At 41.9% G+C, this 72,089-nt stretch overlaps 1 protein-coding gene and 2 long non-coding RNA genes across 9 annotated transcripts; 2 read left to right on the top strand and 1 right to left on the bottom strand.

The window, feature by feature from the left end:
- The first annotated feature begins 29,566 nt into the window (after positions 1–29,566).
- Ecrg4 (ECRG4 augurin precursor) lies at positions 29,567–37,426 on the top strand. Its single transcript, XM_046423297.2, has 4 exons — positions 29,567–29,795; positions 34,105–34,152; positions 36,560–36,717; positions 37,088–37,426. Exons 1-4 carry the CDS (start codon positions 29,717–29,719, stop codon positions 37,247–37,249), a joined length of 447 nt encoding a protein of 148 aa, XP_046279253.1. The 5' UTR covers positions 29,567–29,716; the 3' UTR covers positions 37,250–37,426.
- LOC124078482 (uncharacterized) lies at positions 36,252–55,786 on the bottom strand. Its single transcript, XR_006846911.2, has 3 exons — positions 55,649–55,786; positions 55,435–55,522; positions 36,252–36,763 (listed from the first exon to the last, which is right to left on the bottom strand). It is a non-coding gene; the product is annotated as an uncharacterized LOC124078482 (long non-coding RNA).
- Positions 55,730–70,595, top strand: LOC124078483 (uncharacterized). Of its 7 annotated transcripts, none has more exons than XR_006846915.2 (4): positions 55,735–55,867; positions 56,337–56,496; positions 57,221–57,361; positions 67,993–70,008. It is a non-coding gene; the product is annotated as an uncharacterized LOC124078483 (long non-coding RNA). The 7 variants fall into 7 exon arrangements; XR_006846913.2 differs by having other exon boundaries at positions 56,337–56,560; XR_009224777.1 differs by lacking the exons at positions 55,735–55,867; positions 56,337–56,496 and adding exons at positions 56,128–56,289; positions 60,623–64,638.
- The last annotated feature ends 1,494 nt before the right edge of the window (positions 70,596–72,089 follow it).

The raw sequence follows: 72,089 nt of genomic DNA, 5'->3' as shown, positions 1-72,089 counted from the left end.
CACACAGAACATAGAGAATCAATCTAGATACCCACTAACAGATAATTGGAGAAAGAATCTCTAGACATTTTAATAGATACTATTGAAGAGCTGAGTTTCACGCTGGGGTGAAGAAAAGAGGAATCAAAAATGTCAAAGCTCTTGAGCCACTTTAAATGCCTATAGGATTCAAGTTTCCTGGAAATTAACAGAAAGCTTCAGGGGGGCACTGAATTACCCAGGCCTAGAAATAAGTGTTTGAAGGCCCTGGGACCTATATGTAAAGGGGCAGAGAGGACCACAGATGACATTGGGGTACATGTTCTTTCAAATGTTGGCTCAAGCTAAAAAATTATCCCAGTGATCAGAGGTCAAGTGCCATTTCTGAATATGGGAGGGAATTCACTAGGATAAAAGCATCACTCTGACTCATTGCTGTTCCCCACCACCCCCCTGCTTACCCCCCCCCACACACACACACAGCCAAAGAGCAAGAGGCAATCAGAAATCATGCATGGGGTTTCCAGCGTGTTTTCCCAACTGACATCCTCTTCCTAGTCCTGTTAAGCAAGGAAGGCATCAGTAATGTTCCCGTTTTACAGGTGAGGAAGTGCTGTTGGCCTCTGTCCATGGATACTAGATTGGCAGCCCATGACTCAAGCCCAAGGTCTAGGATTCTGTCACTACTTTTTCTAGCTCTTCCCCTCTATGGGCTCAGCACGTCCCCCAAACCCATTTCCTTCACTGAGAATAATGACAGACTTTCTGCTTGCCACCTGCAAGGAATTCTTCCAGTGCCTCTTCCTCTCCTAAGTTGTGGTTCCTCACTCCCTCCTTCAGCGAGAATTAAATCACTGATGCTCAGAACTTGCCAGGACATGCGCTTGCAATCACTGTCCCCAGGGTGTCAGGCTCTCTGACACTTCCAACTCCTCTCCCCACAACCAGGGCCTTAAAAGCTTTTGGAAGCATTTAGAAAAGGAGTCAAGGTGGAAGATTCTGGACAAAAACTGCCTTTCAGAAGTTCAAGGCCATGGAGCCCAAGGGTTTTAAACATGTTCCCCTCAGCCAGGCAGCACTTGTCCTGATTTCCCTTGGACAGAGCACAACTTGTCATAGATCAGACATGATCTTTTCTGCAAGTCACACAAAGGACAGGAGCCATCCAGCAAATTGTTCTCCAATGTAAAGTGATGACCTACAGGCTCCCTATGAAGACATGTGTGCCTTATACAGCGGCAGGTCAGCCACATGCTGCAAAGCAGAGAAATAATCTATTTGCCACAACAAACTGGTAGAAGCATTGGTTGAATCACTTGAGGTCACCCACCTGGTGGAGGGGAGGCTTTTTACCCTGATTGTGGGAAGTTGACCTGTGAAAAGCCTGCAGGATCTGCAAGCTTGAAGAGCTAACTTAAGAGCAAGAAAGGCAAAACCAGCCGGGTATGGCGGCGCATGCCTTTAATCCCAGTGGCTTGGGATTTTCCTTGGAGGATTGCAAGTTCAAAGCCCCATTCAGCAACTTAGTGAGGCCCTAAGCAATTTAGAGAGAACCTGTCTCAAAATAAAAAAAAAAAATTAAAAAGGGCTGGGGATGTGGCTCAGTCGGAGTTCAATCCTTGGGAATCAAGAAAGAGGGAGGGAGGGAGGGAGAGAGAGAGAGAAAACAGATTATGGGTGGGGGTCAAGACTGGAGCCCACTATGGTTAGGAGACTCCGGCTCCTCAACAACCTTTGTGCTGCCTCTGGTGCCCCTCTGAGGTTCAAGAAGGAGGAGTGTCATTGGGACAACTTTCTATTAAAAAGGAAGTAGCTAGTTATAGTTTATATTTGCACAGTGTTTAGGTTTAAATGACATGTAACATTTTGTAGGGAGCAGAGTGCTGGGGAGCAGACCCAGGGGCTTACACATACTAAGCATTTCCTCTACCACTGAGTTGCACCCCAACCCTCTAACATGTGGCACTTTATAGGCTCTGGGCCAATCGGTGCTTTGAAATGGGTCGTGCAACAGAACATCATGGAGAAAAATGATGGGTGCTTCTCTACGAGGGGAAGAAAACTGTGAACATGAAGGCTGTGTTTGATATTCTGGTGTGTTCCAGGGGCTGGAGTGGAACAGATGTGCTCATACCCTAGCCTCATTTTGACCATGGAAAGTTCTGCTCGTCCTTAGCAGCAGCAGACAGTGCGTGTGACCCCCGTAACCCTGCGAGCAAGGCTAATTCTTTAATTCCTGCAGGTGAGGGAAAGGAAGTGCACAGTCTAAGAAACATGCCTAAGGTCATTCAGTGGGGAAATGGCAGGGCTGGGACTTGATTCCCCAGAATCCAGGTTCCCACTCTCCATAACAAACAAAGCCTTTACCTCTCACACCTCGTCAGTCTTCGCAATGTCCACCAAGACGTGAAGAATGAAATTGAGACTCTGCCCACAGCCCCACCAACTCACACCCTGTTTCCTTTTCACCAGAAGACACTGACATCAGAGAAGAGTGGAGATTGAGACAACGAAATGTTCAATAGGCAAAAAGCAGACAGTTCTAGTGGCTCCAGAGTCTAACACAGGAGGATCCTGAGTTCAAAGCAGCCTCAGGAAAAGTGAGGTGCTAAGCAACTTAGTGAGACCCTGTCTCTAAACAACAATAATAATAATAATATAAAATAGGGCTGGGGATGTGGCTCAGTGGTCCAGTGCCCCTGAGTTCAATCCTCAGTTACCTCCTCCCCTCAAAATCAATGGCGTACAGTTGCAGAAATTCCAGTGGCTCAGCTCTAAGGATATCCTCTTAATATTTATGCTAAATTAGGTATGAAAGTAGAGCATAACATTTAGGGTCATTTTTCCCTTTTAATGGGGAAACTCCATTCCAAAGACTTCATTTAACGATTGCCACCTGAAAGATCCCCAGTAAACATCAACCAGTAGGATTGCTCCTGCTGAATACTAAGTAGCGCAACATCGCCACACTGAACACTACTGGGTTTTTCCTGTTTTCTGCCTGTGCTATAGCATATCACTTGTTACAGATGTTTCTGTGTTCCTACATTTTCACCTTTCATTTTGCTTTATGCACAATTCAAAGACCTAATAGAGGAGACGCATTTAGGGGTCACGTTTGCTCCTGGCCAGTGAGGACCAGGGGCTGACCCCTGCCCCAGTCATAAATCAGGCTAAGCCAGTCCAATTGGCTCCCTCAGGGGATGGGGGTCAGCAATCTGAGAACTGAGAGAAGATGGCCGCTTGTCATCAATATCTCTGAGAATGGGAGCTGGAGTCTTTTACGGATTAATCAAAGCCACAGAGGAACAGAGCAGAGGAACCATCGCCACTAGGAAGGCCAATGCTTGAAGAGGTGCAGGAGTTGGAAGACACTGGGCAGAAAGAGAGGCCACCTGAGTTCATTCAGGGCGAGGGAGGAGTTCCAGTCTTCACAGTTCTATCACCCCAGCTTTGGGGTGGCCCGATGATTTCTGAATTTCTGAGAGTGCGCCTAGAGTCAACTTCAGTTGGCTTCTTTTTTTTTCTGCCTGAGCTGGTTTGAGTGAGGTTCTCTTTTAATAAAACCTGAGATTAGTCTCTCCTGTAGAGCAAGCTCCTTAGACACCCTGAGGGCTCTTTCATGGTATTTTGGTGCTTAAATTTGAGAAAGTTATCTAGTGCAGTGATCCCCAAAGAGGGATCTGTAGTTCCCTGCAGGGAACCACAGACACCTGGGGATCTGCAAAACCACCAGACTATCCTCATATAATACTAAGCATGATTTTACCAAATCATGAATGGGTAAAAGATGTATTGAGACATGCAATAGATCAATGGATTTTGATGTACATGTGAAAAGTTATTGATACAATTTAAGATTTCTCATTGCAACTAACCTTTAAAAAAATGACCACTCTGGAGCTTGGTGTAATATCAAGGAAGAATATCCGCAGGCATCTGTAAAGGAGCATCTAAATGCTTGTCCATGCTCCAACTAAGGATCTAGTGAGCTTACATGGTTTTCATGCACTTTAACCAAAACAACCCATTATAACAGATGGGAAGCAGGAGGAGAGAGGAGAATCCAGTTGTCTTCCACTCAACTAGAAAATCAAGACAGGTTGTTGTTTAAATGAAAACAAATACTTTAATAATGTCTATTTTTATTTTGAGCACAGTAAGAAATGATAGAGATAACCTACATAAATAGGCTCTCAGGGCTTCTCAATTTTTTTTTTAAAGAGAGAGAGAGAGAGAATTTTTTTAATATTTATTTTTAGTTTTCGGTGGACACAACATCTTTATTTTATTTTTATGTGGTGCTGAGGATCGAACCCAGCATCCCGCGCATGCCAGGCGAGCACGCTACTGTTTGAGCCACATCCCCAGCCCATCAATATTTTTAATAGCATACAAAGATGCCAAGATCACATGGTTTGAGAAGGACCAGTCTAGTCCAACCACCTGCAGCACTCAAGGAAACTTTTGCAGCATCCCTGAGATGTCCATCTTTCTCAGGTCATCTTTTTTTGTCATTAAAAAACCTGCTAATTTTCCAGTGATCTTATTCTACACATTAAAATGAAGTCTGTGCCCTTGCCTCCTTCCCACATTGGTCCCACTTGTCGCCTCGGCCATGTACACTTATGCCTTTCTGAGTGTGGCCACCTACTTGAACGCAGCCCTGCTCCTTCAACCACTGTCCCCTGACAATTGTAGGGGACCACGGTAGATCCTTCATCAGGCATCTGTCTATATTTGTACTTATATGTTTTCTACTGTTCTATGACCCTGTCTTTTTATTTCTTCCAAAGTTAACAGTATTTCCAAAATGGTTGATGTTTTCATAAACGTGACCCTAGAATAACTTATTGTTTCTAGAAGTTTCTAGTGTTAGCCAGTTCCAATCATGAAGTTGCTTCTTAGTTTATTTAACTATAGCGGTATTTGTAGGCCTCTCCCCAGATTTCCTATCATGACACAGTTGTGACCGCCTCCTCTCCCCTCCCTGACCTCTGTCCCATAGAACTTTCTGTCCTGGGAAAGGATCAGACTTACCCAGACCTGAGTGAGGCAGACCTGTGTTTTCCAGGGCTGCCCACGACAGGGTGAGCAAGTTCAACTTGGATTCAGTGTTAGCAAATCCATCTGTCACCATGTCTGTCTCTTTTTTTTTCCAGCCTAACTTTGTCTGTAGACAGGACAATATTTTGATCTTAGTACATTTGTCTCCTATGTGACTCTTTTATTTGATTCCATACCCTTTAATTTGGTTCCCTCAAATTCCACAACTTTAAAAAATATTTCCATTTTGATTGACACACAATAATTGTGCATCTTTATGGGGAGTATAATTTGATACATATACATAAAATATGTAATGATCTTATCAGGGCAATTAGCATTTTCCTCCCTTTTAACACTTATTTCTTTTGTGTTGGAAAACTTTGGTCTCTGCTCTTCTAGTTCTTTATTAAGTTGATAATGAATCGTTGTAAACAGTAGCCAGCATACTCCAACGCTTCTTTTTAAACCAAGACATACGGTTACAAATTAATCTCAATCTTTGACTTAACACACTTCAAATGATCATAAACTTGGCCAAACCTTCTCTGGTATCAGCCTGACCACTGATAAATTCCCTTTGACAGACATTAAGGAAATTGGAGCCTTTGAAGAAGATGAGTTTGGTAAGAGAGAGAAAGGCAGGGGGCAGAGACTTCCCTATCTGTGTGTAGGTGACACATACCCACATGGAGACAGTCCTCTGGAGACAGCTGTGTCCCCCCTCTTGCAGTGTGCCACTTAGTCCTTCTTCACTCTGAAAGCCTACCTTTGTCCCTTCGCAAGCACTGGACTGAAGTCTTGTATCCATGAAGCACCTTGAGGTAACCTTAACCCTGCACATTCTTTTTTCTTTTGGAACTTCTGCGATTCCTGAGATTGTAGCAGTCACAATCCCCAATGCTGAGGCCAAGCCCAAACCAAAGTTACTGACTTTAAAATAGCCTGTGTCCTGCATATTGAGCTAGAGAGCAGATTCATGATTTCTGGACACTTAAAAAGCATGAATATGTAAAACCAGCAGGTTGTCAGGCAGGTTAAAAAGCAAGAGTGAGAACAGGAAGCATTCAGGACAAACTGTTGTACAAAAACCAAGGGAGGTGGAAATGAGATGCTGAAAGGTGGTTACACAATAATAATCAGAAATAGTAAGGAAGATCATAAATGAAATTCAACTCTAGCAGCACAATTCACAATAGCCAAACTATGGAAACCAGCCTAGGTGTCCATCAGTGGTTCAATTGGTAAAGAGAAGGTGAAATATATACACAATGGAATTTTATTCAGCTATAAAGAAACATGAAGTTATGTCATTCACAGGAAAATAGATGAAACTAGAGACTATCATATTAAGGGAAATAAGTCAAACTCAGAAGGTCAAGGGTCATATGTTTTCTATGCAGAAACTAGAGAGGAAAAAGGAAAGGAAAGGTAGGGCGGATCTCATGAAAGTCAAAGAAGAGACGGGGGAAGTGCTGGGGAGTGATATTGCCAAATTGTATTGTTATATTGTGTGCATGTACGAGTATTCAACAAAAGATTCCATCATTATGTACAAGTATAATGCACTAATGAAAATGTGGGGGGAAAAAGAAACAACAAAAAAAGTATCCTATAGGGGATAAAAAAAAAAAAGAAATCCAACTCTATACTAAGAAATCCAACTCTATACTAAGAAATCCAACTCTATACTAAGAAATCTCTCTTATCACTTATGCACCCGAAGATACTCCTTTAGTTACTTTCTGCAACTTGCAGTCTCTCTAGAAACCTTGGTAAACTTACATACCATTTGCTGTCAAATGAGTCTTCAAAAACAAATACAGCTCCCGCCAGGCTTCTGTACAAACTGTTAGAGACAGTTTTGTGGCTGTTAGAGAGGCATACATTGGCTCCCCAATTGTCTCAGGTGTTCTCCCTGAAAAAACTACCCAGGGATGGGGCGGTCTGACATTTTCCTCACACCCACCCGTGTGGTGTGACCAAGTGCGGTTTGACCTTTCAAAGGCTGTGGCTGCCTGGGGGAGGAAACCCCCTGGGACCTGGTGGAGACTGGGAGAGGATTGATTACTGCTGGGGACGGGAAGGTGTGTTTCGTAATTCTTAATCTCTCCTCACCTACCCACCTTCCCTGTGTAATTTCCTTCAAGTCCTCAGGAAGGTATTAAAAACGTTCAATGTCATTCAGACTAGGCTCAAAAGCATTTTAAAATTCAAATCGAGTGATTTTAAAACACTCTTCTTTACACAACAGTGGACAACAGAGAGTTGGGAGACCTGACAGTAATTTTTATGTATCCCTGTATTTTGTGTAGGGTCAAGGGGTCTCTGAGCCTCAGGTCCTTGCTTGGTGGACAGAGATAATGCAGCCACCATAGAAAGTCAGCACTTTCTGTGAGAACCACTTTTAAGCATGTACAGTGTGGACACATAGAAGATGCTCAGTTCTTTGGTTTTCTCCATCTCCTGCCTTATTCTTCCTCCTTGATCATTCTTTTTCTAACTTGCTCAACTGCTCTTCTTGCTGATGATCAAGTGAATTATGCAGGCAGACTCAGCTGACCTTCAATTTAGTCAAACACATTGTTGGCATAACTGCTTGACACAAAGTGTCACAGAAACAATATTGTTTACATCATTTACATACTGCAGGATGTGTCTTCAAATGTATTACCTATTATTAGATAATTAGTATTATCAGGTATTTTGCCTAAACTTAAGAGGCTCAATCTTGTATCATTGCACATCAGACGCCATCTTAGGAACTTAGTTATGTATAATACAGCGAATCCTGCATCTTGCCAGTTCGTCTTGTCAACATGACTTAGCATAAACATCAAACATGTTAATAATTGAGGAGTGCAGCTAATCACAGAGTCAATTTATTTAACATGTTGTCTTCTTAGCACTGTGTTGAATCACCATTACTGCTTCTGGGCAGAGCAATGCCGGGGTGGGAATTTGTCTCCCATGCACCCTCTAACTCCTACTTCATCCATCCCCTCCATTTTAATAATTAAGGTATTCATGCCTTTTCCTCTCAGAAAAAGAAAGGTTGGTAGACACTTTTATATCCCAAAGTCAGTAACTTGTTCTTCCCAGGAATATCTCAATATCTCAATATCTCAACAAAGCACCAAACACTCTCCAGCTCCATGACCTCTCTAGGCTTCTCTTTTGAGGTCTCTGCTCATAAATGTTTGGTGTTCCTCTAGATTTAAATGTTTGGTGTTCCTCTAGATTCCATTCTAGGTACTTGCCACTTGCTGCCATCACCTTGAGTAAACAGCTCCGATTCTGGAGGGTCAGAAATCTATCTACACAGACTGATCCCCAAACTGTCTCCAGCCCATCTCTCTCTCCTGTGCTCCATACCCACCAGGGGACACCAAGCAGCCCAGGGGGCAGCTCTGCTGGGTGTGTCTCTGGAGGCAAATTCAAGTGTTCAAAACTTTGCCCATCTTCTCCATCCTATCCAGCTCCACTCTGTCCCCTCCTGTCTATGAAGGTGGCACCAGACACCCAGTTGCAAAACCAGAAACCTAGAAACATCTTGCTCAGTCTCCATCTTCCTTTGCACAACCCCTCACCATGTTTCATGGATTCTGCTTCCTAAATGTCCTTGAGTTCTCTGTGAATTTCTCCATCCCTGAATTCTGTCCACATCTCTCCTAGCAACAGGGTCATAGTCCATTTTCTGTTGTTCTAACTGAAGACCATAAGCCAGGGAATTCATAAAGCATGGTAGTTTATTTACCTCCTGCTGTTAGAAATACTGGGGTGCCACAAGGAATCAGACACATACTGGAAAGTGGCTCTGCAGATGGAGTGTGCTACCAAAGAGTCTGGCAAGCAAGCACACCTTCCCTTATTCCTCTGAGGATATACATTATATTCATTTCACTCTGCCTGCTTTTATCCATAACGTAGCACTACCCCTTGCTCTGATAGGAGGAACTCACCGTTACAATCTACAAGATTGCCTAATTCAAAATTGGGGTTGGATACCAGTTGGGGCTTTCAAAATGGCTACCTTTCATCCATATGGTTTCCTTTCTTAAAATGATTCCACCCAACCACACATTGTGAGGTTTCAGTTTTAGGTTATAGTAAACATATTTTTGTTCCATATTTGGAAACTCAAATTATAGGTTTAACTCTGACAGAAAAGAAGACATTTGTTTTAGAATGGTTCTAGAGGTCTGGGTTGGAGGGGCTGCATCTGGTGAGGACCTTCTTTCTGATAGAGACTCTGCAGAGTTCTCAGGCAGTCTGAGGCATCATGTGGTGAGGCAGAGCAAGTGTGGTAGCTTAGGTCCTCTTCTCCTTCATTTAAAGCCACTGAAACCATCGTGGGGGGCTGTCCTCACAATCTCATTTAATACTAATTAACTCCCAGAGGACCCACCTCTGAATACCATGCCCATATGACCATGAGGATCAGGTTGGTAGGGTGGGAAATGTAAATCACAGCAAGGTCCCTAGGTGACTCCCAGAATTTATGTGTCAGCTGACTGTTACAGTTCCTCCCAATCAGTCTTCTCCTTTCCTGCCCAGGAAACCCAAAGCATAACTAAGATGATTCCCCTCACACACCCTATTCCTTTATCCCTTATACTGTCTTTTGGGAGGATTCCTCGCCTTGATCTTCTAGTGGAAGGATTCACTATTGAACAGTTTGTTCCCAACATACTCAATTAGTTCTTGTTTGAAACCTTCCCTGATTCCTCTGAGGATATACATTATATTTATTTAAAACTCTGTTTTATTTGTTCTATTAACTCAGTTCCCCTAAATGTGAATTTTTCTAAGTTTGTCATCTCTCATGGTGACAGTCCCTTTCAAATGGTTGATCATTTTTTGGCTCAGCGGTAGAGTTCTTGCTTAGAACATGAGGACAAGCATTCCATCACCAGCACCACAAACAACAATGACAAAAACAAAAAAACCTAAGGTAATTCTTCACTGTGGGCTCGACTTTGCACTTGTTAATCCCTGCTGGATTATTCCGTAGCAGGAAGAAGGGACAGGAGAATGTGTGCACCACGTGGCTTTCAGTGAAAGCAGAGGTCAGTTCACTGAGCTGCCTGTTCCTTGAAGACAGGTACCAGGTGATGTGCAATTTCTTGCTTTGAAGTAGATTGTCACCCCCAATTTTTTCCCCTTGCCTGTCGTTCTCAGCCTCATCTTCCCTCAGGGCCACTATTATATGACAAGGGTCTGTCCCAGGGCCCCCTAAGCTTTGCTGAATGGCTGCCACAATAGGAAAAAAATGTAGTGGTAAAGTATACCCCTGTCTCACATCAGCTTGCTGTGCATTTGCCATTGTCTTGTCCCATGTCCTAGGATCAAAAAACATCGCAGCACTTATCCATGGACTGGTAGCAATCACAACATCCCCTAACTTCTTGGCTTCTCTCTTATTCAGGGTTAAACCTCTAGTATCTAAGAGAGTGCACAGCACTTGCAGCTGTGAGTTTTTGGTAGAACTCGGTAAGTTCCCAATTTCCCCTTCCTCACCGCTCTATGAGGGGCCACACCCTGTCTTATAGGATTACCTCAGGTCCCTGTTCAGGCACCAGCTGTGTGGGCTCTCTCGTCCAGCAAGGAGGTCCACGGAACAGAGTAGAGGAGAGTGTGGCTACGGAGTTGCTAATCAAGACCTCTGGAGACCAATCAGGAAGCAGGTCTGATTATATTGCACAGTTACCATGCATATATATTCAGGCAGTAGCTAAGCAAATTACAAGAAGCCACCAATTCAATTTCTGATCAACTGTCCTTGCAGTGTCCGATCGAGGAGCCGGCCACGAAGCAAGCACAGGAAGTGCAACACGTGGCCTCACGCCCAGGGCTGTGCCTATGGGGTAGGCGGTTTGCTGCTCACACGCCTCGCACTGGGGAGTGGTTTGCCACTCAGACGCCCTTAACGTATGCCATGTATTCAGTATTCCATGCACTTGTCCCCACAGTGGTGCACTTGTCTCTCTTGAACCCATCACTGTTGTGAGGGCAACAGAGACTCTTTTTGCTCAAGTGAAACCTGTGGAAGGGGTTGTGATGTCACGAAGTATCCCAGCCTGGGCCCTCCTGGCCTCTGTTCCTCTAAACCACTGGAGTTGCTCACATATATTCCATGAGTAATTTCCTGCTGTCTCCTGTCCTAGGCAGTCAGTTCTCTCTTTAATCCATCCTCGTTTGCTTTGAATCCTTTTTATCATCTTTAATATCTTTTGAAAACCCCAAGTTTTTTTTTTAATGGCACCATCATTTGTTTTCCTATGATTAATACATGTTGTCTTTTATCTAAGAAGTCTTCTTTATAACCCCAATCCTAAAGAATTTATACTACTTTTTAATATATTTTTTTTATTTTGTTTTTTATTTAGGATTATTATCTATTTTGAGGTCATTTGGGTGTTGATGTTTTTTTCCCAAGGAATGGTTGTTGTGGAGCCATTTATTGGAAAAACAAAACAAAACAAAACAAACCCAAAACCTCTTTTTTTTCCTCCATTGAATTTTCTTGGCAGACTTGTTGAAAATCAACATTATATGGGGGCTTATTTCTGGAAACTCATTCTGTTCCACTGAACTACGCATCTGTCCTTAGACCACTGCATTGCGTATATTACCTTTGTAATACATCCTGAATTCATCCCATTTTCTTCTTTTTCGAAATTGTTTCAGTTAATTTGGATTGGTTGCATTACTTTATAATTTGTATAGCCAGCTCATCCATTTCTACCTAAAAACCTTCTGGGGTTTTGTTGTTGAAAGATTCTCACCCTCCGGAAAGAATGTGAGAAGCTTTCAACAATACATTTCCATTTCCTCCCTCCCCACTATTTGGATTATGATTGTCAAACACTTCACTGCTTTATATAAACCCTAGAATATTGAACTGAAATTAAATTTTTTCTTTTAATAAAGATTTAGAAAAATATATCTAATATTTACTCACCTATTTACCCTTACTGGTATTTTCTATTCCTCTTTAATGATCTGAGTTTCCCTCTGGAATACTTTTTTTTTGTAAATTTGAAGAATGTTTTTCAATATTTCTTATAGTAAGAAGTCTTCTACCAATAAATTATCTCATCTTTGGTTTGTGGTGTTAATTAGATTTTGTCATCCTCCTTTAAAGAGTCGTGAGTTCTGCTTCAGCAAGAAGTTAAGTTATTTACAGATCAGTTTGATTTTTAAAACCTGCAAAAAAGCAGCTTGTTTTTAAGCATTGTTACTCTGGGTCTATTGTGGCCTTTATGCTGGATCTTAGTTTAGTCTTATTTTCTGGCATGACCAATCTGGGGTCACTCTTGAATGTCCCAGGGGTTTAGTGATCTGTCTCTATTTTTACTGGTCAAATTGCAGATGTGTCTTATCTCTGTGCAAAGTTTGGTTTCCAGATTATAACTCCCTGCCGGTTCTCTGCACCGCCCCATGGAGGTTCACTTTCTTAAAAAGTGATATTTTAAAAGGGATATTTAAAAGTCAACAAAAGACTCAAAGGACCCTAGGCACAGTTTTTGATCTCCAATTTTGCAGCTCCCTCCTCTCCAGTACTCTGGTCTGAACATTTTGACCAGTTCATCCTCACCGAATTCCAGACTCTGTCTCCTCATGTCAGTAAGACTGCTATTTTCTGTTTAGGTCCCCTTTCCCACTTTACAATTTGAAAAAAAAAAATTCTCTAAGAAGAAAATCAGAGAGATTGTAGGGCTTCCTTATTTATTCCCCTTCTGATGGTGATCACAGAGATGTGCTGGCTGTTGTCCAATGTCTGGAAATAATCATCTTCCAGATTGTATCAAGTCTCCTAGGTACTTATGGCAAAAGAGTGCTTCCAGGACCAGTCATTTATCTTGCTCAGAAGCAGAGGGACCTGAAGCATTTTCTAATGTCAGGGTCAGGACTCCACCAGTCTCTGTAGCCTCCACAGTCCCGTTCCCAGAGGCCGAGAAATATTTGAGTTCCCTCCTGATCCCAAGCACAATGCCAGGTGTCACAGGGCATTGAATTTTTGGGATCAGTTATGACATGTTAATATACAAAACAATTTCTTTAAACTTTATAATTGCTATAAAACATTTATGGAACAAGTATCTCCATTTGATAGTTTGAACCTGCTTATCAACATTGTTCTATAGTTTTAATTTGCATAAAGTTTTCCCATTAAGATTTTTGATTAGCTGGGCACAGTGGCGCACACCTGTAATCCCAGCAGCTTGGGAGGCTGAGGCAGGAGGATCGTGAGTTCAAAGCCAGCCTCAGCAATGGCGAGGCACTAGGCAACTCAGTGAGACCCTGTCTCTAAATAAAATACAAAATAGGGCTGGGGATGTGGCTCAGTGGTTGAGTGCCCCTGAGTCCAATCTCCAGTACCCCCCCAAAAAAATATTTTTGATTATTGTTTTAGTGTGTGTTCGTGTTTATAATGTAGGTGATTGCATTCCAGGGCACTATCTTGCTACAACAGACCTGTACAATAGCAAGTGTTTTTCTGAAGCTTACCATTCCACCCTTATCATCCTCCACAACAGTGGAGACAAAAGACCCTGGGAGGAAGAAAGTCCGACTATGTAGATGAGAAGGTGCCCCTGACTCTTCTATTATCCATGAGCAGCTCCATTGAAATGGAGCCAGGGCCTAAGGACACATGGACAAAGATCAGTGAATAACCTTGCCACCTAGTGCTCCTTTACTGACTTATATCCCCTCCCACATTTTGATTCCCTGGAGTGTCTGATTTGATCTTTTATTTTTGCCTCTCTATTAGCTCTCTCTCTTTTTTTTTTTTTGTCTTTTGCTGCCACTATGGCTTTGCTTATTGTATTTTCTCTAGTTTGAAAATGGGGGGTTGGCTGTGCTTATTTATTCATGGATCTCTGCCCACTTTCTTCCTCCTATGGTCTTTTGTCTGTTGACCTTTCTAATACCAGAGTCTGGCTCCCCTTTCCACCCCGGGATAGTGACCTCTCGACACAACTTCTAAGTGAGCCTAAGCAATGGCCTTTACTTCCAGCCTTTCTTCTCTCTTCTCCAGCAAAGCTGGACTCTTCTTTATTCCAGGTGTTCCCAGCTGCAGCTTCACCCCTGGAAATTCAGACGGATCCTCCAGGGTCCTGGCTGGTAGCCGGTTGCTTGACACACCTAGCTCCTTAAGAGAGGGAGGGGCACCGAGCAGGAAGCCTAAGGAAGTGGCTCCCCGTTAGAGTTTTAGACCCAGGAATCATTTTGGGGACTGTTCTGCCCGGGAGCTTCTCTATTCCTTCTTTGTCTCTACCCCTTTCATCTTAATACTGAATTCAGGGACCAACTGGACCTACAGAATTTCAATTTAAAACTAAAGGATAGGAGCCTGTGTGAATAAGTGCAGTAACTCTAACAACACATTTGGAAGCTCAAAACAGTAGTCCCGAAAGTGGCTTTCTTCACCATCCTGGAGATTTTTCCTTTCTTGTTCCAAACGGAGTTGGTTACATCAAGGAGCAAGTTTAGAATCCCCCATTTCTGGACGCAGGGAGCTGAAGGGAGGAGCCTACTGGGCAGCAGAGTCCGGATGGCTGTACTAACTGGTGTCAGATGGTCTCCCCACCACCTGAATGTTTCATGTCTCTGTGGGGAATAGAAAGGCCTTTTCTTTGGGGCAGTATTAATTGGATATGCAGTACCGGCGTATGAATGACTGAAGTCTTCCATTGTGGGCTCTTTGCATTTTTCCCATCACCAGGAATTTTCATGAAAAAAAAAAAAAAGCTGACCTAGAAAAGAAAATATTTGCATCAAAGCTTGGAAGGAATGCTAACTTTCCCTCAAATACACAGTCAGTGGGATTGAACCAGAGGCTTTTTCATCATATGTTTGGCAATTAATCTTGAGACAACTAAACACTCGGCTGGTTTAGATTTTAGACTTTCTGGAACTGAAGCCAATTATCTTGCATGCAAATTTTAGCCAATGTGTTTTTCCATGAAATTCCTTCAAAAGATATTTGTTTGAAGACTCTTGCAGTACCAAGAAGCAGGTCATAAAGAAGCATTAACGTTTTATCCTCACAGAGCATCTGCGTGCTTACTGCTCTTCGATGCTGTACAAAGTACGATTTGCTCCACATAAAAAGCAACTAATGTAAGAAACCAAAATGCTACTTATATTCAACATGAACTTCAAAGATGTGGAATCTTAAAGGAGACAGAACTGTTAAATATATCCAGGTCCTGCATGGCATGACCTTGAAAATGGAAGCCTGGGTGTGTGAAGGGTGGGAGGACAATTGGGTAGAATAGACTACCTTGCTTGTGCACCAACAACACTGGTATTAAAATTACATGAAGACCCCAGCCATTCAATGGGAAGCCTTATTGTCTCTTATTAATGGAAATGGATTCTCATTTCTTCGGGTCAGATTCCAGCATTGCTGTCCATATGCTATTCAAAGTATCTGAACCTCCCAGATGCCAGACCCTGTGGGCGTGAGTCAGGAAATGCAAAGTGGTTCTGGCCCCAGAACAAACATGCGAACTATAACAGGAATGCTCTTTGGTTGACCTTCACTTTTTGAATAGTGTTTTGGGGTAGGTATTGACTAATAAATAGCCCATCTCTATGAAAATGTTGGTTTATCAGTGATATGTATAAGATTTTGGGTCTTAAGTGACCAGGGACTATTTAAATGATTTAAGCAAGGGCTTAAAACAATTGGAAAGATGGTGGACAGCTTATGAGGGATCAGGAAAGGCATGGATACCACAGAGTCTCGGGGCCCACCCAGGTCTGTAGCATGCCTGCTTCTCCTCTATGACTTTGTTAGAACTAATGGTTCCTGTACTTCCCCTCACTCACCTTCAGCCACATTGAGTAACACTGTTGCTGACACAGGTCCAGCTGACCCAGGGAAGGGACTTGATCAGTTGTCCACTCCTGGGTCAATTAACTGAGGTCTAGGGAGCAGGTCACCAAAGAGAGGGAAGCATTTTTATGGAACAGGAGAGTGTTCTTGGGAGATGAGAAAAGGGAATACCAGTGAGCATGTGCAGGTCAGACAGAACAACTCTTCACTACACTTGGAACGTGAGTGTTTATTTCCCTCTCCACCATTAGTCCAATTCTGGTTGGTCATAGTTCTCTGTGCTCTTTGATCCAATATCATTCTCATATGGTCATCAATGAACGGCTGTGTAAGTCAATTTTGACTGTGTCAAAATACCATCACTGTGACAAAATACCTGAGACAAAACAACTTATAAGGAGGAAAGGTTTATTTCAGCTGATGTTTTCATAGGATTCAGCCCATGGTTACTTTGTCCATGGGCTTTTTGTTTTGTGGTGAAGCACATCATGATGGATATGTGCAAAGAGGAAACTGCTCGCTTTGTGATGCCTGGGAAACAAGAGAAAGAGAGCAGGTGCTAGGGTCCCATTATCCTCTTCAAGGGCATGCCCCCAGTGACCTAACTTCTTTCTACTGGGCCCCAAATCTTAAAGACTCCACCACTTCCCAATAACACCACAAGCTGGGAACCAATCCATTCACATATGGGCTTAATGGCTCACAATAAATCAAACCATAGCAATGGTTGGAAACCAAGACAGAGCAGTGTTCTTACCATCCAAAATTTCCCCCACCATGGAAAGAGAAAGAGAATACTGTGGTTTCAGTTATATAATCTCCCACCACCGCCTAGATCAGAGATGTAGTAAAATGCAAAATTAAATCAGGGTCCTTCGGAGTGGGAAGGACGCCCATTCATCTGGGATTCTCTTAACAGTGCCCTCACACATAGACACTCTACAAGTGTTTACTAAATTAAATGCTTAGAACAAAGTGCTCTACCAATATTAAGATCAAGAAATCCCAGGAAACTGGTAGGGACCCACTGTCCCTGGAAGATACATGAGCAAGTGGTTAAACCCTGATATAAAATGGACTTAACAATGTATTATTTTTTAAAATGGCATGGGGTTCACTATGCTGAAGGACTGGAGTGCTTCAGGCAGACCAGGGCTTGAGGGGATCTACTTAGGGGGCTAACCAGTTACACAAGAGTTTCCAAGTGAGTCTGCGCTGTGAGCACAGACTGGACATCTAGGGGAGACTGGAATGTGTTTGTGGTTTGACTTTCTGTGAGATATTTAGGATTTTATTGAGTTGTTTTGGTTTGAAGTTTTTATAACCCGACACTAAATTACCAATTATCACAAAAAATAATTTAAAAATATACAAAGCTTGCTACAAAGGTAAGAAGATACCTTTACATCAAAATTTACCACATCCACGGCTGAAGTTGTAGTTCAGAGGTAGAGTTTTTGCCTGACACCCACAAGGCCCTGAGATTGATCTCTACATTGCAAAATAATGATAATGATAATAATAACAGCAAATAAAAAACAAAAAACAAAAAAGTACTGTATCCAGAAGGAAAAAGTTACTGATGGCTGGGCATGATGGAGCACGCCTGTAATCCCAGTGGCTAGGAGGCAGGCAGATTGCGAGTTCAAAGCCAGCCTCAGCAACTTATCGAGCAACTCAGGGAGACCCTGTCTCTAGATAAAATATAAAAAGGGCTGGGAATGTGGCTCAGTGGTTGAGTGCCCCTGGATTCAATCCCCAGTACCAAAAATAAATAAATAAAAAAATAAAAAAGTTACTGTTTCCGTGTTTTTCAAGATTTCTCACATTTAAAAATACCATCATTAAGCATGGACACATGGATTCTGTTCTTCTCTGCAGGTCTCAATGGAGGCTTCTCCCAATGTGTGCACTCCTACTCTTGGTCTATTCCCTTCTGTGTCCCGCACACAGGGCCGTATCCTTCACTCATTCAGCTAACATGGCCCCTCCTGCTGTGGTTGGATAACACTTGTTCCCCAAGGGTTCATGTGCTGGAGGGTTGGTCGCCAGGGCAGGGGGTGTTGGGAAATGGTCTGGAACCACTAAGAGGTGGTGCTTAGTGGGAGGTCCTTAGTTCAGGTGGGGGCAGGCCCTCAGAAGGGACTGTCAGACCACAGCCTCTCAGAGTTCCTGTTTGGCAATGTGATGGATCTCTCCCAAACACGCTGTCATCATCGCCATCTGTCACAAGGTGACACATCCAAGGTGGCTCTCCCCAGATCCAGGGCCAAGCTCTTTGGAATTTCAGCCTCTACAATTGTGAGCTAATAGACCTCTTTTCCTTATGATGTTAACTTACCTCTGACATTTCATTATAGCAATGAAAATCAGACTAACATACCTCCTGCTGCTTTCCTTTCCTCTAGTGCTCGGTATTCTCTTTTCCCTCCATGGATCTTCTTAGTCTTTCTTCTGACTCTTTTCCCTGTTCATCTTTGTATGTCTTCCTCCAAGGCCTGGGCCTCATGGATGTTCCTCATGGATGTTCCCTGAGACTGTGGTACTGTCTAATTCTGGGGATGGCACTCAGATCTGAAAAGGGTACAGTTGAGGCTACAGACATATGGTCACAGTCTCCATGTGTGGTGAAGCTTCGCGGGATGACTCTACCTCAGGACTCTTCCGGATTCAACCAGCAGCTGCATTCAGCTGGTGGTTTGGCTTGGACAGAAATTCCAGAGGCCTCCTTTCATGTGGCTCACTCTTTGGAAGGGTGGTTGGACTTCCCAAATGGCAGCTGATTTCCAAGGGGGGTGGGGGGTAGAATGGGGGGAAGAGAGTTGCTGGTTCTATTAAAGCTGGGGGGTCTCAGACCATCACTTTTTCTGTGTTCTCTTGGCAAAGATGGCAATCTTTTTCTGTAATGGACACAGCTAGTAAATATTTCAGCTTCACACAGTCTGTCACAGGTACTCAAATCAGCCATTATAGCTCCGAACAAGCCAGAGATGAGAATTCTTCAATGCAGGAACCCGGTTGGGTTCCAATAAAACTTGATTTACAGAATCAGGCAGCAGCCAGATTTCACCTGTGGAACATGGTTTGCAGATCCTGCTGTTGGGCAAAGCAGTCCCAAGGGCGGACCAGAGATGAGAGGTGGAATGTCAAACAAGAAGGAGAGGACCCAATTCTGACATTTATGAAGATCAGACAGCTCAGTGCTAGCATGAGGTCTCTTGGGCTATTTGGTAAGGGAAGCCGACATGCTGCGGGAGGCTGGTAGTTTCTTCTAAACTTGTTGTGACTGTGGAGGTTGGAGCAGGAAGGCAGTCGAGCAGGCTTTGGGGCATTCTCTGTAGCTTAGCTCTGTTTAGTGCAAAGGAGAGGACTCTATGACACACAGTCACACTGCAGAAGCACCCCCTGCCCTAAAGGTAGATTCTGCAGCCTTCCACAGTTTATTACACCCAGAGAAACTTCTGAAAAGGGACTTCACTCCCATGTCAGGACCATGCGTGTAGAGGAATGCAGAGGCTCCTGCCCTGGGGAGGTTGAAAGACATGGTTGGGAAGAGCCCATTGAGCGCAGCCTCTTTCCTTCCAGGTGGTGGTGCTCTTTACTGTGATACGGCTGCCTTGCAAAACTGTCAGCCCCTGGGAGGCAGAGAGACCTGTTGGCCCTTGTGTTCCTTGTGCCTCCCCTTATGCTTGGCCCAGGGTATCTATTCAATACACATCTGTGAAGGGAGAGATGGTCTCACACACCACTCATTTTTACTATGGAGGTGAAAAATCTGATAAACAAAGACCCTCCTCAGGGACATAGCCATCATCACCCACCTAAGGATTTACTGAATAATCATGAAAAGGTGTTCAGGCAAAGACACACAGATCCAAATGTTCCCAGCAGCTTTATTTGTGAAAAGCGAAGAGTTGAGACAATCCACATGTACATTAACTCATCTATAAATAACTGAATAAAAATGTCACTGTATCCATGCAATAGAATCACCACTAAAAGTCACCAAGAAAAGGAAGACATGAATGATACAGACAAAAACAGGGTGAATTTGAAACCATTATGTTATAAAGAAGCCAGACATAAAACAGGCCATCCTGAGAAGGTTTTGGAAAAGGCAAAACCAGAAAAAGTGGTAGCAAGCAGGCCAGTGGTTGCTGCAGGCAGAGGGTAGGGAGAGGGGAAGGACTTCAGAGGGAAATGAGGGACCTTTTGGGGGTGATGGAAATGTCCTGTATCCTGGCTGTGTGTTTTGCATACAACTGCAGTCATTTGTTAAAAACTTGTTAAATGGCAGATTTATGTTCAGTTGGTTGTACTTCAATTACACCTCAATAAAGTCATTGGAAACTGTAGATGTGTTCAGAGTTATTTTGAAGTGATGGCAGAGTTGAGAAAAACAGGAATAATTGCATTTATGTAACTTCTACATGATGAAGTAGGGCTCCAGTCAACTTTTTCTTCATGGTCTGGTTTCCCAGACTATGTTTGGACTGACCCACCTGCAGGGTTGATCCTGATGGAGGGCAGGAAGATCACAGTGCTCACCCACCATGGTTGCAGGGGGCCACTGTGCAGCGGTCCCTGTGATACCTGTCATTCATGCGATGGGGCATAAGCCCCCCCATTCCTGGGACCCTCAAAGTAGAGACAAGACTAATGGGAGGGATCTCAGGGAGCCACCTCTGTGGCACAATCTTTGCACTTGGAGTCTCTCCAGCAACCACAGCTACCCCACCCCTTTCTGCACCAACAGGCAAGAGTGCAAGGCTGAGACGAGGCTGTAAACAGTGACTCAGGGGGACATGTCCTCAGCCTGCAGCTTCCAAAACATGCAACATGAAAAACAACTACCTCTGCTCTATACACACAGGAGGGTGGGAAAGAAATGGAACAAAGATTAATTCTCACATGGGACATTCCTTAACTGTTCGTAACTAATATTTGGATGTGATGTGAATGGCATTATAACCACCAACAGGGAAAGAAGTGTCCTGTGTAAACATCCCAGATGAGACAAGATGCTTGAGCAGAATCTTAAGATGGAGAAGCATGTTTTTTCCTCACCCTGGAACCATGAGTTTGAGATTATGAACTTTATATAAGACACATTAGAAACTATGTATCAGTCATACACATTTTTGTCATTACTATTTAGAAAAAGTTACTAATCTTGAGTGTTTCTGTCCTTAAAATGCCTGTTCTGAGACAGCTTTCAAGCAGCTTCCAAATGTAATTCCAGTCTCAACTTGACTGTATGTGTGCTGATTCCCAGGGAGACTGGCAACCTGCTGAGGGCAGGATCCAACCAGTCCTCCCAGACTCTGAATCTGCTCCTCTGCACAGCCCCAAGGTGGGGACTGGATCCCTGGAGTAGAGGGTAAGAACGCAGGGCTGATGGTTAAAAACCGTGCATGTTCAAAAATCATGGATGTTGGTGAACACTGATGACTGACCATCAACACATCGAATCCTCAGGCTCCTCATCTGTGAGATGAAAGCTCCATTCCTTCTACTCTGCAGGACCTAGGGGATCAAATTGGAAATCATGAAGTACCTTGTAACCACAGGCTTTTGATTACCAGGAGCAGCCACTTCCCTAGGGAGTTCCTAGAGAATTGTTGAGTGAACACAACACTTGTTACGGATGTTGCCTTTTCTACATCTTCCCCCTTCAATGGATGGTGGCCATTGTATTTCCACTTTACCAAGCATACAGTAGAACCCACTTATCTGGACTTTCACTTTCATTGGTTTCAATTACAACCAACCAAGGTTTGAAAATAGTAAATGGAAAATTTCAGAAATAAGCAATTCCTATTTTAAATTGTGCTCTATTCTGAGTAGTATGATGAAATCTCAAGCCTTCCTGTTCTACACTTCTTAGGACATGAATCATTCCTTTGTCCAGTGGGTCATGCTATATGTGTACCCACTTGTTAGTCACTTAGTAGTCCTTTGCATGATTAACTATCATGGCATCTCAGTGCTTGTGTTCAAGGAACTATTCATTATTTTATTTATTTTATGATTAATCTCAAAGCATAAGAGCAGTGATTCTTTCTTTCTTTTTTTTTGGAGGGGGAGGGTACTGAGGAATGGACTCAGGGACACTTAACTACTGAGCCACATCCCTGGCCTTTTTTTTATATTTTATTTAAAGATAGGATCTCACTAAGTTGCTTTATGGCCCTGCTACGTTGCTGAGGCTGGCTTTGAACTTGGGATCCTCCTGCCTTAACTGCTAGGATTACAGGCATGCACCACTGTACCCTGCAAGAGCAGTGATTCTTATAATCAGCAAAGCCAAAGAGAAGCCACAATGTGCACCCTTTAAGTGAAAAGCTGACAATTTACCATTGTGTGCATAAGAAAGACGGTAATTGGAGAGTTTGGTGCTATCTGTGGTTTCAGGCATCCAGGGGCGTCTTAGCATGTATCCTCTGTTGTACAATTTTTTAAACAAAGTGCCTTGGTGATACAATGCCTTCTTAGGAGGACAGATTTCTGACACTAACTATGGGATAATCCATGTACATGACACCTTTAAAATCTTGTGCACAATAACTAAATAAATCTAAGAATTATTTATATTTAGTTATTTCATAATTCTTAGATTTATTTGTTATTTATTTATAACAAATAAATCTAAGAGTTATGAAATGATTAAGGGTCATAGGAACTCAAGTTCAAAACAAACAGAACTGAAAAGAAAAAGAAAGGAAGGGAAGGAAAAAAAGGAACATTTTTGAAGAAGAATAAAAATATATCAAACAGAAATGGGGGGAGCTTTGTAGATGGTTGAGGGTGTTGTCTGCACTTAGTTGAAGAACCAGTTCTAATTTTTGGCCCTGCAAAGAGCTGAGACACACCTACCAAGGATGCCCCAGGAGGCCCCAGGACCACAGTTATTTCAAAAAGCCTTTCCCACCTCTTTGGGATTCAACAAACTGTCAAAAGTTGAGGGTCTGTTGGGTCACTCATAAGGCAAGAAATCACTTAGGTCCTGTGAAGCCTGTCAGATCCTGTGGCCCCTGCCTGCCTCATCTCTGGCCATTTGAAGGCTGTCTTCTCCCAGTTCCTGTCTTTCTCAATTCCTGAGAAGCCTAGAATATGGAAGGACCATCTCGGGCAGGATGCAGCCAGCACCCTCAGGCTGGATCTCCCACCCATGGAGCTATAGGCTCCTGCCATGAACCATCATCTGTGTTTAGCTGGTGGAGCTGTGGACCACTGTGGTCCTCCACCTCACAGGGTGTAGGCATTCAGGAAATTCAGGGTTTCCTCCTGTGGGGTACCGAGCTACCCTTCAGTCATGGTAGTTTAGATTACGTCTTCAAAGTCTGCCCAGGTTTCAGTATTTTTTTGGTTAAAATTCTAAAAATTCAAGTTTGGAAGAGATTGGAAACTGACCTCATTAGATGTGTTAATCTGTTTTAATAGCATCTCATTGAACCAAATGCCTTGCAGTTAAGAAGGCTATTTCTCCCAGAGCTCCTTTGGCTACATCCAGATCCCACTGGGAATTTACACTCATTCTAAGGGGCCATGTCTGCCCATGGGTCTTGGGCATAGACACTAAGGGGCCACATCTACCCTGGAGTCCCAGGCACCTCTCATAAGGCCTGTTCTACAGAGCCCTTCTGTGAACTAGAGACTTGCACAATAAGGACTTTGTGCTTCTCAATATTTTTTTAGGCTGAAAGCAAACTTTCCCTCTTTCCCACCTTTGGCTAGAGTTAGTTATGTCAAATGGCAAAAGTTATTAAAATTCCAACATGGAAACTTGTTCAATAAACAGGAAATGAGTTTCCAGGACCCACCACTGAGCATGAAATTAACCCCACGGTGGCTGGTCCTCTTGGTTAGTCAGAACCCCAGTGCTGGCCTTTGACAGGGTTTTCTCCATACCATGGTCTTTGCTTGTCACTGGTCCTCACTACTGTGATGAGCTGCCATCCTACTTACCATATCCTCTTCTAATATCAAACTTTGAAAAACAAAAAGGGGGTTATATGAAATTATTTCATTTATACCAAATTTGCATAATCTCAGATTAATTCACTTCTAGGTGGTAACATGTATTCACTGATCAATTTTAAAATTTTAAAAAGGGAACAAACAAATGAAGAAGCTAAAAATCCTAAAAAGCTAAGGGAAAAAATAGATAGGGGGGACACAAATAAATCTAAGAATTATGAAATAATTAAGGGAAAAGAGAGGTCATAGGAACTCAAAAGAAAGGCTGGGTGCTTCAGGACCGCAGAGGGAAGCAGCATCTGAGCATGGCCGAAAGGCAGATGGGTGTGGTGGATGAAAGAATGCCATAAATTCTCTGATGTCCTGCCATTGAGAAATGGGGTCTCTGCCCATCCATTGAATGCTGTTATGTTTTATGGCTGCTTTGACCAATAGGATGCAATGGCATCCACTTGTGAGAGTTTCCCTGTCCAAGACCTTAAGATCCTGGCAGCTCACTCTTTGTCTTTTGGAACACCTGTTCTTGGAATTTCTTTCCTAAATGCCACATAGGAGAGGCCATATGCAGGTACTTCAGTTGAGTCCAGCCTTCCAGCCATCCCTGCCATGGCACCAGACAGAACTGTTTGTGATTCTTCAGTCTGGTCCATCTGCCAGCTGAGTGCTGCAAGAGAGCTCCCTCAGCACCACATGGAGCAGAAAACCACCCAGCTGAGCCCTGCTCAAGTTTGTGAACTAGAAAACTGTGGGCTATAATGAAATAATTGTTTTGAAACAATGACAGGTAACTGAAAAAGTAACTAGTAGACATGAGGTACCAACTCGAGGGTGGGAATCGGGTAAGTGAAGCCAAGAAGCTATGATGGTACAGAAAATAGAATCAAGAAATGAGTTTTGGGGAAACTACAGTAAGTATAAAGGAAAATAATAGTGTTGCACATGTATAAAGGCAAAAGAGAGAGGCTGAAACTCATGTGTAGGTTGTATACTCTATAGGTTATGGGGTGCCACTAAGACCCTATATTTTAACTTTATTATAGAAATTTATAAATACATATAAGCAGAAAATAGAATAATGATCCCTGATTATCTTGCTTTGTCTGAGATACTATAATAAAACACCATAAACTGTGTTCCTTATAAACAACAGATACTCGTTTCCTACAGCTCTGGGAAGTCCAAGATCAAGGCATCAGCAGATTCAGTGTCTGATGAGGGCTCAATTCTTAGTTCACAGATGCCACCTTCTCACTGTGACCTCTCATGGTGGAAATGCTGTGGGAGTTCCCTGGAATCTCCTTTATAAAAGCACTAATTCCATGTATGAGGACTTCACCACCATGACCTCATCATCTCACAAGACCCCCACCTCCTTGGGCATTAGGATTTCAACATGTGAATTTGGGAGGTGGGGGCACAAGCATTCAGACCATAGTAAGTGTACACTTCACAACTGGGATCAAGGACTGCAGAAATGGTTTCCTGGAAAAAAAGTTTTATTAATGTCACTCATTTCCTGAAATATTTTAAGGCAAGTCCCATACGTTGTACCATTTTATACAAAAATACTCCAGAATGTAGTTCTAATAGATAAGTGCTTTAAAAAGTAACCATAATATCATTTTCACGCCTACAAAAAATTCATGATCTAAAATGAAGATCACTGTTGGCTTTGTGATCCAGTCAAATTGGACGTGGCACTGCGTAGGTCTATCGTCTCTGAGGCCTCTTGTGACTGGTGGCAATTCCACACCAGATGCTGTCCTCTGTCCTGTGCTGTGTTTCCTGCAGAAATTCCCAGGTGTGCTCAGCTGATGGCACCCCTATGGGATGATGGCACTTCACATGCTCCTCTGTCCAGATGGTGTTTCAGAAGCTTGACAGTGTGTGACATTGCTGTGGGGTGGACTGGGATCTGTCCAGAATGAGTGAGCACTGGGCCTGGACTGTGAGGCTGGGTAAGGGAAGGCAGTCCACATGTAGAGGAGTACTGGGGTCATAACACAGAGGCAGGAGGGGAATTGGGTAATGATAACAATTCTTAACATTTATTGAATGCTAAATGTATACGAGGCTCTCTCTATATATACTAGATAATACTTGCCCCATTTTACAGACCCAGGCCTAGAGAGGACAGGTGATTTATGATCACAGGTAGTAGGTGATGCAGAAAGAACAGGAATTAAAGGACTGTGTCCCTGCTCAATCACAGAAATGAGGTCCCTGCGTTTGGTGTGGCTTATGACGGGAGAAAAGATGTGTATCATTAAAGGCAGGTAAAGACTGAGGGGAAGAGGTAAGTTTTGGTGGGAGAAAATGAGCTGAGCTTCTCACAGAACCACTGAGCACCACTCACGTCAGCATACCTTTGGAACCGTTTTCTTCTCTCCTCCTCCTCCTTCTCCTCTTCTTTGTCTTTTCTTATTGAATTACAGACTGGTGGGCTCTACTCAAGACCTAATAGATCAGATTTCCAGCAGTATAACCCAAGAAACTATGCAAATAAGCTCCTTGGGATTTTCAGACCAAATTTTAATGGAGTACAGAATCAGACCAGATTTACAGAGAGGGCCTTGTATGTGGGAGGATGACAAAACATTTTTTTCATGGCCTCACACGTTTGGAAAGTGCTGTACCACTGAGCTACATTGACACTAGGCTGAATCTGCCAGCATCTTGATCTAGGTCTTCCTGTCTCCAAAACTGTGGGAAATTAATTTGTGTTATTTATAAGCCACCCAGTCTGTGATATTTTGTTAGAGCAGCCTGAACAGATTAAGACGCTGAGCAAATACTGTTGAGCAAATATGTAAATGAAAGACAATTCGTTTAGCAGCTCCTAGGGTCTCTCAGCAGAACCTACCCGAGAACCTCTGAAGGTAGAGTGAGTTGTCCCGTGCTATAGGACACTTGTGGTTTATCAGCAGAGCTGTTTCCTCATATGGAACTTGGGGGACACTATCAAACTCAGAACCTCTTACTTAAAGAAGTACCCATAAGGGTTAGGACCTAAGCTCTCCTCTAAAATTGTGAGACATAAAAGAAATCTCCCAAGAATAGGACCAGGATAACCCCAGACCAGCTTAATTGAGAAGGCATGAAAAATGTGAATGAGACAGGCAACGAGAGAGCCCTGTGCCCAATTTTCTTGGTGGTGGTAAAATGGGGCTCATGATGTATATGACAAGAAGCGTGGGGCCCAAGGCATATTCCTCTGAAATGTTATCCAGGCAAAGGTGTTCACTGAGCATTTTGAGAAGCAGATATTGACATGGAATTAAATTGAATTGGGTTAAACTGATACAGGCATAATTCCTACCCTTTAACATGCCTTCTCATTAATGAATGTTTTCCAGTTGGTAACTATGATTCTTTAAGAGTATTTTTTTCTTTTTATATCACTGATGAAATGTTTTGAAAGAGGATTGTTCCAAACTGCACTGTTGTGTTGCACATGGAAACAGTGGCTGATCATGTTGTTTCTCAGTCATCATGGTGCATTTGACTGCTGTGCTTTTCCGTATGATGATCTATTCCAACAAAAGCATTACTATAGAGGGCATTCATACCTTGGTAGCGTTGGAGAGTTCAGTAATTGTTTTGGATGTGTCATGTCCCACTTAACTGGGATCTATAAAATCTCCCACAAACCATTCTTGTTTTGCTACTGAACATTGGAGCCCCAGGGTATACCAAGTATACCTTTATATCAAATGGCAATCATTTTCACTTTTTTTTTTTTTTTAGAAAGTATGAACTTAGCTTTGACAAGATTTACTTGTAGTACAATCTTCTCATCACTGCTGTTCCATGGAGAATATGGCTGCTCCGTTGGTCCCCACACCCACCAATGTCAGCTTAAGCAGGTTGTACCTGGCAGGTGAATTCCTTCCCTGGGGAAAGGAGACAAGGTCTAATTCTCAAGAAATAGTCTTATCACCTTATTTGTAGCTGTTTAAAACTCTTTTTCTGTGGGAGCCTTGATTGTCTCATCAATTCAAATCAAGGTTTTTTTAAATATAGACCATCAAAACTGAGATTTAGTGTTTATTTTATCTTTTAAGTGTTACAACTATGTGAGTTAATTAATGCTGACTTTTTGCCCCTTAGAATCTTTGAATTAACAAAACAAAAACAAAAACAAAATCCCAACAAAACCACCAGTCTGCACTTTTAACTGTCAGTGGGAAGGGAGGGGTTGAGAGGATAAGAAATGTTAAGTGTGATGCTAAAAGATGGAGAAAGAAAAATCTTCCAGGAAGGTGGCTCCTATCCTCATTGACTGTGTGAACTTGGTTCCAATCAGATCCTAGTTAAGAGAGGTATTAGAAGTAAATACTTGTAGAGATGTGGGGCAAGGAGGAGGAGCCCCACAAGATAAATAAGATAAATAAGACATAATTAACACACATAATGTTTATTCTACACCAAACCAAACAGAATTTTGATTTTCTTCCTAGTGGATAAATTTCTTGTCCTCAGGCAAAATTAAATCTATACCCAGTTGCTTTTTTTATAAATTTGGTCTCCTGAAGGGATTACCAGCATTCTCTAAGATGACTTGATGTGTAGTGTTTTCTTTCTGCTTCTCTCTGGTACCACAGGCTGCCTGTACCTCTGGAGTCATTGTCCTGTAACTCTGAGGCTCACTAAGCACTTTTCTTCTTTAGTTGCCCCCATCTGTCTTTGTGAACTCAAGTTAACAGACTTTTTTCCCTCCTGCCTGCTAGAGAAAGTTAACTGCATAACATGCAGAGCTCATTACAGGGAGAGGTGCCAAGCACTTAGCCACTGGAAGGTTTAAAAAACAAGAAAGTAAATGAAGATTACAGGTCATTAGCTGCCTCTCAGGCAGATCTCAAATGGGAAAGACTAATTTCCCATCACCATCCTTTGGTAGAAGAAGTCTAAAGAGAGCTGAGGTGACCCACTAAAGGCCAGTAAGGAATAAGTTTGTCTTAGGTTTGCTTTCGTTTGTTGCTGTGTGGTAGGTGGAACCCAGGGCCTTGACAGGCTAATCAAAAGCTCTACCTCTGAGCAACACTCCAGCCCAGTCCTACTTGGCTTCTCAGTGTCCTCCACAGTGAACAGGTCTGGAACTGGGTTGGCAGTTGGCATTCTCATCACTTCCCTTTCACACAGCCGGCTTAGGCCGCCTGGAAAACAGGGCACAAAGGGGAGCCCTAGCTCTGCTAAGGGCTGCTGCCTCAGAGGTTCTGGTTTCTCAGAGGAGTGGCTAGATGTTTTCCTGAGCTGCAGCTCTGGACCCAGACTGAGGAGTCTTTCATATATCACGAGACACAGCACCGCCAAAGCCATCCTTAAATGCAGCTCAGGAATTAAGGAAATTCCAGAGGTTACCTTATAAGCCAAGGCAGGAAGGAGCAGGGTCTGGAGCCCAGACAGAAGGAGATGGGGAAGCTTATAGAAAAAGACTTGTGCCCAGCAGGACCCACAGAGCAGTCTGAGCTGCTGGGAGGGCCGAGAAAGTGGGCGAGGAGGCGGCGGTGTCCTGAGGCCCTGGAGCTTGGCTGCAGGGTGGGCATCCCGTGGAGGCCTTCTGCCCCTCCCTGGCTTGGGGGAACCTAACTGGTCTTCACAGCTTTGCCGCGGGCTGTGCACGCCACGGGGCTCTCTGTTCCAGCGAGTCTCACAAGCGGGAAGGGAGGACTGGCCTCGGTGGCGCTGGGCCTGGAGCCCGTTTGGCTGCTCGCCCACCAGGCGGGTCCCGCCCCCGGCAAGGACACCCGGAGCTCCCGCAGCGGCGCCTGCAGCCTGCTCCTCTCTCTCCGCAAGCCCAGCCTCCCCGTGCAGCAGCTCCGCGTGCACCCCTCGCCCTCCTGCCTGCCCAGCGCTGCCATGGTCGCGTCCTCCACGCGGCCCGCTGTCCTGGCCCTGACCGGGCTGGCGCTGCTCCTGCTGCTGTGCCTTGGTCCAGGTGAGTGGGGCGATGAGAGGCGGAGAACGGAGCCTCGTCCCAGGGTGCGGCTGACACAGGGTGGCGCTGCCTGGGTACCGGCAGAGATGGATGGGGCCTTGGGACCCAACCTCAGCCTGAACAGGACCAAGAGGTTGTAGCAGAACAAGTTCTATATTTTTGCCACTGCCAAAGTGGTGTGAAGTGGTCACTCCAGCAGGCAGAGAAAGAGAGGCAGGATCAACGGGCGGAGGGTCTCGGATCCGAGAGGCACCCTTGTGAAAAGAGGTCTGAAAGGTAGCCAGGAGGAGTTTCAGGGATTAATGAAAGGGACTAAGGGGTTTTTAACGGGGGTGGTGTCTGTCCTTGGAGGGGACCGAGGGGGAGGCTGATGGCATCATGAGGAGGAGTCCCTTCCAGGCAGGCGCTGGGAAACAGTTAATATTGCTCCAGTCTGCAAGACTGAGGGCAGGCCTCACCCCAGATAGGAACTGCTCCCAAAGCAGTAATGCTTTACCTTCTCTATTCCTTGGATCTCTCAGAGAACAGGCTGAAAATGTGGATAATTCCCTGACCATTTTCCATTTAAAGTGCCTTCACAGGCACACTCAGAATGAAGGAAGTTGGCAGGCACAACTTTCCTGATTCACAGATTCTGCCTTAAGAGCCTCAATCCCAAAGTATATGTTTTGTCCTGAGATACCACCCTCCCCTTGTTTGATCCTTTATGGTTCACAGCTGACCTCTTGTAGCATCTTTGAGGCTACAACTCAGGTATTGGAACCTCAGATTTACTGCTAAGGGACCTGGGGCCAGAAAGCACAAAGTGACTTACTTGCCCAAGCTCCTGTTCTGTCACAAAGTAGCTGGGCCCTATCTAATGGAAATAGAAGGCCCACTAGATTGCTCTCTTGCTGTATTTTGCTTATTCAAAACAGGCATGGATAAACAAACTCCAGGCTGAGGGGACACAGGCAAGGGGTGGGGGTCCTAGGGTCTTTAGAATGGGGGGTGGGCAGTGTTCAGGCTGGGGAGGTTGTTATTCTAAATTACAACCACAGGTGAAACTAATCAGTAATCTCCCATCACATGATGTATGTACCCCCTCCTCTTTCTCACATTTAAAGAAGCACATCTGAATAAGTCATGTGAATGCTGGCTATAAGCCATTCATTTCCAGGGCTCATATTTCCTTTAGTCCATGCCAAGAACTTTGCTGTAGAAATCATTTAAAATATTATCCTCATTAAGTTGAACACATGTAGAAGGTCTTATGACCGAAAATGAAAATCTCTAAGGAATCCCAAAGGTGACTCCTTATGAGATCCAAAAAAATTTAATGCAGAAAATGATCCCTTCTTGATAAATTTATTAATAGTAGCACCTTCAAAAGGGCATCTTGTAATTCTGAATCTGCTAGGCAATCTGATTCCAGATAACTAGATTTGATAAATACTAAAGTGCTTATTAACACAGCATAGAAATACTAAATGATGATGTTGAGATTAAAAAAAAATGTCTACAGAAAATACATCACATCCATTATTTTTTATTCCTTTCAGTGGCATAGCTGAGATTTGGTGGGACTCTCATTTCTGGAGCAGTAGTAACAGACATTCGCTGCAAGAAATTACAGCCTTATGATAAATACCTAAGTCCCATATCTATTTCAATGTAAGACCACATTTCACTCATTAATTGTTAAGCACTTTCACAGAAAGCAAACAGATGGAGGAGTGATAATTCTGTATGCACTACCTGAGAGTTTTCAGAGATTGACAAGTGTTATGCCATTTATGGATGCTAATTTTAGTGCCAAGAAATGTATCAATCTGCTTGGCAAATATTTTCATAGATTTATTCATTGCTTCTTAAGGTTAGAAGGGAAATTCAGCCTTTAAGAGTAGCCCCACCCCATCTAATCAAATAATCCTATGGTAGCCTGGTCAAGTACTCAACTCTGTTGATTTATGCTCAGTTGCTCTCAGTATCTCCTAACAGAAACTTCTCGGGCCACTTGTTTCATCTTTTGGTGGCTGCCCAGGCATTGGAAACATTACTTCATGCCCTAATCTAGGATCCAGTGGTCAAATCCTAGTCCTCCTTCCAGAAGTTTCTAGGTGAATACCGAAATGCCTTCAATTTTTTCTCCTATTACACATCCTCGGGCCCTAGTCTGCCCTGGACACTCTCCTTTGACCACCACTCCATGTTTTTCATGACCTCTTCAAATGAGAGGTTGTGGACGGAATCAAACATCAGAGCAGTCCCTGAGGTTGCTGCAGACACCCAGCCCTCCTATGCAAGACAAGAGGACAAGAAACACTTCTATCCCCCTCCCTTTAGTGTGGTCTCTAGAGATGCTTCCCAAGCCATTTCCATGTCATTCAACCTCTACAAATAGAGGATGGTTATATAAGCATCATCCATAATGGAATGCTCTGGAGAGCAAAAGGAGGCACTGTCATGAATTGATCAGGACAACTGGTATAAATTAAAGCTGCCCTTGGAGAGCTAGAAAGTGTGGCCACTGTACCCATGAGTTATGACAGAAATGCTTGGGAGAAAATAGTTTAGTAAGTTCTAGAAGCTTGTTATCCCATCCCAGAGGCCAGGCCAGTAGGTTCCTTGGATGGTGAAGCTATTGTAAAGGAAGGGAGTAACCCTCAGATCCCAAAGCCTACAGGGGTTAATAGGTGAGGAGGCTGCTTATAAACCATGGGCTGTGTGAGCAATATGGTCCAGAGAGGTTTAAATTCAAATTTTGTAAGCACAGGCACACAAATAATACAGTTCAGCTTAGAGCAGTGAGCAGCCAGCTGGTGACTCTTGTGACATATTTCCTCAACTACATTATTATATAAGCAGGGGTTCTTTTTAAAAAAATTTCCCCTGGTTTTATTAAAGTATTATTGACAATAAAACAGGAATTTAATTTTTTTTTTCACCAGGACTAGGGATCAAACCCAGAGCCTTGTGCAAGACAGGCAAATGCTCTATCACTGAGCTACACCCCCAGCTCAAAGCAGAGATTCTTAATTTTTTTTGACCCCCAGATACTTTTGAGCATTTGGCTTCTAGTCCACCAAAATTGTACCTTTGCAGAAGGAGGCACAATTTTCTTTCTCTGGACAATTTAGAATCTGTCCATGGACTGAGGTTAAGAACCCTGTCAAGAAGGCATTTCCCCATTCTGCACCTAGTTTCCAGTTTCTTACACCTAAAGATGCTCTACTCACTACTCAGGATACTCCAAGTGTTTTCTCTGGAGGCTTTGGGTCCACCTTTCATGAGACAAGTACAGTTAAGGATCAAATTCTTCTGTACAGTCATGAGGTGGGTTTTCTTTTAGGACAGACATGTTATTTTTCTATTAAAATAACTGGTCTTATTAGAAACTTTTTCAAAAACAGAGTAAATAAAATAGCAAATGATCTTAATAAAGCTTGATTATAAGAGGGGAGGGGAGGGGAGGGGGGATAGGAAGGGCAGCACAATACAATAGACACTAGTATGGCCCTATGTATAAACGTGGCTGTATAACCAATGTGATCCTGCAGTCTGTACACGTGGAAAAGTAAGATTAAGATTACGTTCCCCATTTGAATCAAATGTATGATATGTCAAGATCATTGTAATGTTTTGAGCAACTAAAAAAAAGAAAAAAAAATGAAAAAGACACCCCCCCCCCAAAACAAAGCTTGATTATAGGATGATCAGAGCAAAGTACAAAACTGGGCTAATTTTTAAGAGAGCTAAAGAATATTCCTTGGCTTGTGGTAGCCCAAGTCCTAATTTCTGCCTTGATGTTTTTTTTTTCCTTCTCCTTTTGCAACACCAGTCACTGGACTTAGAGCCCACCCTAAATCCAGAATAATAATCATTCTGAGATCCTTAACATAGTTCCTCTGCAAAACCATACTTCCACATAATCTCATATTCTGAAGATTGGGATGAATAGGAACTTGAGGGACTCCATTGGATGGAGGAGTTACACCATGAAGTAAATGATTTCAGGAAGGTACACATGATAGATGGCTGTCCTTCATGATTAGACACCAGGCCTCCAAGAATTATGTCACTTTTCCCAGGAAGTAGCTCCAGTTGTAATGTCCTTGGTCAGTCATAGTCATCATCACCGACATTAGCCTCAGGAACCCCAGATTGTTTTCCTGAATAATCAGAGTGCAAAAAGTGTTAAATATGCAACACTACCAAACTAGCAATCAAGACAGGGGTCTGAGATTCTTTTTCACCAACTTATTTTTACAGTTGAAAATTCAAGGATTCAGTGCAACTCTGAAGTTGATTTCTGTTTTTATTCCTTTAGGCGGCATAAGTGCAAATAAACTCAAGCAGATGCTTCAGAAACGAGAAGGTAAATATGCCCCAAATGGATAAGGGATGCATTCTTAACTGGATGGAAATGAAATGATAATATTGAATGTGTCCAGTCTTGTATTTGGAAAATCAAGAGTATTTACTTCTTAAAAGATTTGAAGATATGAAGGGTTTATTCTGTGGGTATGTGGTGTGGTATTTGATTAGATAAATATTATTGCTAGTAAATGTGTGTAGGTTCTTTTTTGGAAAGCTGTCAGTATAGACAAAACAGTGCAACAGTGTCAACTGAATGCTATTTATTTTAGATCCATGAAGAACTTTAGAGCTTGCATCTAAACTTGGGCATATCCTTCAGAGCATGTGAAGTCATTGCAGGAGCGGGCTTAGAACTGCCTAGTTGTGGCATTCTCTGTAATTAGCAATTGTGGAAGGGCATTTCCATAGGGATACCTTTTAGTTGCCAATTTCTGCTGGAAGAAGTGCTCCTAAGATGAATATTGTAGACAGCAGCAAGATGTTGTTAAAATAGTCACAAAACACGGGTTCTGGGCCTGTTGCCGCCAAGTCAATTGGATCCATTGTGTGGTCTCATGAATGTCATTTTCCCTCTCCCAGCCAGCATATTCTATAAAATTATCCTAGAAATTAAAAAGTGCAACCACATTTCTGATATGAAGTTTGATCACTTATTCTTTCTACCTCCTGGTTTACAGAAGATTCTCATAGGCTAAAGTCTGCTCCCAAAGTGAGGCCCTTAATCACTTGTTCCCATAGTTCTCATTTGCCTCTCAGGGATGCCCTACAGGTGCCTGGAGTTCAGGTGACCCCTCCGAGACAAAGTAGTTCCTGGGAGGGGGCTGTCAGCTTCCTTCTGGCCACTCATAGGGCCCTGGATTATCTCTGATTTGGAAAGAAATGTCCCCTCCCTAGGCTGGTTGGTCATAACAGAATCACCTCACAGATGCCTGCGGGTGAGCAACTCTCACAGAGCCAGCCAATCAGAAGTGAGCAAACTGCTGAGATAATCATGACTCCTGGGTGTATATCCTTGAATCTTATTCACATGAAGCCAAGAAACACATATTAAGCACCTACTATGTAAAGACCACGCAACGAGCCCTGATGTTTATCCATGTTATTAGTTTCATTATCCCATAAGTTCTTCCTAACAACATCGAGTCTCCTAGGCACATCCTACGGAAGTGGTGCCATTTAAGACATTGAGACTATGATGGGAAGACATGGGAAGCAGTTCAAGCAAAAGTTAGTACCTTTTGAGATGCAACAGAATGGGTAGTGATCAGACTATGAGGCCCAGAGATGCCTCCACAGGACATTGTGTACTCCAGCAGCCTGAGATGAACCCCTGTTGCACTGCTAGGTGGGTTTGATCCCTGCTCTCTCAAGGTGCATCCGTCCAGTTCTTTTTTCTTACTTCATCCCCCTGCTTATATATGAAATGAATATACACTTTAAGCATGTGTGGCACTAGATATCCATTTCTGTTTGCTGAATGAAGAGGCCAGGGGTTAAGCCACCAGCCCCTGCTGAGCCCTGGGCTAGGGGCATGGTCAGTGGTCTTCAGGGAATGAGCTGAATTTCATTGCTACCCTGAAAAGCTACATGTTGAAAGTAAGTCCCAGTTCTTTTAAGTGGCTATACACATATAGAAAATGCTGTGAGCAAAGAGCATGGAGCTGACGACGTGAAGCTGTATCCTCTCAGATGCATGAAAGAATAATCAAGAGGCAAAGCCATCCTGTACATGATGCGGTGTATAAGAGTGGCTACACTCCAATAACAAAAGTTATTCTTTTTTTTTTAGTTTAAATTATTTACTTTTTATTTATTTATTTACTTACTTATTTATTTTTTACATACACGACAATAGTGGAATGCCTTATACTCATTATTACCGATTTACAGCACAATTTTTTGTAACTCTGTATATAAAGTATGTTCACACCAAAATTATGCCATTATACATGTACTCTTTTTTTTTGCACTACAATTCTTATTACACATTCTTGAGGGAAAGGGGAAACATGGAGATTGGATGACAAGTACGTAGGAGGAATAAGTTCCAATGTTCAACAGCATAGCTCTAATGTTCTAGTGACTATAGTTCATATCAATTTGTTACATATTTTATAAAGAACTCCAAGAGAGGAGTTCAAACCTTCCCAACATGAAGAAATAATAAATGGTTAAGGAAATGGTAATGCTAATTATCAACTGAATCATTATACATTGCACGTGTACTGAGTTATCACACTGTACCCCATAAATATGTACAATTACTACACATAAATTTTAAAAAGTAGTTCAACCCACAGTACGATTCTAGAAACAACAACAACAACAACAACAACAACAACAAAAACTGCTGTTTTTTAAAAAATCATTCTTTGCAATTTCGGGGTGGAAATTGCTCATTTCAGCACCTGCTCTGACTGAGACAAAAGTGGCCATGGATGAGAATAGAGCCAAAGAGTTCCTGAGCAGCATGAAGCGCCAGAAGCGGCAGCTGTGGGATCGGACTCGGCCAGAGGTGCAGCAGTGGTACCAGCAGTTCCTCTACATGGGCTTTGATGAAGCGGTGGGTGCACTTTCCTGCAGGGTGGGCTGGTAGGGAGAGAGGCCGGCTGGGGAAATAGGACATAAGAAATGAGACATGGCTATTTGGTTTAGTCTATTTTCTATTGCTGAGTCTGGGTATATTTACAACTAGTACAACAAAAGTTTTAAGGTGGAGACATAAAATCTTTTGAGGGAAAATACCCCTTTTTGGTATCTGGTCATGTTGATATCTGTGTATAAGAACATTAGAAGGAGATAGTTATTCATAGTAAGCATTGTTAATCATTGAAGAAAATCCACCATAGAGAAATGCCATTGGTAAGTTGTGATTTTTAGGGGACTGTGTGTCTTTAAATCCATTCTCCATCATTCTTTCTCTTTTCCTCCAGAAATTTGAAGATGACATCACCTATTGGCTAAATAGAGATCAAAATGGACATGACTACTATGGTGATTACTACCAACGTCACTATGATGAAGACTCTGCCATTGGACCCCGGAGCCCCCATAGCTTTAGGCATGGAGCCAGTGTCAACTATGATGACTACTGACCACCACTGCCACAGATGTACACGGAACCCAAGGTGCTTCCCTTAGGAATCTCACAGTCCCTTACACTATGCGGTTTCTGTTGTGCTTTATTTCAGTGGGTCTTTTCAACACAGTTTTTGTGACTTAGCGCCTTTTGATATTTCATGCAAGCTTCTAACAATATATCATTTAAAACTGGAAATAAAAGCATTTTGTCAAAAATAGAAGTCTCAGAATTTATTTGGATGAAAATTAAGCTGGTGCCATTTCTTGTTCCTCTGATGTTTTAAAGTTGAAGCGTCCTTTGAGAGCCATTATGATCACAGCAATTTTTACCACATCCCAGGCAGACACTGTAATGAAGAAAGAGTTCTTCAATTGATTAAAATGCAGTCTATACTAAGTACAAAATATAAAACCAGGAGAAAATCTAGTTGAAAATGATTTCCAGTTGCAAGACTTGATTTGTAGAATTCTAATTATTCCACAGGCATTGAAGGCTTTCTGGATTCCAGCCCCTGAGCCACAGCTGGACAACCCAGGAAACAAAGCTAGATCATTCAGGAAATGAAGAGCAATAGAAAATTATCTGAAGTTAAGTTGATTTAAGTGCCATGCTCATCTAAAAATTTTAAAAAATCAAACTTTTTCAAAGAATTTAAGAAGATTAAAGAATATAATTTATATTATATTAAAAAATATGAGTGAATGCAAGGAAGAGAAAGGGGGGGAAGGGAGGGAGGAAGGAGGTGGGAAGGAGCGGGGGAGGACAGTGAGGGACCTGAGCCCTTACTCATCACAGGAAGCAGAGCTGCAGAGGGCCTGCAGGGAGGAGATGGGCAGCTTGGTAGGGCCAACTCTGAAGCACTCTCACACATCCAGGGGAATGTGACAATCTAATGAAAGCCTTCTCCTACTTTTCCACTAAAAGACTCTATATGCCAAATTTGTTTATTGCCTCTGAAACACACCCTCCTTCATAAATCTTAGGTTAAAAAAAAATAACCCTGGATTTAGCAGGAAACACTGGATTCAGCACAAGTGGTTATGGGCAATTACATATTAAAGTTCATCTGTTTCTTTCTTGGGAATACTCATATGACTTTTGTAAAAAATTGTGATAATATATGATGACACAAAATTTACCATTTTAACCATTTTTAGGTGTACATTCATATCATCACCATCCATCTTCAGGACTTTTCCACCTTCCCAAACTGAAACTCTGAATTCATTAAGCAGTAATTCCCCAAATGGCCCTTTCCCTGGTTCCTAGTGACCACCACCTGGTTTCTCTCTCTATGAAAGTGACTAATCTAGGTTCTTGGCACAAGCAAAAATGTACAATATTTGTCTTTTTGTGTCTGGCTTATTTCATGTGGTATGCCTTTGAGGTTCATCATGCTGTAGTGTGTCAGAATTTCTTTCCTTTTGAAAGTATAATAACATTCCATCATCTATGCCATATTTTGTTTATCCACTTATGTCAATGCACACTTGGGTCACCTCCAGCTTTTGGCTATAGTGAATCATGCTGCAACGAGAATGGGTACACTAGTATGTCTTTGTGCCCTTGTGTTATAGTTTGGATGTGAGGTGTCCCCAAAGCTCACATGTGAGACAATGCAAGAAAGTTCAGAGGAGAAATGATTGGGCTGTGAGAGTCTTAACCCAATCTTAACCCCCTGATAGCGATTAACTGAGTGGTAACTAAAGTGGTAGGGTGTGGCTGAAGGAGGTGGGACTTGGGGACATGGCTTTGGGGTATATATTTGAATCTGGTGACTGCAGTCTTTCTCTGCTTCCTGATCACCATATGAGCTGCTTCCCTCTGCCACACTCTCCACAAAGAAGTTCTGCCTCATCTTGAGCCCCAAGGAATAGAGCCAGCTGTCCATGGACTGAGACCTCTAAAACTGTGAGACCTCTAATAAACTTTTCCTCTCTTACAATTGTTCTGGTCAGATGTTTTAGTCACAGCAGTGACTAAAACAGAAATTGGTACCGTGTAGTGGGGTCCTTGCTGTGACTAACCTGACCATATGGTTCAGAAGCTTTTTGAATATTTTGCATTTGGTGGGAGGAATTTTGAGATGCTTACCAGTGCCAGCTGGAAATGCTTTAAACTGTTGTAAGTGGAGCTTAATGGCTGATTCTACAGGGAGCTCAGAAGAACAGAATGCCAATAGGATCATGCACAGTGAAGACAGGGCCCAAGAGGCTTCAGAGAATGACTCTATTGGAATTTGGACTAGAGGCCATTCCTGTTTTGTCCGTGTCCTGAGACTTTCTGTGAGGCTGATTTTAAAAGTGATGAGCTTCTTATGTGGCAGAAGAAATTTCTGGACAGTATAGCATTCAGCAAGTGATATAGGTACTACTGGCAGCTTTTAGCCAAGTTACTTTGATATTCAGGAGCAGAAAGCAGAGCAGAAAGATTTGAGAAACTTGAACTTGAAAGGCAGGAATAAAACTGGGGCTAAGGAAGTTGTAGTTGTTAAAAACATTACTGCCACTACAGAAATGCTAAAGATTTTGCCCAGAGACAATTAGAAAAATGGCTTAAGGGCATCTCAGAAGGGGCAAGACCACTTCCATCTCAGGCTCAAGGGAGTAAAAGTGAAAATTCTCTTGAGAAGAGACCAGTCAGAAATCCTTCTTGCATAAAGGGGCCTAAAAAGTTTTTTCAATGTGCTCAGCTACCCAGAGGCTGCTGCAGCTAAGGTATCTGAAGGCTTGGCTACTGCTTAAGATGGCGGCAGACCTTGGCATCAACCATGTGGTGGTACTGGTTCTGCAGGAATGCAGGATGCTGGAGTTAGGGGGTCATGGAGGCTTCTACCAAGATTTCAAAGGAAGGCTTGGAAGCAAAGCAGAGTGCAGTAGGGTCGGAGTCCCTGCAGGCACTCCCTGAGAAGACAAGATATAGAGATTTGAGGAGGAAGCCAAAGCTGCAGTGGAGACCCCTGAAATTAAGAAATGCCAATAATGTGGGGGCACTGTCCTAGGAAAACTGCAGGAATTAAGCAGAGACAAGTCAACAGAAAGGCCACTTGGGTTGCAACCAAAAAAGCCACAGGGGTAGAGCTACACAGCCCTTTGGAGAGAACATCACGATGCCGTGTGCTCCAGAGGCCAGACACAGAACTACAGGACTTTTTTGCCTACCTGGATATCAGTCTTGCTTTGGTACCATCCCTTTTTTCTATGACCCAATTTTTGTGAATGGAAATGTTTACTCTGTATCTTTATATACTGGATACTTGTAAATTGCTTTTAATTTTACAGGAGCTCACAATGAGAGATTGCATTGAGCCTCAGAGAAGACTATGGGAACTCTTGGAAATAGACAAAATATATTTTGCATTGTGAGATGGTTGTGAGCTTTCGGGGGCCAGGGGCAGAATGTTATAGTTTAAATGTGAGGTGTCCCCCAAAAGCTCAAGTGTGAAACAATGCAAGAAGTTCAGAGGAGAAATGACTGGGTTGTAAAAGCCTTAACCCAATCAATAAATTAAACCCCTGATAGGAATTAACTGAGTGATAACTGAAGTGTTTTGTTGTGGCTGGAGGAGGTGGGAACTTGGGACGAGGCTTTGGGGTATATATTTGTATCTGGCAAGTGGAGTCTCTCTCTCTCTACTTCCTGATTATCATATGAGCTGCTTCCCTATGCCCCACTCTTCCATCATGATGTTCAGCCTCACCTTGAGCCCAAAGGAATGGTGCTGGACTTCTATGGACTTGAGACCTCTGAAACTGTGAGCCCTCAAATGAACTTTTTCTCCCTACAATGGTTCTGGTTGGATCCTTTTAGTCACAGCAGAGGGAAAAAAAGCTGACCCAAACAACTTGCTTCAATTCTCTTTGGAATTGCAGAATCCTATGATAATTTGTTTTAATTTTTCTGTAAGAATAGCCATATGGTTTTCCACAGCAGCTCCACCACTTTATATTCTCATCCTTACAGCTTTTGTTTTGTTTCTTGAGAGGGCTGGCCCAAAGCACAGAGCAATGCTCAAGAGAAGAATGGGAGGGTGATGGAAGACATCTTTTACTTCTAATCTTAAGGAAGTTCTTCCCATGCTTCTCCTTTAGCTAAGTCGGCTGGTTGCTTTTTGTAGATGCCTGTATTGTTCAGTACTCTCCAGAAAACAGACCAATAGGCAATAAACATTTGTATGTGCACGTGTGAGTGGAGACACACACACACACACACACACACTAGATTGGCTCTTATGATCAGAGAGGATGAAACATTCCACAACAGCTACCTGTAACCTGGAGAGCCAGGGAGGCTGCTTACATGGCTCAATCCAAGAATCCAGAAACTCAGGATCAGGAAGGCTAATGTTGTAGCCTCTATCATAAGTCAGCAGCCCCAAGAGCCTATGGAGGGCCACTGGTACAAGTGCCAGAGTTCAAAGCCAAAGAACCCGGTGTCTGGTGTCCAAGGGCAGTAGCAACTGAAACTAGCCCCCTCCAGAAGGAAAAGCCTAGAGGTTGGAGGGAGAGAAGTTGTATTCCCTCTTTCTCCTGCCTTCTTGTTCTATCCAGGCCCTGGCCTCCCATATTCAGAAAGGTTTTCCCCACTCACTTCACAGATCCACATGCCTATCTTGGGAAACACTTTCAAAAATATACCCAACAAGTATGCTCTACCATGTCCCAGGTGACTAGCAGTTTGCTCAAGTCGACCACTAAAACTACCCAGTGCCATTCCCCTTTCCAAGGTAAGAAAATTTACTTCTAAAAATGTGCTAAGAAAAAAATATTTATGTTCTATATGGTTATGGAAGGGTTTTCTTTGTTGATTGAGAAAATGTCACTTTTCCTTTGAAATCTGTTAATATGGTGAATTTCATTAATAAAAATATCTAATATTAATCAATTAAGTAATTAAATTTCTGTAATTTAACCAAATTGTGTGTGTATGAGAGGTACTATGGGTTTGACCCAGGGGTGTTCTATTACTGAGCTATACCCCCAAGTTCTTTTTTTATTTTAAGACTTTAAGTTGCTGAGGTTGGCCTTTAACTTGCCATCCTCCTGCCTCAGCCTCCGAGTCACTGGTATTACAGGTATGTGCTACCATTCATTGCTGGATCTGGTTTGGAAACACTGATTTAGAATTTTTGCATCCACCATAAGATTGGCCTGTAGCTTTCCTTCTCATTCTTTTCTGATCTATTTGGGTGTGAAGGATATGCTGGCCTTATACAATGATTTGAGGGTATTTTCACTAATATTTTTGTTAAAATGGTAAGAATGAAATTATCTGTTTCCTGAATTCAGATACAGAAATTTGGATGCAGTATTTTCTTTTTGGGAAAAATTTTGACTATTGATTACATTTCTTTTACATTTAAAGAATTATTCTGATCTGTGTTTTTTAGTCTGTTTTGTTTACTTCTATTTTTCTAGGATGTTATCCATGATACCAAAGTTCTGAAGTGTGTGAAGTGTTGCTCTTCTGTCTTTTTGTCTTGTTTTTCTTCGTATGTGTGATTGTGTTCTTTTTTCCATTCAGTTTTATTTCTGCCCCCTTAAAAGATGATTCACATCCCAATGAAGCTTTTGCCTTGCTGACACCTTGTCTATGTTCTCTATTTCATGAATTTCTGTTTTTATTTCTTTTTCTTCCATTTTTGTGGGTCTTTGATTTTAATTATATTTACATTCCATTTTGAGCCTTCCCACCCTCCAACACAAGCACTTAATACTTCAAGTATTGTGCCACAGGAGTTTGATGTGAAAAATTAGATGGTGAAATCTTCCAATTTCAATTATAATTTATATTTTGATCTATGAGTTGATTGTATTATTAAATTTCCAAGTGAGGGAATTTTTCTAATCATCTTTCTTTGTTTACTAACTTAATTGCACTATGGTAAGCAACATGGTCTGTCTGATGCGGACCCTTTGAAGTGTATTATGGCCAGCACTGTTCCATGTGTGCTTTAAAAAAAAATATCTTTCCCAGATATGCAATGCAGTCATGTCCCTCAATTCAAACTGCATTGTTTTACCATTCACACTTCTTTTTTCTTACTGAGGTGTTTTTTCATTTGTGTGTGTGTGTGTGTGTGTGTGTGTTCTGTCTGTCTGTCATTCTAGCATTTACTAAGAACTCTTGCTCTGGTGATGATATTGATCATGTTTTGTTTTAATTCTGCTGATTTGGCTTTGTATATTATGGGATGATACATAATATAGTAGTGTAGTGTATACAAATTTGAAACTGATACATTTTCCTGGTGAATGGAATTATTATGTAGCAAATTTCCTTATTTTTGAGTAATGTTTTTTTGGGTTTTTTAAATTTTTGCCTGAATTTTCCTCTCTGTTTTGTTAATACTTTACTGGTCTATCTTTTCTTTATTTGGCTTTTAATCTTTCTGGGTGCTTTAGATATGTCTGTTATAATGAGTATTAGCTGAATTTTGTTTTGTTTCTAAAAGAGCAATTAAGGCCTTAACTGTAGAATTTAACCCACTTATTTACTGTGATGAATACTTATTTATTTTACTGTATATTGAACTCAGGACCCCAAACAAGCTATGGACATGCTCTACAACTGAGCTATGCTACAGTCACAGCCCCTATTTCTAACATAACATTTGGGACTTTTGACTTGCCCTATTTCACTTATTTCTTTCTCACCCTCTTCTTTCTTTTGGACCCTTTTGATTTTCAGTGCTCAATGATTCTTTCCCCTCTACTTCTTTTCAAGGTCTAGATTAGTATTTGATACTATACTCCACAACAGTTGCAGGTAACCAATAGCCAGTCTTAGTTTTCTTCAGGAAGTACACATGTGCCTTGAATTCCCTCTCCAAATTTTATGCTATGGTAGTTTGGCATTTTATATCTAGTCTGTTTTATTCCCCCCACAAACTGTCTTTGCTTCACTGGGGCAAAGGGCAGATAGCACAGATAATAAATGATCGGGTTGGGGAAGATGGGGGCTAATTTAAGAAGAAATAAAATGCTAATACTTCCAGAACACTTCCTCCTCCTCAAAACCTGTTGCCAAGGTTACCAGCCTCCAGGCAACTGTTCTTCCCAGCAAGGAGATGTTAATGAGTACCCCCTGGGCATCTTCTTTCTTGCCTTTGTGGGCATATGGGGAGAGGTACCCCCTGGATGGCTCCTTTCCCAATGTTCAGTCACCTTTTGGCAGGATGGGAAGAGGGGACAGGAGAAGAAAAGAAACCTAAAATCATTCTCTTGGGTATGAGCTCTGGATCTCCTTATTTCCAGAGGAGTCTCTCTCTTTTTTCTCTCTCTATTCTATCCTTTAAGTAAACCTTTTTTTAAATTTTTTCTTTGTTCTTGATTGTTCATTTTTTATTGATTGTCATTGTCTTTGCCCTGGCATTTCTCAGATGTTTAATCTTCAGTGAGGACCGGAACAAGGACCTGATCCTGACTTTTAAGACCAGTTTCAATCTTAGCTGATCCAGAGGCTGCACTGTGCACTGGTGCTTGACAGATGCTCTCTGTTTCCCAACAGGCCTGGGAGAGCTGAGATGGGAGTCATCTTGAAGCAACCCCACTACAGCTGCTGCTGAGGAGCTGGGAGATCACAGCAAACACTGCCACACTGTCCTGGCAGGTGCCTTTAGGTTGGTTTGAGGTGGAGGAGGAACAAAGCACCAAGCAACCCTCGCAGAAAGAACCACCAATCAGGCACTGACAGAGCCGCCTGTCAATCAGCAGGGTCTACAGACCAATCCTGGATCTTAGCAAGCTCCTCCGACCAACTCTAGTAGGACAAGGGACTCTAAAAACCCCTTTTCCTGTCCAAGCCCTCCCTTCCTGCCCTGAGCCCAATAAAAGTTCCAGTTGAGCCACACACTCTTCTCCCCAGACCTGCCCTGTTGGTCTGGAGGGTCTCACCTGGGAGCAAAATCTCAATAAAGCCTTGTTCAGCAGCTTTTTTTTTTTTTTTTGCCATTATATATGAGCTCTCTTATTTTTTTTTGCATCACAATTCTTAATATATCTTTGTACTACAACTTATCATATCTGTTTGTATATAAAGTATGTTGACACCAAATTCACATCTTCATACATGTATTTTGTATAATGATGACCGTCTCCTTCCACTATCCTTGCTATTCCCCTTTTCCCTCCCTTTCCCTCCCACCCCTATTCCCTATCTAGAGGTAATTTTCCACCCATGCTCTCCCTCCCTACCCCACTTTGAGTCACCCCGCTTATATCAGAGAAAACATTCGGCATTTGTTTTTTTGGGATTGGCTAACTTCACCTAGCATAATCTTCTCTAATGCCATCCATTTCCCTGCAAATGCCATGATCTTATTCTTTTTTAGTGCTAAGTAATATTCCATTGTGTATAAATGCCACATTTTTTTTATCCATTCATCCACTGAAGGACATCTAGGTTGGCTCCACAGTTTAGCTATTGTGAATTGTATTGCTATTAACATTGATGTGGCTGTGTCCCTGTAGTAAGCTGTTTTTAGGTCCTTTGGGTATAGTCCGAGAAGAGGAATAGCCGGGTCAAATGGTGGTTCCATTCCCAGCTTTCCAAGGAATCTCCATTCTGCTTTCCAAATTGGCTGTACTAATTTGAAGAGACCCAGAATAGCTAAAGCAATTCTAAGCAGGAAGAGTGAAACAGGTGGTATCGCTATACCAGACCTTAAACTATACTACAGAGCAATAGTAACAAAAACAGCATGGTACTGGCACCAAATCAGCAGCCTTTTAAATCTGCCTTTTTTTGGTCACCACTGCCTGACCTTACAGTGCCTACATATCACGTAGCCTAGGAAGTACATAGCAGAAGGTGAGTGAAACAGGCACAGAGAAGATTGTACCCTGGGGGATTTGAGTTGGAAAAGTGAAAGGGAGCCCTACTCACTTTTTCTGTGAGTCTGTCAGCTCATATAACAAGCTCAAGTGAGTCTGGAATCTGAACAGGTGGGTGTGAATATAATCAGGGACTAGCCTGTGATGGCTGGTCCCCAGCAGCAGAATGTGTGGAGGATTGGCTCTCTTGTCCTCAGTGAATTCCTGGGAGGTTTCTGAGATCTAGACCCCCAATAGAGATCTGTAACTGCCAGGCCCTAGGGGTGTGTTGTTTAATCTCTCCAGAGGAGACACCCCCCAACCAAGCTCCTGAGGCCTGATTAAACTAAAGCCCACCTTACTCATAGAACTCTACAGTAGGCCCACCCTGGGAATGCACTGATCTGTCTGTGAGGACAAAACTCCACCTGATAGTAATTCCCATCCCATCCTACCTCATGCTGATAAGAAGGGAAGTGAGACTTATTTCAACCAGATTCAGTCTGAGGCTACTCCAACTGACAGATCAGAGAGCAACATCAAAAGAGAAAGAGGTTAACAACCCCCAGACCTTACTTTGGTTCTCAGTAAATAGCTCAAAAAGAAACAGAAAGAAAAAGAGTTGGACATAGGCAGTGACCATCCATTCTCATTGACTATTCTGATCACATCAGTGGAGATGATTCTCTCATTTTTCATTAAGAATAATTTCCTTTCAGGCTGGGGTTGTGGCTCAGTGGTAGAACACTTGCCTAGCACGTGCGAGCCCTGGGATTGGTCCTCAGCACCACATATAAATAAATAAATAAAATAAAGGTATTGTGTTTAACTATAACTAAAAAATAAATAAATAAAAGAATAATTTCCTTTACCTTCATTCCTTTCTTCTTTGCTGTCTGTGTGTGTTCTTGCTGTGCTGACTGGGTTAGGGACATATATACTTATTTGTTTCTTTTTTCATTTTTACCATTTTTAAATGTACCTATTATTTCTTGCCTTGTCCTTTGAGGATAAGGGGGGGTTGGTTTGTATGCTTTGGGGTTTTGTCTTGTTTAGATTTCATTTGTTTGTTTTATGGCTCTTTCTCTCTTTTCTTCCCCTGCTAACAGCCTAATTCTATTGTTCTTGTTCTCTCTCTCTCTCTCACTCACTCTCTCTCTGTCTCTCTCACTCACTCACTCACTCACTCTCCCCCTTCACTTTGTTTCTATTTGTCTTTTTCTTCCTTGCAACCATCACCTGCTACATCTCTTCTGCCTTGTTTCTGTTCATTTTTTGAAACTGCAAATTATTTTCTATCTTCCTAACATTTTCTTTTCTCTTAGTTAACTATATTTTAACCATCTTTTAGAACTGATTTATATAACTCCTTCCCCAACCATTAGTGTCAATACAATTATTACTGCTGTGGATTACATAATTGACACCTGATGTTTGCTTTAAAGTCAGATCTAGTTCATGGTTGTTGTCTTTACTGTTGACAATTGCTGACTCTGCCATCCTTGGTTTGTGTTTGTGTGTGTGTGTGTGTGGGGGGGTAATTAGTGTTGTAGCTGTCATAGTAGGGACTGGCTATTTATTTTAATGCTATATATCATTCACATTGGTTGTTGCTATTGTTACTTTTGCTCTATTCTGTGAGGTGCTGGGAACCTCACAGGGCAGTACAAGTTCACAGAGTAGAAATTCTGATACTGAATTCAATTGAATCAAAAGACAGTGCACCTTGCTCCCTACACAAATTAATGACAATCTTCAGCATCCTTTAATACAAAGAATAGAAGAGACAGAGACCAAAACTAACAACCAGGCCCCAAGCAGAAACAACTATGGCTGAGCCCCCAGGTCCCACCTATGGACATCCATTGCTACAGCAAAAATACAGAAATAATGCAAAGGCTATGGATACCACACCTACTCAGAGGTCTCAATCTAGATCACTCTAGGATACTTTGGCAACTAAAGAATATACCCTAAAATGGCCCATAAGGGTGGAAGAGAAATACCATCCAAGAGAAGAATAAAACTCAACACAGAAATACAAGAAATATGAAAAACCAAGGTAACATGACACATCCTAAAGTTCATAATTCACCAGCACTGACCATGAAGATATTGAAGGTGATGAAATATCAGATAAGGTATTTAAAATAATCATTATAAAAATGACGAATGAATTCCAAGAGAACACAGAAAAATAACTGAATGCATTGAAAAAGTGAGTATGGGGTATGAATAAGAAATTCAATAAGGAGTTAGAAATATTTTAAAAGAACCAAATAGAAATATTGGAAATAAAAGTCACTATAAATCAAATAAAATGTTCAGTTGAAAGTCTAATAGAGTAGACCATGCTAAAGACAGATTCTCAAGAGTTAGAAGACAAAGTGGCCAGTCTTGAACATTCAGACAGCATAAAGAAAAAAGAAATAAGTAAGTACAATCAGAATATAAAATAACTCAGGGACAACATGAGGAAACCAAATTTAAAAATCACTGGCATGGAGAAGGGTTGTAAGATGCAGAATAAACAAACTGATAACCTATTCAGGGAAATAACAATAGAAAAATTTCCAAATCTTGAGAATAAGATGGACATCAAGATACAAGAGGCATTCAGAACCCCAAATAGACAAGATCTAAAAAGAACCTCTCCATGAAACATTACAATTAAAATACCTAGCGCACAGAACAAGGACAGAATTTTAAAAGCCTCAAGAGTAAAAAACAGGTCATATATAGAGGCAAGTCTATCAGAATCACTTCCAGCTTCTCAGCATGAACTCCAAAAGCCAAAGGACTTAGAATGATGTGTTCCAAGTCGTGAAAGAAAAGAATTGTCAACCAAGACTGCTATATCTAGCAAAGTTATCCTTCAAAATCGAAGGCAAAATAATAGCCTTCCAAGATAAGCAGAAACCAAAAGAATTCATGACAACTAAACCAGCACCACAGAACCTAATAAAATACTCCACACAGAAGAAATGAAAAACGAACCCTGGGGTTCAAAAATGAACAAAGCTAATTTGAAAAATAGCTAATAAATGAGAAACATGATCAAATTAAATATGATAAACAAATCAACACAGTAGGAATTAATAAATATCTCCCTGTAATTGTCTCAACTCTCCAATTAAGATAAGACATAGGATGGCAGAAATGGATTATAAAACAAGACTCAACTATACGATGTTTGCAAGAGATGCACCTTACAGGCAAAGACAACCACAGGTTGAAAGTGAAAACGTATAAACTGAAATACCATGCAAATGGAACCCCAAAACAAACAGGAGTTGCTACTCTGATATGTGACAAAGGAGACTTCAAACAAAAAAATCAGAAGAGACAAAGAATGTCATTTCATACCAGTAAGGGAACAATCTTACAAGAATTTCTATAGGCACATGATCAACCCAAACTGAGTCAGGAAGACATACACAATTTAAACAGATCAATGTCAAGCAAGGAAATAGAAGACACCATCAAAAGCCTACCAACCAAGAAAAGCCTGGGACCAGACAGATACACAGCTGAGTTTACAAGACCTACAAAAAAGAATTAATACCAATACTCCTCAAATTATTCCATGAAATAGAAAAGGAGAGAACTCTTCTAAACTAATTGTATGAGGCTAGTATCATCCTGATAGATGATACTAGGCACAGACACATCAAGGAAAGAAAATTTCAGACCAATATCCCTGATGAACATAGATACAAAAATTTTCAACAAATTCTGGCAAATCGCATACAAAAACATATTAAAAAAAATAGTGCGCCATGATCAAGTTGGGTTCATTACAGGAATGCAAGGATTCAACATACGGAAATCAATAAACATAATTCATTACATCAATAAACTTACAGGATCATTTGATTACATCAATTGATTCAGAGAAAGCATCTGACAAAATACAGCACCGTTTCACGTTCAAAACACTAGAAAATCTAGGGATACTAGGAACATTCTCAACATCATAAAAGCTATGAATAAGAAATTCAATAAGGAGTTAGAAATATTTTAAAAGAACCAAATAGAAATATTGGAAATAAAAGAATATAAAATAACTCAGGGAAAACATGAGGAAACCAAATTTAACAAGTAGCTAAACCCAAGGCCAGCTTTATTCTAAATGGAGAAAAACTGGAAGCATTCCCTTTAAAAACTGCAACAAGACAGGGATGCCCTCTTTTACCACTTCTACTCAACACAGTCCTTGAAACTCTAGCAAGACCAATTAGACAAAAGAAATTAAAGGGGCATGAATAGGAAAAGAACTCAAACTATCATTATTTGTAGACGACATGATTCTATACTTAGAGAATCCAAAAAACTCCACCACTAAACTTCTAGAATAAATGAATTCAGCAAAGTATCAGGATATAAAATCAAAACCCATAAATCAAAAGCATTTTTATACATCAGTGATGAATCCTCTGAAAGAGAAATTAGGAAAACTACCCCATTCACAATAGCTTCACAAAAAATAAAATATAAACAAATGAGGTTAAAGACCTCTACAAAGAAAACTACAGAACATTAAAGAAATAAATAGAAGAAGCCTTGAAAGATGAAAAGATCTCCCATGCTCCTGAGTAGGCAGAATTAACATTGTCAAAATGGCTATACTACCCAAAGCACTATACAGAGTCATTGCGATTCCAATTAAAATCCCAACGTCATTCCTTATAGAAATAGAAAAAGCATTCAAGAAATTTATTTGGAAAAATAAGAGACCCAGAATAGCCAAAGCAATCCTTAGCAAGAAAAGTGAAGCAGGAAGCATCACAATACCAGACCTTAAACTATACTACAGAGCTATAGTAACAAAATCAGCATCGGCACCAAAACAGACATGTAGACCAAGGGTACAGAATAGAGGACACAGAGGCAAACCCACATAAATATAGTCATCTCATACTAGACAAAGGCACCAAAAACAACAAATGGTGCTGGGAGAACTAAAAACCCATATGCAGCAAAATGAAACTAAACCCCCTCTCTCTCACCATGCACAAAACTCAGCTCAAAGTGGATCAAGGACCTAGGAATTAGCCCAGAGACCCTGCGCCTAACAGAGGAAGAACTAGGCCCAAATCTTCATCACATCAGATTAGGCCTCGATTTCCTTAACAAGACTCCTAAAGTGCAAGAAATAAAATCAAGAAATCAAGAAATGGGATGGATTCAAACTAAAAAGCTTCTTCTCAGCAAAAGAAACAATCATTGAAGTGAACAGAGAGCCTACATTTTGGGAGTAAATTTGTGCCATACGCATATCAGATAGAGCACATATCTCTAGGATATATAAAGAACTCAAAAAACTTAACACCCAAAAAACAAACAACACGATCAATATAAGGGCTAAGGAGCTGAACAGACACTACACAGAAGATACACAATCAACAAATATATGAAAAAGTGTTCAACATCTCTAGTAATTAGAGAAATGCAAATCAAAACTACTCTAAGATTTCATCTCATTCCTGTCAGAAAGGCAGTTACCAAGAATACAAACAACAGTAAGTATTGGTGAGGATGTGGGGGAAAAGGCACACTCATAAATTGCTGGTGGGACTGCAAATTGGTGCAACCAATATGGAAAACAGTATGTAGATTCCTTAGAAAACTTGGAATGGAACCACCATTTGACCCAGCTATCCCACTCCAGGGTCTAAACCCAAAGGACTTAAAATCAGCATACTATAGTAACGTAGGAGTATCAATGTTCATAGCAGCTCAATCCACAATAGCTAAACCGTGGAAGCAACCTAGATGCCCTTCAATAAATGAATGGATAAAGAAACTGTGATATATATATATATATATATATATATGTGTGTGTGTGTGTATGTGTATATATATACACACACACACATACACACACACAATGGAATATTACTCAACATTAAAAGAGAATAAAATCATGACATTTGCAGGTAAACGGATGAAGTTAGCATGAATATCATGCTAAGCAAAGTAAGCCAATCCCAAAAAACCAAAGGCCAAATGTTCTCTCTGATAAGTGGATGCTGATCCACAATGGGGTGGGGGGGGGGTGGGGAGCATGGTAAAGATGGAGGAACTGTGATTGGGCAAAGGGGGACAAGAGGGGGGAGGAGGGGGTATGAGCACAGGAAAGATGGTGGAATGAGATGGACATCATTACCCTAGGTATATATATGACTGCACATATGGTGTGACGCTATATCATGTACTACCAGAGAAATGAAAAAGTGTGCTGCAATTGTATAAATGAATCAAAATGCATTTTGCTGTCATATAGACCTAATGAGAATTTATTAATTTAAAAACAATAATGAGCTCTTTAAAATTAAACATTTAAATCACTAAATAGAAATTTCAGTACAGTGGTAGAAAAATCAGAAGCCAATGACATTTCTTAGAGAAAATGAAAATGAAATTCTATACAGCATTCCCAAAAGTCTTGTGGCATATTCTGCAGACTGTTTCCTTCAACCTCTAGGGTCAACTGTTTCTTCTTTGCCCGCCCTCTGAATAACACTATAAAACTAAAACTTAAGATCCCTGGTCTCCCAGATTGACAGGATGAAGATGCAGAAACAAGAAAAGAAGGGAAGTCTGTGTCCTCAGGACACCACTGGGAGACCAAACTAGCTCTAGGACTGCCCTCCTCTGGACATTTATGTGAAAGTATTCCAACAATAGAAACTATACTGCTTGACAAAACAAAATCAAAACACATGTAGAAAACTTCAGACTTCTATATCAACTTAGAGCCACACTCAAACAATAGAATAAAGGCATTATAAATACTAAACAAGGTAATAATTTACCTCCTACATACTGATTGCTAGGAAGCCACTGAAGGATGTGCTTTACTCACATGAGACAGACAAACCAGAAAGCAATGATGAGACACTATATCAAATGGGAGGAGGCAGGGGTGATGCAGGAAAGCAGTGGAGAAGTTTAGAAGAACATCACCAAAGGCCAGTTCACAGGAAATGGTGCGACAGACCTAGGAAACAAGCAGACCAAACAAGTGGATGAAAACAGGTGACAGAGGCTTCATGAGGCAGGAGACAGAGAAATGGAGAGAGAGAGAGGTCGTACGGAGGGATACAGTGATGCGACCACGGGTCTTATAACGGATACAGGTGGAAGATAAAGGCAAAAGGAAAGTTCAAGCAGCTCTGAAGCCAAAAGGCACAAGACCCAGTGGTGTTGTGGACTCACCCAGAGGAGGGGGTTTGGTCATTTTCAGTTTGAGAAGATGACAAGTGAAATGTGTAAGGATTTTTTCCCCAGGCAGGAGATAGAACGGTCAGATCTTGGTCAGTAGTCACATCTAGGGATGGAGATGTAGGTGCAGATTATATTATCTACAGGTCACTAAAGTTCTGAGCATGCTCAACTTCTCTGAGAGGGACAGGGAAGAATGGGAAAAAGACTTAAGATTTCCAGATTTCATGGAATGGCCATCTTTTATAACTTTCCTTAAGGACTCTTACTATATGTTTGGGTGTGCAACTTTGTGTCTTTAACATTTCAACTTGACTCCTCTATAATAAGGGAGATTGTGAGAGGAAGAGGGGAAAGAATGTTCATTTCACATAGAAAGACATTTAGAGGCCATTAACCTCGTTTTAATTTTTTTTACAGTTACCTGGAGTGGTAAAAACTTAATCAAGGGCAGAGAGGAAGCAGAAGAACAGAACAGAAGCCAGGTAGTCTCTAGTAAATTGACAGCCCTCAGGGAAATTCTATTTATCATATGATACTTCCCCTAAGCAAAGAAAAATTAAAGCAATATTCACAACTGTTTCATTACCATAATAATATCATCACTTTCTCCAGCAACAGTTTTAAGTTTTTAAATTTCTTTTTCCAATTATAAATAATTTTAAAAGATTTCAGTCCAGAAATGAAAAATACTAAATGGATAAACACATTCTAAAAAGACCCTCCAAAACCAATAAACTAGAACATGTTTAAGAAAGAGACACTTAGAGAAATATTAACTTGACCTATACAATGATATTACCTTCTCTTTTCCTTTTTTATTTATGGAATAAATAAAATAGTAGAAGAAATAAAATAGTAGAAGAAAATGGTATGATTAATCTCTATGTACCCATCATCTTGCTTTAGCAATTATCATCACATGGCCAACTCTGTTTCAGCCCAAATAGTAGTTACTTCCTCCTTCCTCTCTTTCCTCACTTATCCTCATTATAATTATTATTTCAAATTTGACACAGGGTGTCACTAAGTTGCCCAGGCTGTTCTCAAATTCCTAGGCTCAAGTGATCCTTCTTTGTCAGTCTCCAGAGTGACTGGGACTCCAGGAATGCAAAGCTGTGCCCGGTCACCCTGATAACACCCTTTCTGTAACAGAATCATTTGCTTCTTAGCAAACTTGATGATCTCTTTCTTGGGCAATGTTTCTGGCTGAAAGATGTCACCAACTTGTCTGGTGTGGAGGCACATGCCTGTAATCCCAGCTGCTCAGGAGGACCAGGCAGGAGGATCATGAGTTCAAAACCAGTCTCAGCAACTTAGGGAGGCCCTAAGCATCTTAGCAAGAGCCTGTCCCTAAACAAAACATAAAAAAGGACTGGGGATGTGGTGGTTAAGTGCCCCTGGATTCAATCCCAACTACCAAAAAAAAAAAAAAAAAAAGGTAGAGGGGTCACCATCCTGTTCTCATTTCCGTTTCCAGTGTGCCACAAAAAGAAGCATAACGTCTAATAAAAATTAAAAAATTCTTGAATAAATCTTGAAATTGACCAAACAACATACTTTTTTCCATATTTTAAAATCAGAAAATTCAACTTCAACTCACTATCAGTTATTTATTAAGCAAAAAGCTGTCCCCACCTCTTACACATACTGTTGTTACAAACTGACATTTTCTAGGTTTTGATTTAACTATACAATGAGGGGTTAAAACTAATGCTACTTAAAATTCCTTAGAGCTGTAAAATTCATTCCATTCCAAGGTGAACAAAAGTCTCTGGCCACGTGAAAATTCAAGCACAATTACAACAAGAAGATGCATCAGGAGGAAACATTTCAGCTTTAACTAAAAAAAAAAAAAAAAAAACTGGCTTCACCACATTTGAAAATTACTTAGCTCCTGTGGACTACTTTCTCCTTTGTCAAATGAGACAAACAACAGTACTATCTCATGGTTACCATGAAGACTAAATGAAATGCTTAGGCAAGTGCCATAAACTTAGCATGCAATCATTACTTTTGAGTAATAAACCACTACCATTTGGAGTCACTGAATGCTACATTTTGATTGCATGGGGCCATAACAATGATCTGATTCCCTTCTCTTGTTTCTAATTTAATACAGTAACCAGAGCCCGCAGGATGGTCCCTTGATCCCTACCTTAAGTCACTGCTCTTTCCACTGCACCGACATATAAATCTTCATAAATTAGACTGCTTCAGTTAATGCTTGAAAAATTGTAGGATTTCTTGACAGTGTTAACCAGGACCAGGAAGAAAACAAGAAGGGGTTTGTAAATCAGGAAGTAAAGGAAGAAAGAGAAAGAAAAAAACAGGATACAGACGTGTGACTGAGTCAGTGAGACCTGAAATACCTGGGCGGGTCCCTCTTTTAAACCGCCTCCTGCTCCCCAGGTCACACTGCGCTCCTCCGTCGCCCTCCCCTCTCCAGGGGGCTGCGGGTCAGGCCACCTCTTCTCCCCTGAGGTCCGCGGCGCAGGCCACTCGGCTGAGGCCCCCGCATCCTGACCAGGACCCTGCAAGTCAAACCCCACCCAGCTGTGAACAGCAGCTCCGCTGAGGAGAGCCCTCAGGTGAGAACGGGGACAGCGGGCTCGGGCGGTGGGCGCTGTGGGGACCGCCCGGGCGGCTCCAGGGCACAGGCAGCCCGGACCGAGGCTCCCAGGCGGCGGCAGCGTCCTCCCGGGTCCCAGCCTCGTGTGGGCGCCTAGACCGGGGCCGCTCCCGGCCAGCGCCCCTTCTCCGCTCCTGGACCCCGCGAGCCGGACCCGCCACCCTGGGCCCGCAGCCCCGCAGCCCCGCCTCCGGGCGCTACTTCCGGCTCCTCCCCCTCGGAGCTCCGCGCGACCAGGCTCCAAGTTCGCGCCCCGGCATAGGCCCCGCCCCCGTCTCCCTGGCGACGGCTCCGCTGCGCTTCCGGGTCCACCTCTGCAGGCGGAGGGCCGGACCCTAGGCGCCCCGCCTGCCCGGCTGTCAGCTCAGCTGGTGACCTAGGGTAGGACAGCAACTAACTAGTCTCCTCACCTGTCCCCAACTTCCTAGGTGTGAGGCCTGCGGCTGCCCCTCGTGGCCCTGGGACCGTGTGGACTCGCCCGGATGCTGGGCTTTCCCCTGGGAAATGGCTCCTCAGCCAGGGTGATGGGACTGCTGCCCAGGAGGACAGGGGCCCTGGGAAGGCGCCTGCCACTCTCCTTGCTGTGAGGTGACCACTTCCAAGGGCCTCCTGGACAGCCAGCTGCTGGCGAGGGCTTTCCTGGGCATATGTTGTGGGTCTGCCCCAGCCTCAGGTTGGAAGTGGGACCTTCCTTCAAGCAGGCAGGACACTCAGGGTAGCACTGCCCTGTGGTGGCCCTGTGCAGTCAGGGATGTGGTAGAAAACAGACTCTCCCAGGGTGTTGGGACTAAGCACCTAAGAGAAACGACACCAAAAGAAAGCCAAGGACCCTCGCTTCCCAGGCTCCCCATGAGGTTGGCCTTGGAGTCCCTGGAGCTGCTGCTGTGCCCTGATGGGCCCCCCAGTTCCCCAAGCAGCCTTCCTGCTGAAGTGCTGAGGAGTTTGCTGTCACCCTGACCTTCCATTAGTGTTCCCCATACAATCCCATAACTAAGGTAACCTGCAAAGATAACTGAGTTCCCTGTAGTTTGAAGTGGCCAAAGGATGCAAAGAGCAGCACATGGTATGGATCAAATAGATAGTAGCCGATTCTATTAGGTAAAGAAAATGTCAACTTAAGAGAATGACTACTGGAGACATTAGGGTGCCCTCTCTCATCCACTCTTCCTCTTCTACAGTAGCACCCCCTAGTGTTTGGCTGCAGTTGGTTCAAAGGTAACAGATGCCATAAGGTGTACAGTCAGTGAGGTTGGGGACTTCTGTTTAGTTAAAGATAACATTTCTTTCATTTGATGTGATTAAACAAACACAGAAGCTCGGATTGCTGCTGTCAGAATTTGCCACTACAGTAGAAGGCAGGCTGAGAACAAATTGCTAAGAGGAAAAAGGAAGGACCAAGACCACCACGGAGGAGTCCAGGTCCACTGACGATCAGTGAGTCTAATTCATTTTGGTAAGTGAGTCAGTTAGCATTGGGATTTGCTGTTTCATGTAATAGTGTAAATAACTGGGAAAGAACAGTTTTACACTTTGAAAAAAAATGATCTCTTAACAGTGAGACTAAGAAGATGCTTATAAAGCTGCACATTGTACACCTTCCCTATAGAACTAGGAAAAAAATCTCAATTATTTAGAAAATTAACTCCTAAAAGCCACCAAAATTTTTTAATATTTTTATAACAGAAAGTACTATAAAAGAAGAGTGGATAAATGTTTTGGCAGACTGTATTCAAAGCCTAAGATGGAAAGTGAAATTTCTCCTATCTTATCTCTACCTGTAAGTTGCCCTTCATTTAGCAAGAAACCCGTGGACACTTAATTGAATCTATTAAGTAATTCATGTAGAAAAATACCAAAGGACCAGAACTGAAGGGCACTAGTGATTTCTTTCCAGGTTTTGAGAAATGTTAGAACTGAAACATCAGAGATGTGTTTTTTCTATTAATAAAAAGGATGTTCTGTCATTTTTCTCTTCCAGTGTGGTATCTGGGTATTGTTTTTATGTCATGTCTCTTCAGGTTTCTTTATTTGGAACATTTCTTCAGTCTTTCTTGGTCTTTTATATAATTAATATCAAAAGTTTAGTCCTCCCTTTTTTTTTCAATTGTCCTACAGTAAAATGGACATTCCTTTTGGCTTATAGTTCTTTGGGTTTCAATATACATTGAGACTCATGAAACCAGCACCACAATATGGTTACAGAAAAAGTTCTGTTAGCCCTCAAATTCCTCCATTACTACTCTGCTATAGCCACACACCTGTCCCATGCCTAATCTTAGCATGCATGATCTCTTCTTCATCACTATAGTTTGGAACTCTTGGGAACCTCATATAAATGGACACAGACTTCTTCTCTTACACCTCCCTCACCCTGCCTTATTGTGTATTAGTATCCAAATATCAATTTGAGACTGGATTTTTTCCTTGACATAATGCCTTTAAGATCCATCCAAACTGTTGCCTTTATCAATAATTTTTTTTCTTATTGCTGAGTAGTTAGTATTTATTGTATGGATTATCACAATTGGTTCATTCAACAATAGTAAGACTTTTGGGTTTGTTTCTAGTTTGGGGTGATTATGAAGAGATCCAGCTAAGCATTCATGTACAAGTTTTTGTGTGAAGATAAGTTCTGAATTCTGTAGGATAAATAGCTAAGGGTAAGATTTGCTGGATTCTACGGTGGGTATATGTTTGACTGTTGAAGAAACTGCCAAACTGTTCATCCTTGTCATTACCCATGATGCAACTGGGAGGAGATGATCTCTTCCTGGGGAGAGTTGCATTTAATTAACCATTGCCTGAGTAGGATGTACAAACTAGGAGATGAAGGAGGCAATCAACAGCCTATTTGAGTTTATTTTTAAAAAATATTTGTTCTTTTTAGATATACATGATAGTAGAATGTATTTTGACATGTTACACGTACATGGAATATAACTTATTCTAAGTTGGATCCAATTCTTATGGTTGAACATGATGTGGAGGTACACTGGTCATGTATTCACATTTGAACATAGGAAAATTATGTCTGATTCCTTCTACTATCTTTCGTATACCCATTCACCCTTCCTTCTCTTCATTCCCCTCTGTTTAATCCAATGAACTTCTTTTCTTACATCTCCCCCACCCCACCTTATTGTGTGTTAGCATCCAAATATCACAAAGAGCATTCTGTCTTTGGTTTTTGGGATTGGCTTATTTTGCTCAGCATGATAGTCTCCAGTTTCATCCATTTTTTGGCAAAGGCCATAATTTTATTCTTCTGTATGGCTGATTAGTATTCCATTGTTTATATATACCACACTTTCTTTATCCATTCATCTGTTGAAGGGTACCTAGGTTGGTTCCATAACTTAGCTACTGTGAATTGAGCTGTTATAAACACTGATGTGGCTGTAATATGTTTAAGTCCTTTGGATATACACTAAGGAGTGAGATAATTGGGTCAAATGGTGATTCAATTCCAAGTTTTCTGGAGAATCTCCATACTACTTTCCATAGTGATTGCACCAATTTGTGGTCCACCAGCAATGGATCAGTAAACCTTTTTCCCCATATCCTTTCCAATATTTATTGTTACTTGTATTCTTGATAGTGGATATTCTGACTGGAGTGAGATGGAATCTCAGTATCATTTTCATTGTTATTTCTCTAATTGCTAGAGTGTTGAATATTTATTTCTTCTTCTGCAGAGTGTCTGCTCAGTTCCTTTGCCCATTTATTTTTATTTTTGTGTGTGTGTTAAGATTTTTGAGTTCTTTATATATCCTGGAGATTAGTGCTCTGTCTGAGGTGCAGGTGGCTCCATGTTCTTGATTGTTTCCTTTGGTGTGCAGAAGCTTTTTAGTTTGATACCATCCAACTTATTGATTCTTGATTTTACTTCTTGTGCTTTAGGAGTCCTGCTGAGGAAGTTGGTTCCTAGGCTCCTAGGAGCATTGGGCCTATGTTTTCTTCTAGTAGGCACAGTGTCTGGTCTAATACCTAAGTCCTTGATCCACTTTAAGTTGAGTTTTGTTCAGGGCTCTCACCTTCATTCTGCTGCATATGGATTTCCAGTTTTCCCAGCATCACTTGTTGAAGAGGCTATCTGTTCTCCAGTGTTTGCTTATGGTGCCTTTGTCTAGTATGAGATAACTGTATTTATGTGTGTTTGTCTGTGTGTTTAATTTTGTTCCATTGGTCTTAATGTGTGTTTTTTTTGTGCCAATACCATGTCATTTTTGTTACGATAGCTCTGTGGTATAATTTAAGATCTGGTATTGTGATGCCTCCTGCTTCACTTTTCTCACAAAGGATTGCTTTAGCTATTCTGGGACTCCTTTTTTCCAAAATGAAAGTAATGGCTACCTTTTCTATTTCTATGAAGAACATAATTGGAATCTTTGTAGGAATTGCATTAAATCTGTATAACACTTTTGGTAGTTTGGCCATTTTGACAATATTGATTATGCCTATCCAAGAACATGGGAGATCTTTTCATCTTCTAAGGTCCTCTTTAATTTCTTTCTTTAGTTTTCTGTAGTTTTAATTATAGAGGTCTTTCACCTTATTTGTTAGACTCCCAAGTATTTCATTTTTTTGAGGCTGTTGTGAATGGCATAGATTTCCTACTTTTTCTGTCAGCCAATTAATCATTGGTGTGTAAGAATTCAATTGGTTTATGGGTGTTAAATTTATATCCTTCTTCTTGGACCTCCTGGATGAACAGGAGGACTATTCTCCCATAGGTTGCATTCGAGATTGGAGAACATGTATCAAACAGAAAGAAGAGTGTAAGGCTTCCCTGCAGGAAGGGAGAGCTGGACACACCATGGATCTGGGACTGATGCTGGTTCTTTGTCTAGAGACCTGCCCTGTCACAGCCTGTACAGCCAGTGGGACTTGGCTGGGGTGGACTGTATTGTGGAGACAGGAAATTAAACAGGAGCTATGGGAAACAGAGGCCAGGCTTCTGCCTGCCCACAGTGCCATGCCTTTCAGCCTGGGCACCCAGATGGACCTAGAGGATTTCCATAAGTCTCCAGCTGCTGTTGCCTTTTGTGCAGCTACACATGAGTGGCTTGAACCTGGAGCACTGTGCCCACTACCTGCAGGCCCAGCTTGAGGATGCGAAGTGCAGCAGGAAGAGGAGGACTGGGGTGGGTATACAAGGGTAAGGAGGGTACACAAGTGTAAATGAAAAAGGTCATGTTTTGGTCCCACTGGATGGAGTCTATAAGTCTAATGTTGCACTGGGAATAATGATAAGCCTTTTACCACTCAGGCAATGTTGTCGGTCTGAGAAGAGATCCTGTGTGGGCTTTGGGGCTAAAAACTTCTGGGCAGATAGAGTATTGACTGTTCTAGCAAAGCTCAGGGCAAGGCAGTCATGTTGGAATCATTTCTCCTCTAGCTGCAGCCTCAGTTCCAGAACAAGCTCTTAAAGCACCTGCAGAGCTACAGCCTTCTCCAGGAGGTGCTCTGGTGCCCAGTCAAGTGGCAGCACCAGCATCAGATCCAGAGCTTGTGTTCAACCCAGTATGTGTTTGGAAGCAAGAGGCAGTTCTAGAGCTGGCTTTAGTGTCAGCTTTGGAGTTCCAGGCAGCTCTTGCTCCACTGCTGAATTTAGCTCTGTCCCCAACTCTAGAGCTGAAGTCCATCCCATTACCAGTTCTGTCAGTAGAGCCTTGCCAGCCTTAACTTGTGCCACAGAGAAAGGGCTGAGAAAGGGAATGTGTTAACATTCCCTCCAGACCTGAGGGCAGAGAGCTTCCTGCTAATGGATGAAATGTCTTTGCATGCCTGGGCTTGGTGGTTGAACTTCCTTCTGGTATCTGCTGCCTAGACCTGCTGTTTCCTGCTGTAGAGCCCATGTTCCTGTCTCAACTCCATTTCACCACTGCAGTGAGTGATGCTGACTTCTGGGTGGTGATGAGTTCCAAAAGGAAAAGATATGTCTATGAGCTCTGAACAGGGCAGAGTGGGAAGTTAGAACAGCATCATGGGCAGTAAAATGATCGTGCTCTGTATGTCAGTGAGGCAGGTGTGCATTTGTACAACATAGAGGAAGAAGCAGGCAGAGGCAGGCAAGGCAACCAGAGTAGAGGCAGTATTTTGAGGGATAAAGGAGCTTAGAAGCAGGCCCTGTGCAAAAGTAAGGTTTCCTATTTGGTGGTAGACTGAGGGGACAATGTTGTCTCTGATTGCATCCTTGGCTAATCCAAAGAGCCAAGATAACTCAAAGTCTGGGTATAGTTTCCAGAAGCCCCATAGAGAGTGCTGTGAACCTGAAGTTTTGGGGATTCTGCTGATGTTGCCATCTCCACAGTTCTTGAAGTCGAATTCAGAGTCCTCAGCAGTGACGTCCAGCTCCACTGCATCTTTGAGCAACACCTCTTCAGAATTGTCCAGGCCTTTTCCCATGGCCACCAAAAACAACAGTGTCCAGTATTGCAGGTATCTCCACTAGCAGTACCTCACTGCCCATCTACAACAAGCAGCTGGGAGATAGCTGCATGGTTTACATCAACCTAGAAGAGCAGATTATGACGGAATACGAGATAATCCTGGTGAGCCTGACAGCAGGGGTTTCTCACAGGTGACCACACTGGAAAAGGCAGAAAACATATCCAACACCATGGACTAGTCCTGCCATCTTGAATTGGAGCTTCTGGAAGGTTAGGAGGGAATAAAGAAGGGAGAGGTCTGTGTTTAGGACTTGACCTGAGAGGAGGGAGAGCACCCGTATGCCCAGCTCCAGCTGTGAGTGGGCCTGCATGCTGTGGGGTTTGCCAGCCACAAGTGTAAGAGTACATGCTGGAGACAGATGAGGTCAGAGAAATATCTAGGGTGCAGGCTGCACTGTATGGGCCACAGACACCTACGAGCCATTCAGGAAGCCAGGAGTGTGAGTCTGCATATCCCTTGAATGGGTAGCTGAGAAAGTCTCTTTGTAGAATTTATATGGATGTGGAGTATACACCCTAATATTTCAGGTGTCCAGATGCAGAGGAGACATGTTCAGTTCTCCCCCTGCTGGTTCAGGTATCCCATTACACCCCAGCCACCACTGAGCCTCTAGTCTCTCATCTGCATGGTCTTGTTCCTCAGTTTGTTTTTTGCCCTGGCTGTAAGGACCAAAGCCTGCAACATTTCTGCCTGTGCCAAGTAAAGAATCAGCCTGCATCCTAGAGTAGAACTGGCATATAGTGGGTCACTGGTCTATTACTCTGATCTCAGTGGGCGTAGGAGGTATCTGTGCACAGACTCTTGAGTCCTTTTACCTTGAGTGAAAAGTGCCTCCAGACAGGTCAATGGCAATTACAGGCAGACTATTGTATGAGGATTGGGGTAGTAGCCCATGGGAAGAACCAATATGATTACAGGGAGCCCAGCCTTAGGTGGCAGGATAACAAGAGGTGCCTTTGTGTTCACAGCTGAGGTGTCTCCTGAATGTCTCTGACCACTGTTGTCTGGGCATAACCTCCAGGCCACATACCCTGATGACCTGTTTTTCATGCTGATCCAGGTGACCTTCCAGGATAGGGTTCCTGCTGATATGCAGGATTTGGACCAACACTGCTTAAAAAGGAATATTTGGAAAATTTGAGCTCCCATAAATCATCTCAGAGCATCAGAATAAGTGGGACAACGAGATGGTGGGGAGAAATGATCAACCAGCAGGCTCCAGACAATTTGCATCCCAAAAAAAGAAAGAAAGAGTGCCTTGGCCTAGAAAAAACAGCCAGAGTGTGTGGTGGGTCTTGTGCACAAAGGAAACTGCACTGAAGTGGGCCTAAAATATGCAGGTGCTCTGTGCTGTCCCAGGGGCTGCTGGACCTCCCTAACATGTGTCCTCCCCTGCATCAGTCACTCATTGCAAAGCTGACATCTATAATGGTCAAAGAAGAAAGCCTCCTTCAAGCAGCAGCATGCACCATGGTCACTGATAAAGATGATCTCTGACTAAGAAGGGAAAAAATGGGCTACAAATGGAATCACACTGATGTGAAAAAAGAGGGGGATGAGGAGGGAAAGGAGGCAAACAAGAGAGAGGAATACAAAAAGCACAAGAGTAGGTTTAATTATAACTGGAATAAGAATACAAATCAGAGGGATAATGATGAGGAGGAAGAGGAAGACATGAAAACATTTCTGTTCCTGAGGGCATACTCCTGCTCAGGTCATCCTCCATCCATGCCCAACATACTTCCAATTTTTATCACCTTCTAGGAGTGTATTCATCTATAAATGGATTAATCCACTGATTAGGTCAAGGTACTCACCATCAAACAATTTCCTGAAAGCACATGTTTCAGTATTCCTGCATTGTGAAGAAAGGTTCAGCACATGGGCCACTGGGGGCAAATTCTGACACAAACACTAGCAGTAGTTCTTTGGCAGGTCCAACCTGAACTGAGTCATTCTGGTGTTCAAGGGGCGTTTTCTTTGAAAGGTGTTAGTTTGGTTTAGTTCTTGTGCGCGGAGGAAGTCTTTGATAGTACTATAGCTGGATTGGAGGGCTCTACGGTCTGTGGATGGCCTGACATGGCAGAGGCTCTCAGATGTTGAGTGTGTCCTGTGGTGTACTACTTGAATGTCAACTACCACCTTTCTGCCACTCCCTCCCCAGAATGGGATCCCTGACAATGGAAACATCGTATGTGCCATAAACTCTCCAGTCAACCATTACTTCATCCTGGGAAAGTGATCCACCAGCAAGTGGGCCAAGATCAAGGAAGGAGGGTAAACACTGGTCTTATTGGCTCTTTTTTTCTGGTACTACTGTACATCCACAAAAGGAGGCAAGAAACCGCAGATTCCTATATGTTCTAGAAGCCCTATAGAGCAAACTGACAGGCTGGGGTGGCTTACAGTTTCTGGGTTTGCTGATGTTGCCATCCCCCACAGTTCTTGAAGTATCCTCTGCAATTACAGACAGCATCACCACAGCCTGGAGGAGAACCTTTTCTCCAAAAGGAGGACACAGGTTTATGGACAATAAATGCTTCATGAAGCCTAGTGTCCTAGGAGTCACTACTAGCAGATCCTCAAGGCCCTCTAAAACAAGCATTTGGGAGACAGATTCTTGGTTCATATTAGCTTAGAAGAGCAAAGCAGAAAAAACTGTAAGAGTGTCCTGATAAGACCAGTAGAAGGGAGGTCTCCTTATGCTTAACCCAGGGCAGGGAGCAAACACATATCAAATGCCATGGACTATCCATGCTCTTTAGAATTGGAGCTCCTGAATGGTCAGGAAGCATAGATGGAAACAAGGAAGAGAGAGGTCAGTGTTAAGGGATAGACCTGAGAGGAGGGAGAGCACCAGTATGTCTACCCCCATGTCTGGGGGAGTCTATGTTTGGTGGTAGCAGGCAGGCCAGAAGTCCAGGGGCAGGTATTGGTGGGAGATGAGAATAGGAAAGGACCTAGGCCCATCTACTGTATTGGATGGAGAATGCAGGTGCACATGGAGGACATTGGTATGAGGTTCTTTGTGTCCCTTGAATAAGGAACTGGGAGGGTCTCTGCAGAATTTATATGGATATGGTGTAAACTAAACCTCTAGGATCCCATTTTTAATGATCACCCTTGCTGAATGAGGTGCTCCAATACACCCCAGTCAGCACTGAGCCTCAGGAGGCCAGTTGCTCTCATGGCTATCATTGAGCACTCACACACACGATCTTGTCCTTGAGTCTGTTTTTGTCCTGGGAATCAGGATCAAAGCCTCTAGGGCTTCTGCCTGGGCTACACACAAATGCAGCCTGCATCTCAGAGTAGACTAGGGATATATAGGAGGACAGGGTCTATTCCTTCCATCTTGGTGGGAGAAGAGTGTGTCTGTACATAGGCTGTGTGGTCCTTTTATTCTGAGTGGAATGTGACTCTACACAAACAAGGCAATGGAAGCTACAAGCACAGTGTTGTATGAGAATTGGGCTCGTAGCCCATCAGAAGACCCCACGAGATTACCAGGAGACCACCCTCAGGCACTAGAGTGATGACATGGTATCCTTTTATTTAGAGCTGAGGTGACTCAAATGACCTGACCACTGTCCTTCAGGTAGCCACTGTCCTTCGGGTAGGCCCATTTCCTGAAGGCCTGTATCCTATGTTGATCCAGGACCTGCCATGATAGGGCTTCTGTAATCATATGCAGGACTCTGGACCAACACTTGCTAAAGGAGGAGAATTCAGAAGACCATGAGTAAGTGGTCTTACTCATGGCAGGGAGCAATGGTCTGGAAGTGGACTCAGGACAAATTGTAGTTCAAAATAGTAGTATCTGACCTAGAAGAACACTCAAACAGGGTGTGGTGGGCGTTGTGCACAGGAAAACCTGCACTGAGGCTGGAAAAACGGTTTACAGGTTCTATTATCTTCCCCAGTGGCTAATGCGACCCCCACCATGTGTTTTTCCCTGGACCTGAACAGGCGTTCCATGCTGGTATCAGTGAGGAGTAAGGAGGAAAGCTTCCTCTCAGGGTCAGGATGGCTCCATAGCCCACTGATAGGAATGGTTTTAGAGGAAGATGGGAACACAGGGACTAAGGATGAAATTGATACTTTTCTGGCCTGAAGCACAATATTTAAAGCATTGTGTATGACATTAAAACCACAGCCTGTGTGGAGTATTGTCAGTGTTCCAGCAAGCAAAACCAGGAATAAATTTTTAAAAAGTACAGGCTGGGCAACAGCCCGAATAGTCTATCTTTGGACAAATTCCCAAGTCCTCTGTGCCAGAGTCTGCTTCCCAATAAGTGATCAGAATAGTGAGATCATTATCCCTAACTAAAGTAATCTGAGGGATTTCTAAGCATGTATACCACAAAGCTGATCTATAAATAATACCATTGCTGTTTTCTTTTTTGAGAGTAAAACATCCATAGCAGCCATGATCCCAACCTGTCTGCACTGAAACACTCCACCCCTAGGAATTCTAGGGTAAATTATCTCATATATTAATCTACCAAGTTTGTTAGGTTAGTAGAGTCTTACAGAAGAGGAAGGCTGAAGCCTTGGTAGGCTAAGGAAATCATAGCAGAGATACACACATCCAGCCCAGCATTGACTGAGAACAGGCTGTAGGCCAGAGGAAGGCTGCAGGAAACAGGTGTTCAGAGGAAGGACTAGCTGAGTGTCTGAAACCCACTGGGGGTTGTGGCATCCCTGGGCCATAGCAAAATGCTGAAGTAAAGCAGTTACTCCCCTGGTCTTTGGAACCATTGTTCTCAGTAGGGTAGCATTTGTGATATGGCATCCATTCTAGGAAGCCTGGACCACATGGAGGCAGGCACCACCAATGGCAGGAGCATGGCTAAAATGTGGTATGTGTATTGGTTAGCCTTTTCTCACTGTGACAATACTTGAGGAAAATAACTTAGAAAAGAAATCATGGATTTTGGCTCTGGGTCTCATTGCTCTCCATTTGATTATGCACTGAATCTGTCTATAATGACATAAGTGTATGGCAGTGGAAAGTTACTCAGCCTCTTGCCAATCAGGGCATAGATTAGGAGAGAGAGAATGAGGGTGATAGAGGGAGGGAAAGAAAGATAGGAGGATGAGGAATACTACTAGGAGAATGAAGATTAAGGGGAGCCAACTGGGAAAATATACACCTACCAAAGGCCCTCTTCTGTGCAGGTCTTTCTTCAACCATGCCCAAACTAGCTGCAGTTCATACCACCTCCCAGTATTGTATTCATCTTGAATGAGTATTTCATGATAACATCAGAGCACTCACCATCGAATGCTTCCCCCAAAACTGACCTATGATCATTGCTGAATTGGGGACCAGTCACTCAACATTTGAGCCTTTTGCAGGAGATTCTGGATGCAAACCCTTGCAGTGTCCTATGGCAGATACAAGAGGAACTGAAATGTTCTGCCAAAGCAGCAGATATTATGTCTGTTGAAGTCATTTTTTCCTCAGGAAGAACTATTGAGGACATCTTTGTAGGTATTGGAGCTGAATTGGTGAACTCGCAGGTCTGTGGATCATGCCTTTCCTGACAGAGGCTCTCAGATGTTGGGAGTGTCCTGTGGTGCATCTGTTGAAAGCCACCTAATACCTGTATTCTCCTCTCTCCCCAGAGCTGAAGATTCCCCATGACGCAACTATCTTTTATTCCCTGAATCCTTGAGTCAAGTATGACTTTGTACTGAGGAAGAAGATCTTCCCAAGTAAGAAGAACAATGAGTGGATCCAGCCCAAACCTCCCCCTCATGATGCAACAGAGGCTCAAAATCACCACAGGAACCTTAAAAGAACATTTTGCAGCTCTCCGACTGGGTAGTACTGAAGCATCACATGATCGTTGGCATTTATTTCTTTAAATATGTGCTCCAAAATTTTGCAGTTACCCATCTATAATTTGCCAGTAGATCCTTGTTATTTATACCACTTAGTAAGACATTTATTATTATAGCAAAACTTTATTGTTTAGTTTTAGCATTTAAAATATAAATGTTTTCCTTTGTAATCTGTAATAATTTTAGCAGCAATTTCTAGAGGAAACAAACAAAAAGGAAGAAATGTTTCATTTGATCAACTAGAAATTTTATTAGGGTTATGGCAGATTATATATCTGAGTAAATTTTCCAGTGGGAGTAATTAAATACTGGATTTCATGGAACACATACACAAACCCATCCACCTACACCCCATGCACTTAGATTGCATGATTGAATAGATTCAATGTCTATGCTGAAATGTTTGGGAGAAGGGTTTCAAATTCTCAGATTTTGAAATGTTTTCAATTACATAAGTTACCTTGGGAATGAAACTCAATTCTAAACAAGAAATGCATGAGTACTTTACACACACCTTTACACATATCCTGAAGTTAGTATTATATGCAATATATTTAGTGCACCTGTATTCTGACTGTGACCATACTTGGAGGTCAGATGTGTAATTTTCTACTTGTAGCATCACAATGGGTCTCCAATGTTTTGATTTTGGAATATTGCAGATTTTTATTTTTTAGATAAGGAATGATATATACCATACATATGTCTTTTTATTTATACATGTAATGATAATGAATGTCATGCGTTTAGGAATCTGTAGACTGTAGAAAATGAATAAATGCCTACTGTTGCCTGGACTTGTCTGCAGAATCCTATAGAGTCTGAGCATCTAAAAACCTAGTCATTGAAGGATTTTTATGGCATGGAACAAATTTAAAGGGGTATTAAAGAATAGAACTATTTTTTTTTTCTGACTCATGGAGCAGGACTCACAGTTGTTCAAGATTTTATGGGTTACTAATCTTTGATAATTCTGTTATTTGTTAATATATTTAATGCAGTTAATTGTAGTTGAAAACTACCCATTTGAAATATATTAATTAGCATTGTTTCTGTAAATATAAACTGACTGTAAATATAAACCATTTTTGATAACTACAAGGAAGACAAGATTTCCAAATTTTCAAACTTGAAATTGGGCATTGTCCTTGAAACTGTTAGTCCCTGAGTTTGAATGAAGGAGTTAGAAAATTTTCAATTTTCCACAGTATATAAAAAATTACACACTTAAAATAATGTATATTTGCTTAAACTATCTACAAATTGGAATTTTGTAAGCAGTCATTCAATTTTTTTAATTGATAGACTACATGTTTATGAAAACTAGAAAGTGTTTTCATGGGATAAAATAGTATCAGTTAATTTATAATGTCTATATTCTTGTTTGATATCTTGCTCCATTTCAGTGTTACCAAGCTTAAATTCAAAATATCAATGAAACAAACACACTGTCTATAGAACAAACCCTGTTAAAGATTTCTTTAATATTTCTTATTTGTGATATGTTCTCTTATTTTAATCACCATTAAAGAATAATTAGTTATGCATTTTTACCATTATGTAATAAAAATTAAATGCACAATACCAGGAAAATGTGTTTACAAATTAAGCATTTGCATATATCAGTATAGTTAGCATAATGAAAAGACAGGTCTTTTCTAAATGGCTTCATTTTCATTAGCAGGCATTATTAGTGTGTATAGAAGTATTATATGCATATTTGTCCATCTTCATCTTTATGCTTTAAAAGTTCATGATATTAAGACATTTGTAGCATAATAAATAATGTACAACTTAGTCTTGTATTTACTCCTTTTCAATTCTTAGTCTTCCAATGAATGTATCATAATAATTTTTAGGTTTCTAATAACAAAATATCATAGTCATTAATTGGTTGGACATTATTTCTCAATAGAGCAAATCTTGTTTCTATAATAAGAATTTGGCCAAAAAAAATGAATTCAAAATTTATTTCAATATATTATTCTTCTGACACATAGCAAAAAATTTCTTAAGAAATGAAAATGGTTATTAACTACAAGTTATAATAATTTTGTATTTTCAGAATATTACTCTCTGAAAAAAGCATATACAAGAAGTATAAAGTGAGATGGAAGGCACGGCGCTCGGCACAGGTGGAAGGTGGAGCTGCGTGGTGCTTGGTGCAGAACACAGAGGCTTTGCTTGCGGGTCACCAGACCTAGCTCTGGACAAAGCACAAGGTCACCCCAGTATCCCCCACCTCACCAAATACCCTATGCGGGAAACAGACGGAATCCATCTTGGAAAACCTTACTCCCCATCTATCGGTGAGCGTGGCTACCAGCGTGGTTCTGTGGCTGATCAGGTACCTGGTTTCCAACTCCCCAACCCCAGCTGTGATAACTCAAAATTTTTCCCACAAGCTTTTTTTTTTGGGGGGGGGGGGCGGTGCGTAACTATCAATATGTAACAGCAACTGTACAGGCACTTGGTTTCCAACTCAGAGACTAAGAGTAAGGAGGCTCCAGGTAGAAGCTCAAGCCCTCTCACACTGGCTACCTCCACCATCCTGAACGCAGAGACTCAAGCCAGGAATAGACAACTCCACCTACTGCAAGAAAAGAAAACAGAGTTCTGAGACTTTTCTTTCTTTCTTTTATTTTTTTGCTCTTCTCATCCAATCTCCTTTACTCTTCAACCTCTGGTCCTCACAACCTCAACATTTGTGAAACCAAGAACTTTGCATGAAATAGGACTTTAACAACTTAATCACCAGAATAATATAATATAGAGGAATTGCATATGCCCCCCTTCCCCCCCTTTTTCTTCTTCTTATTTTCTTTCTCCCACTCACTTTTTTTTCTTTCTGTCCTTGTTATTTTTTTCTTCCTCCCCCTATCCCACTTTCAACCTCCTAACTTTTACTATTTATATGTAGGGTGATTTTCTAAATACAGATAGGAGTTTGTATACATTCTTCTGTAAATTACCCCTGTCTATTCGTTAGAGTTCTCCAAAGTTGCTAAGTTAGATTAACCCCGTACTGTCACTCCTTTCCCCCTTAATATAATGTCCTATGCCTGACCCTCGGTTTTCCATATGCCACCAGAAATGGCCTTTTATGAAACTAATGACTATATTTTAAATAATGATTGAAGCCAACATCTGTAGAAATAGAGTCTAACTATAAATGTATTAATAATGAAAACTTGCTCATAGATGATGTCCTATTGATATTGGGAACTGTTAACATTATCTACGCTAAGCCTCAGGCCAGCATCATTTCTAAATGGAGAAAAACTGAAGGCATTCCCTCTAAAATCTGGAACAAGACAGGGATGCCCTCTCTCATCACTTCTGTTCAACATAGTTCTTGAAACACTGGCCAGAGCAATTAGACAGACAAAAGAAATTAAAGGAATAACTATAGGAAAAGAAGAACTTAAACTAGCACTATTTGCTGATGATATGATTCTATACCTAGAAGACCCCAAAAAACGGACACCTAGGTGATTGCATAACTTAACTGTTATAACTTTTGATGCTATAAACATGGGATGAATGTATCATTATAGTACACTGTCTTTAATTTTTTTTTTTTTTTGGTTTAACACTGAGGAGTGGTATGTCTGGATCATATGGTGGTTCCATTACTAATCCTTGGAGGAACCTCCATATTGTTTTCTATGTTGGTTGCATTAATTTACAATTTCACAAAGAATATATATGAGTTCTGTTATCAACATAATAAATGTATCATTACCAGCAATTTTTATTATTTGTATTCTTTTTTTTTCTAAATAAAAAAATTTTCTTCCTCACAACATCATACATGTATTCTGTATAATGATGAGGGTTTCGTTCTATCTTCCTTGCAACTCTCCTTCTCCCTCCTT

Source organism: Marmota monax, unplaced genomic scaffold (genome assembly GCF_021218885.2).
Source record: "Marmota monax isolate L192 unplaced genomic scaffold, Marmota_monax_Labrador192_F-V1.1 WCK01_AAM20220418_F8-fsc00271, whole genome shotgun sequence".
Classification (NCBI taxonomy): Eukaryota; Metazoa; Chordata; class Mammalia; order Rodentia; family Sciuridae; genus Marmota; species Marmota monax.
The sequence above is the reverse complement of the archived record's forward strand: the minus strand, read 5'-3'. Positions and strand labels throughout refer to the sequence as shown.

What these genes read in the sequence shown, in the direction of transcription:
- Ecrg4 (XM_046423297.2), top strand. Translation starts at nt 29,717, where the DNA reads ATGGTCGCGTCCTCCACGCGGCCCGCTGTCCTGGCCCTGACCGGGCTG. An exon ending in GATGCTTCAGAAACGAGAAG is followed by an intron (nt 34,153 to 36,559) that starts GTAAATATGCCC and finishes TGCTCATTTCAG; the next exon opens with CACCTGCTCTGACTGAGACA. An exon ending in ACATGGGCTTTGATGAAGCG is followed by an intron (nt 36,718 to 37,087) that starts GTGGGTGCACTT and finishes CTTTTCCTCCAG; the next exon opens with AAATTTGAAGATGACATCAC.